The sequence below is a fragment of the Diadema antillarum genome, unplaced genomic scaffold (assembly GCF_040938485.1).
Source record: "Diadema antillarum isolate AM-2024a unplaced genomic scaffold, OU_Dant_1.0 scf00000210, whole genome shotgun sequence".
NCBI lineage: Eukaryota > Metazoa > Echinodermata > Echinoidea > Diadematoida > Diadematidae > Diadema > Diadema antillarum.
The window spans coordinates 36,979-109,067 of NW_027271099.1; the positions used below are offsets into that span (position 1 = coordinate 36,979).

The window sequence follows — 72,089 nt, forward strand, 5'->3', positions numbered from 1 at the left end:
TCAAAATGATGATGACTTTTATTATCATTATCATCACTATCATTACTGTAATTATGGTAAAAACTCCATCACAACATGACTGAACTGGTATTGGGATAATTATCGCAAAGTGCTAAATGTTGGCCATCATGATCACCTTCTAAACGCAAGATGGCGCCATACAACACAGTACCCCTGGGTACCACATGGTGCATCACATATACCTATTACTTTCATGCATCAGGTTCATTCCAGAAACCACTTTTTTGTGGTTTGGTGTTGTGTCTATTTATTATCGTATAACTATTCTTTGTTAGTAAACTGACATACACTGTAGTGCCATTCATCCCGTTGAAGTATAGGCCTTCCTATAAATGTTTATAAATCCTTTTACTGCAAGGACACCAGAAAAAGCGGACTGTTGATAGTGAAATGTAACATGACATTACTGCAAACCAGTTTTCTGATGTGTAAAACTTTAGAAATTCATTGTTTGTGTTTTAGTAGAGTAAAAAGAAAAAAAAATGTCTTTCATACAAGCCCTCTAATGCTCATGAAATATGCTGCAATTGTTTTTGTTTTTGAAAAAAAAACAAACATAAAAAGCCCCTTATTTAATTCGTTTTTGCTAAATGGATAATCTGGTTCTTAAATTGGCAACATATTTAAATGAATAAAGTTTCTGTCTCTCTATAGAATTATTGGTAATTTTCTTTCTGATTTTGGACAGATTTAATGCATTTAACCTGCTCCATCTGGCCTTTCTCCAACATAAGAATACAGTGTTGCCAATTTGATGATGAGATGATAATTTCTGCAGCTACAATGCTCCCTGGACTTGATGGGTTAACTGCACCAGCCATGAGTCATGAAGATGATAGAAGCCTGAAGATGACCCGGGATGAACAACACTTTGCATACGTGTACATAGTCACAAACAGCTCAAAAACAAACAACTCGCCAAATGTTGGAGCAGCTGCATATAAACACGCGTTAATCATGATGATGCACGTTCACGCCTGCAGGATACTCCATAGCATATACCCAACCCCTTGTACGTACAAATGTATGTACCCAACAGATGCACGGTGGTGTGATGAGCCAAGATGAGGCATTATGGCTCCATGTCTGAAAAGAGTTGTCATGGCGATATGATGATGGAGTGGCAAAGTGCTCCACATGTCGAAGGGTTGCAGTCTGCTTCAGTATACCTCTCTTTATGTCAGATAAATCCATCTTAAAATGGCATGGATCGTAAGTCTCTTCTGTATCATCCTAAAGCCTTTTGGAGCTTTGAGTGCTGGTTGGCACAGTAAACCCCACAGCATTGTACACACTGTCCAAAGTCCCTGGTACTGAAAAGGTTAAGCGCGAGCTGGCAACAGGTGCAGGAGGAAATAAGTGAAGAGTTCATCGCAAAATGATCTAAGCGCCATTTTTAAACAAATTTAAAGTAAGTCCATCATCTCATCGCATAGAGCAAAATAAAACCACTCCAATGATGCCTCACTTGTAACAGAACAAGGAATATTCTGGAAGTTATGATTGCAAATATCCCATATTTTCTAATAATTTAATTTGTTTTTTTAGCACCTTTGCTTGCAAATATCTAAATTTAACGAGAATGGAGGAAAACTGACCAGAAATTAATATAATTTATTATTGGACAATTGTGCAAAGAAAATGGGGTTCCATCGGATTCCTCTGTTTACGTTTGTGACATACTCAAAAAACTGCATGACTTCGGTGATCCCCCGCATTTATCCCCAAGTTGAATTATCCTTCGGGTTTATGTCAGGTTTAAGTAAATGTGTGTGTGTGTGTGTGTGTGTGTGTGTGTGTCACACATATAGCGCACTGCTATAGCTTTTGACCATCCAAGCATTGAGAATTTAGGGTTTCTGGGACGAACACTGACCTAAGGCTTTCTATAGCTCAGTCGGTAGAGCACCGGGCTAGCAATCCGGAGGGCTCGGGTTCGAGTCCCGATGGAATCCCATTTTCTTTGCTCAATTTTCCAATACAATATCACTCTACTTATAAAGTAATTCACGTAAATTTGAACTGTACAGTATAAAATATGATATGCAAGAGCACACAACTGCAACTTTGTGCATGAGACAGTTCAATTCCACTACATCATTATCTTGTGTGAGTACTACATGTAGAACCACAGCCATGTGCTTTTCTACAACATGATTCTACTAGATACAACTCATATCACAAAGTAAATGGATGACCAGAACTCTTGATACAATATAGAAATAGAAAATGAGTTTTAAGTTTTCAGTACTTCAAAGAAACACAGAAATACTCGACCCAATGTGAATACATGTACTGTGAAATCGGAAGGCACTAGGTAGTGACATTACATTTAGATCAAAGCTGGTTTATGAGTCAAAAAATTAGGGATAAAAATTCTCGTTTTCACGTATGTAACCAATAAAATGTACCTTTTTAGAAAACATCTCCACGTCATGTCAAGACAGAAGAGATGAAAACAAAGCTTACTGTCAAATCTTTGCGAAATACATGTTGTTTACAAGCCTTGTCACATACATACAGGTGTTTTTGGAATGTAACCTTAAACTTCAATGGAGCAAAAAGAATAGAGATACAAACAAAAATTGACAATTCAAATATTACAATAAAACTAGCAATAACAAATTCATAATACTCATCATTATGCTCAAAATCATAATAAAAAAGAACTGCAGTTTAATCTTTTTCTGTTCTCACACTTGATTCTTTATCTTTTTCAGGGATTTGAACAAAATACCCATCAGTGCCGTTTGTGTAATGAATGTCAGAAAGTCAGTCCTTTGGAAGGCACATTTTAAAGCTGTTAGTCCCTTGGTTGCTTACTGACAAGCACTCGTCGCTTTCTTAGCGGTCATATAACACTCAAACAAATCCAATTCAAATTCATTCAGAATGTTAGTCGATATCCTGAGCAATTTTGCACACACACACACACACACACACACACACACACACACACACACACACACACACACAAAAGGAAAATCAGGCGTTTGGCAATGTTGGTCTTCCGCAGCCGCCATGAATTTCACAAATCTTGATCACAATAAGTAATTCTAATCAGGCCTCTGCCTGATTTCACAAAGTCGGCATTTGACTAGAGATGAGAATGAGGTAGCTCATGGCAGTGGCGGATCCAGAGGGGGGCACACCGGGCGCACCCCCTCTCTTTATTTGTTGTTACGACAAAAGAAATAAAAAGAAAAAATGGGGCCGCATGCCTCCCCCCCCCCCCCCCCCTAATTTTGTAAAGGTGCCTCCCCTTCACAGAATTCCTGGATCCACCCCTGCTTGGCGTGATCAAAAGATGTATGGGATGAGAGCCTTTCTCTCTGGAGGATAGCTGTCAAACTTCTTCTTGTACCTGTACAATGAGAGAGAAAAACAAAATGATGGCAAAAAGAAACATGAACAAACATTGAAACATTGATGAATCATCCCTGCTTATCAAGCTTAATTTGTAAATTTTTAGCACATCTGCTGGCACACTCTCTTGGCAGATTGACATTGAGGTCCTGGTAACTACCTTAGAGTGTAAATGACAATGGTAGGAATTATGTAACACTTTTTATTGTAACTGAGTCAGACTGTAAATTTAGTTGTCTCAGACTTAAATTAAGGTCAAGCATTGGGGATTAGCCAAACACTCTTTAGTTAGTGTTATTGGTGCATGGGAATATAAAAAAGTTAATGAAAATGAGGCCAAATATGATAAACGCAGCCTAAAATCATTTATTATTCTTCATTAACCAGTTCCATACTGAATTGTGAAATGCCAATAGACTTTAATTATGCAAGCCACTAGGTTCCCATACGGAACAGGTGAATACTTTTGCTTGTATCTGCTGAATCTTTAGCATGTCGAAATACTTTACTTTAGAAGCAATAAACTAATACACACACACAAACACACATAAACATTCAAAAACAGACCCCCATAACCCATTGAGGCCGAGTCCTGAGTATACTCGGGCAAGTGTCTATGGGAAATGCGTGTTGTAGAAAAATCAAACCATCCTCAACAGGTTAATAGAAACATGCCTTTGCAAAATGAGTGTCTTTCCCATGTGTTGTATCAATTCTTTTTCAGCACTGGTACTATAAGTATGTGTAGTTCCTCTAATAATTAGCCCTGTACTCCCTGACTGAAGCAATGTAGTAGAGTCTGTGTAAGGACATTCAAAACATTCTCATAATACACACTGCATTATACAGGAGATAAAGTTGGATACCTCTATGAATTTTAGATTTCAGCTCTTTTAACCCATTGAGGATGAGCTGATTTTGTTATTACATGCATTTCCCACAGACACCTGTCCCATTATATCCAGGACTAGTCTTCAACACGTTAAAAACAAAACCACAAACAATGTAGCTCTGAAATTGTGTGTGAGTGGACAGACATTCAAACCTGGATCATCATGAATACTGTGCATCTATCTATTGGATGTAATTGTTCTGACCACACCATTAATATCCCCCACTGTTGGTGTGGTTGTGAATGACTGGTAATACTGACAATGAGCCTTACAGGTGTGAATAATTTTGTGTCAATGGCTTCCACACCTGATAAACCCTCACTATGCTTTGTGTGACCATTGGCTTAAAAGTCTGGAAATAAAGAATGCAGATTAGGTACCTAATCCCCCTAATCCCCACTAAGTCACCTTAGCCTTCCTGTTTAAAGACCTAGAATGAGGCACATTTGCTATACCTGAGCGGGCTTGCTACCTATTCAACTAGGTGAGTCTGTTGAGGATGGGCTGATTTTGCTACAACAGGCATTTCCCATACACTCTTGCCCAAGTATACTCAGGACTCATCCTCAACAGGTCAAGTTTGGAGAGATTACTGACTGCTGATGAAACAGTTCAGCAAGTTAACCTGTCCAGGACAAGTCCTGAGTATACTCAGGTAAGTGTCTATGGGAAATGCGTGTTGTAGCAAAATCAAACCATCCTCAAAAGGTTAAGCTATTAACCCGTTGAAGACGAGTCCCAAGAATACTCAGGCAGGGTGTCTATGGGAAATATGTGTTGTAGCAAAAATCAGTCCGTCCTCAATGGGTTAAGGCTAAGTGCCTGGGCATATGAATGGTTTAAACATCAAAGACAATTGAGTGGATTCATCCTATACATTTTTCACGTGACAGTGTACGGGACAGATTCAGGGCTAAATTCAAACTATGTGGCAAGGAATTGCGTGTTCGATTTTCATTTTGGTTCCTTGTCATCAGTGTTGTGACTATCATATCATACCAAAAATATACAACTAGTAATTGCTATCATATCTGGTCTGCAGAGCAATAACACTAAACTGATAGCCTCCATTGTCAGCAGACACTAAAATGAGACTATACCGAAAAATAAATAAATGATTAAATAAAGAAATGAATCGGCCATAAGACAAAATTAGGAGTAAAGAAACACTGTCAGAACTAAACTATGGGAAAGAGTACTCAAGTGGTAGTTGTCGCCATGACGATGGGAGACAAGAACTCACCATCGGTGGTTGTCCCTGGACCGTGGGATGAATGTGGAGCAGCCGAAGACCCACCACAGGAGACCAGCAGCAGACCAGGTGGCCAGGGCCCACCCCATCCACTCCAAGAGCTCACCCAGGTAGTTGGGGCACGACACCAGCTCAAAGAGACCACCGTGGGGGATGTAGTAGCCCCTGCTACCTGCAAAGAGGGGTAGAGATTACATAATCAAACCCCCTGTTACCTTTGATGTGTAATATGTCTTACAGCGTAGTTGATTCCTGTTTTCTATCAACATAAAAATACATCATCACAATTCTTCTTAAGTTACTAGGAAGCTTTAGATTTGCGACGAATGCGATGGCCATTCTGCTCTGTCCCTGCGCCATGTTGCAAAATAGCTTTCGATTACAAGAGGACACAACCTACATGTATAAAAAGCAAAATGGCACCTCTATAAATATAAATCAGTGCATCAAATAGCTCTCTACATCCTGAATTGAGCGGATGTAAAAATAGCCCAGAACGCAAAGTGAAAACTCACACAATGTCAGATATGGATGGATTGATCGTGATATAAGCGATTTCAAGCATGCGAAGAACAGTTTTGGTTTTTTTTTTTTCCTCTGAACATCCGTGTGGTGAAAACCTAAAGCTCCCTTATGACAACACAGGCTCGACCACGTGGATAGTCCTGACAAGGACTGGAGAAAGAGGAAATGAAGAAAGTGAAAAGAAAGTTGGAAAGGTAAGAGAGGGAGAGGAAAGTCTTCACATGTTTGGAATTCATAGGTATTTTCCTGTATTTGCCAATTCCAAACAAGTCTAGAACTTTGTCCCATCAAAGAGAGAGAAACAAAACAGAACACTTCATGAGGATGAGTTCACATCTTCTCTTTCATGTTCTCATATCCTCATAGATTCAGGATATTATGAGATCATATTAGATGAATCTAATGTCAGTGATATGATAAACATGTGCGCAAATTTTTGGGAGGGGACTTCCGAAAACAATCAAACTTTTTTTTTTCAGAGCATCAAACAAGGCGGCAGGTGACACTCCCCTCGCACTAATTTTGACCCAGATTTTTTAGCCTGGCAACGCATCAAAAAAATGTTGTATGGCCCTCTGTAGCTATATGCACCTGTTCATGACAAGGTGTCAATCAATGCTTCTGTCGGGAACACAGCCATCAGAGCTATGTCAAGTTTTGGCAATGAGGCTGTGTTTTTTGAAGTATTCTGGCACAAGAATCGTCAATTAAAAGCCTATCTAAGCCGCAAAAGTCAATTAAACTGTATATACATCGGAGTGGGTTGGCTTGTTCAGTGGAATGAAGTCAAGAAAAAAAAATCTGAAACAGAGACATGCACTTAAACTAATTTCACTCATCAAGGTATTGTCTTGCTACAATTTCATAACTTCATGTGTTTTTTTCTGATTAAATGTTGCTTTATCTCCTCTTTTGAATGAACAGCATAATAATCAAAGCAAATCTCTTTAACAGTTACCAAGGTTACAAAAAAAAAAAGGTTATGCAGTCATCATTGTTGCTTTACCCATAATCTGCACTCTAAAATTGGGCAGTGCTGATAATAATCCCTTCCAATAAATGAATACAGACAGCTTACACAAATTTATTACATTAAAAAGGCAAAAGCTTTTCATATTTATGTAATTGATTGCCAAATGGAATATTGATTGAGAGACAAATTGCACAAATAGATACAAAAAGTACAATGTATTGTTAACACATCCACAACTATTATCACTTTAATTTGTGATGCTTTTGGCATTCATATTCAATATGATTACACTGCTCAATTATTGGTATCAGTATCGCACACCAATAAACAAGACTGTTTCTCAAATAAAAAAAAAAGATTCAGCGTTCTGCAAAAGTATGGCCTACACAAACTGCATTCAAAGTGAACACAATGTCAATTTGCTATGCATACCAATTCAGCACTAAAATAAATGGTTCCCAAATGAGCACAAATACCAAAACAGCATTCACTGAAACGACCAAAGAGAGGAGGCTGTGGTAGAACAAGAAAATAAGAGGAAAAAACAAAAACAAAAACAACAAACCAAAACAGAGAATTAAATGATTCTAATCACTTCCCTTTAAAACTGTAATTAAGGCTCTTTCAAGCATCTACAAGTATTTTATCTCAATGAGGACAAGCTTATTTTGCTGTAATACTTATTTCCCCTATACGCCTGCGGGAGTATACTCGGGACTAGTCTTCAACGGGTTTCATGTACGTCCTCCAGATGCCGACATTCTAGCAGCATCCATTCATCAACCGTTACCCACCTGATTGAGATCTCAAATTTCGGAGTTTCCAGTCCGCCCACCTGTTGGTGATGAAGCCGACGACGTAGAGCAGCACACCGAGGATGAAACGAGGATCACTGAGCAAAGAGGACAAAGAGTGGGGAGGGATGGGTGAGAGTTATTTACTTTACAAAGGCATGGGAGTTCGTCAAGCAAATTCTATGTGTATACAAGACAACGAAAAATGTATATATAAGTAAATGAGCAATCAAAATCTGCTCTCATATTGATAAAAATATCCTTCAGTGAACAGATATATCATAATAAAACGCTCATTGTGAAAAAAGAAATATGTTACTGTAAAAGTGGTTTCTTTCGCAGTGGTCTTATTTTCACGCTTTTCGCGCTTTGAGGTTGAACCGCGAATTTAACATCACGCGAAAATGTTTTGAACTCGCCGCTTGTTACAATGCTATTGCACACATGCACCACACGAAGATTCTGCGTATTGAGTGTATTGATGGTCAACATACACACAGCGATACCGCGCAATGTAGTAAGTACAAGCATGTCATATAGGTACTCGAGAGACGGAATTTCAGATAAGCCCGCATTTAATTTTGATTTCTATTGAATAAATAAAAGAATAATTGGATTATAGTTTGGGTTTTCATGTGCACAATAAAGCAGTTTTTGCCGACTGTGAATTCACAGATTTTGCTGACCGCGAATTTAAACACACGCGAAAAAGTCGGCACCGATGGAAACCGTGAAAGCATCTGTACACGAAAGAAACCACTTTTACAGTAGGCCTATTCATGTAGTGGCAAGCCTTTTAAATAAACAAAGGAAAACTGGAATTGAGATATGGCAAAAATACTGATGCAGTTATGCATATTCATAACAATACCGAGCAAATACGCACATTGATCTGCATGTAGAGATCTCACTACTACTGTCAAAAAGCCTACATTATATATTCGCTGCATTTCTAGACAGCAGAACCTATTACCAAGATATCTCATCTGCTAAATTGTCTCACTCAAACTGGCGATCTCTCCTTTTAGTGCTGCTATCCAATCCTCTGCTTTCTCGTACATATTCATAAGCAACATAATGAGGAGAGAAACATTGTAACAGAATAGGTAGCCACTGCAAATGCTTATTTACTGCAAAAATTGACATCAACCCTTTAACCCATTGAGGACGAGCTGATTTTGCTACAACATGCATTTTCCATAGACACTTTCCCGAGTATACTTGGGACTCGTCCTCAGCGGGTTAAAGGTATCTGCCTGTAACCATACTATCATGACTGAAATTGAACTTTGGTGAAAAAAAAAAAAGTTACTCTCAACTTTAATATGATAATCAGATTTTAGCAAATAGCGTTTCATATATATTGTCTCTCATGGTTCCAAAGGACCGAGCACTAGAAAAAGTAAGCCCAAAATAAAACAGACAACTACGGATGACAGTTTACTTACTAGTAATAATTTGAACTGTACTTTGCAGAACCAACCCAGTCAGCGTTGACAAAGCTGAAGATGAGATTTGGGAACAGACCTCCAAGAGTAATCCTACGCAGTGAGCAAAGCAGGAATGAAAACAAAGAATTGTTCACACACTGAGCTCCTGAATCCAATATGGTCACTACACTTATCACAGAATCTTAAATAACACTGCTACAATATCAGCATCAAGCCATCAGTGTCTACAAACATTTATGACATAGGATGATAACAAAAAAAAAAAAACATCATCATTAATGATGCGCTGAATTCCACAACTCCAACAAATAATTTTCAAACATTCCACTAAATTTGGTTGGGGTGTGCCAGCATACAGTTCCCGATGATGATGACTTTTGGGGGGAGGTGTCTTTGTTTCTGTGATACAGTGCATGGGTAGTTGCTTTTCTACTGATGTATGTATATCAGAAACAGGACTAAGCTTTATCTGGGGAATTAATAGGACTGGGGTTAGGGCTACCAGTTAGAAAAAGCCTCTAAATCATTCCACTGACATCTTCACTAAGTTTATCAAGTGCAGTTGCAGTACTTCAGTACTATTTTGCACTACCATGGGGAATGCTCATAACTTTGTAAATATTGAGAGAGGGGAATATTACCAGGGCTTAACAATTCAAGACATTACAAGGTGGTGAGCTCAAGAAAAGAAAAGAAAAGAATCCTGGTCAGTTTCTAAAGGTAGACTTCATTATCCAGGGGGACTGTTTTGGCTAAAATCCTAACCAAACATCTCACCACAAAGGCACTTTGGCCTTGCTGTATTTCATTATCCAGGGATGGATCAGGCCTCGGTGGATGTAGTGTGCCATGAACAGAGAAAGGAAGACCAGGTTGACCGCATTAGTGACGTTGCCATAGAGAAAGAAGACCTTCAGTGGGATGAGAGAGATCGGAATATACTGAACAGTCATTGTCACTTTGTGAGGAAATGCAAAGGTGGACTGGCAGACGTTTTCATAAAACGTCCCTGCAGAAATAACAATGTTGAATAAGTTAACACATTGTTTGTAATGTAAGCAGTTCTAATGCTCCTATTTACGTTTATTTGCACGGGAAGTACAAACTTTTCTACAGGTATGTTATACCAAAGTATTTAGCCTAACCGAACAGTATGAAAGACCTCTAGACTCTGTTGGTGCTTTGATCAACCTTAGTAAGCATTGACACATTATGATGGCAGCTCCCTCATTCTAATTTGTTCATTTTCTTGCACTCTACCCACATACTTTGTATGTTCTCTATTAATCAATCATGTTACCCATCGAATGCATCGGTACAGGCATTTCATTGATCATAATTAGCAGGAATAGTTACACTTACAGTATATTGCTGCACTAACATTACACCGCTCCTGCAACATGTCTTCTTTTTTCACATTATGACTCTACAAAATCAATTTAGCGTGTTTTGAATCGACGCAACTCAGTCAATACTTGACAACATTATGTCCTCTTGCTGAGCTGGGCCAGGTAAGATTTCAAGACCCCTAAATGCAGGGGTGGCATTCTGAGACCGTTTTATCTCTGTTGTAACTACGTTTTATCTCACGCTCTCTTTGCCTGCCAATGCCATTGTCCTATTTGTGCGCACATCACAGGATGAGCACTTGTTAAAATGTGCATAGAGTTAACCCTAAAAAGACTGGGCTATTTTGATAGCTCGAAAGACTGGGGGGGGGGGGGGGGGGCCTAAAGGGCCCCCCCTTAAGATCTCGGCCGTGGATCGCGCGATCGCCGCGGAAATTTGCACAGTCGTAGTGTGCGATGTAATCTACAAGATCGTATATTTAAATTTTACATAATAGTCTTCTTTTATTTTATTTTGATTAATTATGCTAATTTATGCAAGAAATCAGACTCTTTGATCTAAATCAGTAAATGAAGGTCCAAAAGTGCTCATTTTTGGTCTAATTTTTCTTTGTGGCATTCTTAGCAAATGTACTTGAAAAAAAATTCGGTATCAAAATTAATTTCTTATTTATTTTATTGTTTTATGAATTTCTTATGTATTTCTTTGTTTTTTCGACCTTTTGTTTTTGTTAATTTTTTAAACAAAATTTGTGGCAGACACTTTTTGAAGCATAATACTCCTAAAACAAATTAATTTTAGCCATTGAGAGTAAAAATAAGCATATTTATATGAACCATGTGAAAAAACTCAATTTGCATTGACTTTGTACACAAAATCACATTTTTGAGCCATTTTCGGCCTCACGTGCATGTACCAAAAGTTATGTAACTTCAGAACCGTACCCCCGGGCGTCACAAATTTGGTGTCAAAATGTGCGGGAAACTCGAAAGAAAAAAGTCATAGAACATCGCGGTGAGAGCATTGCGTGTTGCAGAGTAATCGCGCGAAATGTCGAGGGGGGGGCCTTTTAGGCCCCCCCCCCCCAGTCTTTTTAGGGTTAAGCAAGGCGCATTTTGCCAAAGGAATAAATCTTAATTGGTTTTTAAATATCTCAGATGCTACTTCTGACAATATTTCTATCGGATATGATTATTACAGCGGGCATGGTTTTAATGACTTGCAACACCGTTAAAACACTTCTCAGAATACCAATTTACAACTGTTTTAGCTGTGTTGTAACTCACGGACTTACCACAGAAGTTACAACAGAAGTTACAACAGCAGCTACAACAGAGTTACAACGGTGTTCAGAATATCAGCCCAAGTGTCCTGACACTTGAAAAATTACTGATAGCTACTATCTCACCAGTGGGAATAATATGCACCCAGGAGGGCCATCGGAGAGAAAATGTCCAAATCTCTGATGAATGAACAGTCCTTTTGGCTCCGCTTTTGTCTTGGTCTAGGGGATTAAGAGACAAAACTATTGGTAAAATGAAGATCAATTTCTACAAGAAATGCAGTGAAAAACCCTGGTATGATTGAGATATCAATTGTCAATGTCTTAAATGTTTGACACAAAGTATCAACAGTTGGTGATCTATTTAATGTAGGTATGGGTTTACTGTCAGTAAAACTGAACATTCATCAAGATGAGAAATGGTCACATCACTACAAGCAAATCAATAATAGAAGTGCATGACATGAAAGATGGTATGTTTGAAGAGTCCTTTTACAATACAAATACTACTACATCAGGCCCATTGTACTGAGTAGTAGTAGTAATAATAATCAAAGTGGCTACTTGTATAGCGCACAGGATGTCTACCTTTCAGTGCTCATGGCACTTTAAACAAGAGACCCGCGGGTCACGCGCTCACCTGAGTATCGCAATTTCACCTTCCATGCATTCTTGCACACTCTTACCTGAGAACACTGGAAACTTAGGTCTGCATATGGATCCCCCCCCCCCCCCTCAACTCCAGGGTGGGGGGGGGGGGGGGGGGGGGGCAAGCAGCCCTGGATCTGCAAAGAACAAACTTGGAACTACACGTAAAGTCATCAATGTACAAACTCATGGTATTAACTATGATTTATCATTTCTGGTTCTAGAGTAGAAGATTTTAAATATTCCTTAACGTGGGAGGGGGGAGGGGGTGGGAGGTGGGCCCCATAGGGGCCCCCAAGAGGGACATGGTGCCCATTTGAAGGAATTGAGATTCTATCCCCCGAGGGATGCTACCTGCTAAGTTTGGTCAAAATTCATCATGAGGTTTTTAAGAAGAAGATGAACGTGTACAATTCAGGCCCCATTACAACTGTAGTGTAGGACTTCTCTCCATCCCCTCTCCTGGGTCCCAAGGGAGGGGGGGGGGGGGGGGTACCCCTGATTCCGCCAATCCCATGAACAAACTTGAAACTACAGTCATCAATGTACTAACTCATAGTGTTATCTAAGCCCTATCACTTCTGGTTCTAGAAGATTTTTAAAGATTCCTTAATTTTAGGGGGTTTGGGCCCCCCTGGGGGCCCTCCAGGTGGGACATGGTGCCCATTCGAACAAATTGAGATCCTATCCCCCTAGGGATGCTACCTACCAAGTTTGGTGGAAATCAGACATGGGGATATCAAAGTGAATATGAAAATGTACGATTTAGGCCCCATTAGGACCCCTCCCCATCCCCCTCCCCTGGGTCCCAAGGGGGGCACCCCTGATTCCCCCATGAACAAACTTGAAACTACAGTCATCAATGTACTAACTCATAGTATTAACTAAGCTCTATCACTTCTGGTTCTAGAGAAGAAGATTTTTAAAGATTCCTTAATTTTAGGGTGTTTGGGCCCCCCTGGGGCCCCCCAGGTGGGCCATGGTGCCCATTTGAACAAATTGAGATCCTATCCCCCTAGGGATGCTACCTGCCAAGTTTGGTGAAAATCGGTCATGGGGTTCTCAAGAAGAAGATGAAAATGTAAAAAGTTTACGCACGACGGACGCCGGACGACGCACGACGGACGACGCACGACGGACGACGCACGACGGACGCCGGACGAAGAGCGATCGCAATAGCTCACTTGAGCCTTCGGCTCAGGTGAGCTAAAAAGAAAGATAGATATAAACATGTATACTTGACAGCTCAAACATGACAACAGAGAAGAAAATGGCAAACAACAAACAAACAAACACATACCAGATAAAGAATACAACTGTATTCACTGTATCCCACTTTACACTCCAAAACCTTTCACTGAACATACACACTGTGAGTGCAATTTGTGTTACATGCATGGCAACACTTGAGCCTGCAAATATCAACCAAGATTGAAACCAAATAATAGGCAGGGGAAGTCTATCTCACTGCTGGCTGAGAACTTCTGAAATGGCCCCTAATGTGTTTGCCACTTGTGAAAGTTCCCAAATTTTCAGAGCAGCCTACATACTAGGCTGGTCTCATGATCCATTCACACTGGGATTTGCAGCACTCTAGAGCTTGTACATGTATATCTGTGATGCTCTTCTAGCTAGTGTGAACTGGGTCTAAGATCTAAGGGGCGAAAATATCTTTCATCACCTGTCTGGTTTTGATGCCATCGCCGTCCCCCTCAGAGTCATCGCTCTCCTTCAACTGCACACACGGCGTCTTGTCGCCCCCGGTTACCGTGGCCTGTTGCTGAAATTTGGTCGGGTTGTCCTCGTGCTTGCCGTAGGTGGCAGGCTCCCGAAACTGGACCAGAAAAGAGATGAGCGCAAAGACACCACCGAATATGACAAAGCCATAGTGGACCCAGAAGTGTGTTCTGTCGACATCAAATGTCCAAGGAATGGGCTGCGAAAGAAAAGGAAAATCTGATTAAGTAAAAAGGCAAGTATAACTTTCTATAAAGTAAACTGCAAAATTATCAGAACAGCTTCATTTTGATTTAAATACTGCAAATGTCAAGCAATGGACATTCTAGTTTTCCTCCTAACTTTCTGTTGTTGATGACAATTCAGTTTGCATAAAACAATGGGCCTACTTATTTGACATACAAGCTTGTATTGAGCTTGCCCTAATGTGACATTATACTACAAGTTTGGAAGGAACCATGTGTGTATAGCCAGTTTTCATACAGTGTATGTTGTACATGGAGGTGATAAGTTGGACACGCTTGCCATGTGTGTAACTAAATCCATCCTTGACCTTAATAATTAGAACTCCCCTCTTCCATGACAAAAATGAAATGTAGCTCCAACATTTCCCCAAAGGGTGACAAAGATAGAGTGGAGAACTACAGACTCTGAGTCATATCCCAACATCTATTGTCAGTAAGGTCGCAGAGCATATCATACACAGTTGGATCATGCATCACCTGGACACACAGTCTGTACACAGACTGTCGATTTGGGTTCAGAAGAAAACGGTCTTGTTAGTTTTGTAGATAACTCCTTGTAACCATAATTATGACCTTGCATAGGACTCTGAGATAAACAATAGATTGACACCATTCTCCGAGATTGTTAAAAGGCTTTCAAACGAGTACCCCACAAGTTGAAACATGAAGTCAGCGATCACCTAATTTTTTTAATCTGGAACTTCCTCAAAGGGCAAACCCAACAAATCTTTCTTGAGAGAAAGAAAAGCAACATCACCATCACATAATGACAATGTCGCATCGGGTGTGCCATATCTAGGGCATCATCTTAGGCCCGCTCCTGTTTTTGGTCTACATCAATGACCTCCCAGATGGCGCTTCCTCATCCATTTGACTATACTGTATGCAGCCAGTACCCTCACTATACAGAAGAAATTGCCTAAGAATGACATTGAGTCCCAATCACAGATAGAGACTATCCCACAAAACCATGTCCAGGAATGGAAAAGGAAATAAGTCATGTCCTTCAATGTGGATAAATGTGAGGAGCTGAGGTTTTCAAACAGGAGAAAACTTATCACTGGAGCTTCCCATTATTTCATCCACAAGATGGCCCTCCGCACTCTTGACAAAGTAAAGTAATCTACCTTGGAGTTATCCCGACTTCAGCAAAACATCAAACTGGAAACCCAATGTTCACTCCATCTGTAATAAGGCCAGGAAGGGTAACGTACAGCACAAATTATGGCTTCCTTAATGCAATATGAGGAAATGCCCTCCCAGCACAGCGTAAGCTAGACAGAAAGATCCGTCTGTCCGGAGGACTCTTTTTATATTTTGCCATTAACGCTGTCCTCAGTAGGAGGGAGGGGATCCGTGAAGCCAGACGCAGTCTCCGCGGAACATTCCCCGACGGACAGATACAGACCAATCTTTCGGTCAAAGCGTAAGCAAGCTTACGTCTGCCAAATTCTTGAGCACTCCTCGTCATTTTATGAGGCCCTTACACCAAAGAGCTCACCTCTGACGATAACTGGTTAGGATCGAACTGGTCCACCGCCGGTGCGCTGCCAGATTTTTGTGCAGGCTGACTCAATCCACAAACTTCCAACAAGTACGTACAATGACTTCAATGTACATTGATTTAATTTACATCACTCTTGTAGTCTTGAGTTGAGGTTCCTAGAAGTCAGAACGAGACTTTAATTTTAAACTAAAGACATAATTACAACCACAAGTGGCACAAGACATTGACAGAATAAACCAAACAAAACAAAGATCTGTTACCTCAAATAACGTGGAGTTGCCTGACCCCATTATTAATTGTCACAGAAAACACCGTCGATTTCTCGTAGTCGTAGTATACTCAGGCCCCTACAGTACTCGTAGAATTATTATTATGGTCTACCGTCGCGATCCCGTCGATCACTACCAACGAAGCTTGCACTGCACTGCACTGCACTCACTCACTGCACTGTTTGCTTGCTGCTGTCGACGCAGTAAAAAATGTCATCCGGTTATTAAAAACGTTGTTTTGGGTGGGTGTTACAATTGAGTTAGAAATTATTATTTCTTTGGCCTTTGGCTGTATGTTGCGGGCAGTGAACGCAGGATCCGATCCCGAGGGGTGGAAATGATTGTTAGTTTTCTACGCACCGAGTTTACAAACCTGGCGTTATGCAATATGCGTAGACGTAAACAGTTAGGCCCTACTACTCTTTTCTTCTCAAAATACTACATTTCATATCGCAAATTCACATAAATGACTGACAGATTTTCATCAATATTTTTTAGTATGTAGTTTTTGCAAGCTTTATGAATATATCTAAATTTTAGAACAAAAAATAAATAAAATTTACAATAAAATTAAAACTAAAAATATGAACTTACAACTACGAAGTAAACGAAATGGGGGAAACGCGGGAGCGTAAGTACAGTGTTTATAAATATTCATGTATTGACTAAACATGCATTATTCATTACGGCGAACTTCAACTCACGCTTCTGGCGTTCATTCTTTATGCGGTGACCGCCCAGTTCAAAACCAACAAAAAAATCACAGATTCGGACTCAGGACCAATATATGTAATTTTTAAAGCTTATCTTACCCAAGACAGTATTCTTTTCTCGACCTTCTGTCAAAATTTGGCTGGTTAACCAAATCTGAAATCGCACTTTTAGAAGTTTTACTGGACCATAATTATTTTTAGGGACAGGCGCTGCTTTCACTGGGGAAAAGAAAACATTTTAGTGGATATTTAATATGTAAAGCACGCCTGGTCAGGAGTGACCCTATACTCTTTAAATCTACTCGATTGATTGATTGATTGATTGATTGATTGATTGATTGATTGATTGATTGATTGATTGATTGATTGATTGGTGGATTGAAAAGGTATCATTTTTATCAAAAATCATCCATGGCAGCCCTCAAGCTGCATTGCGCACATTTTTCCCATAGAACCATTTTGAATGTTAGATTGAAGTTTTTAAAATACTATAAAAGCTAGATAGAATAAAAAGAATACCAAAAAATATCCATCTTGAATATTGTGCAATAAAATTGGATTATTACTACAAAACAAAACAAAAAAAACAGATACTGAGGATAGGATCTCTATGTATTTTAATATAATCAATAAACGAAACAAAAATATTATTGTCACCAAAATATTTGTGTTATAATTCAAACTAATCAGTTAAAAAACACAAAGATACGCTTACGTTACCACAATCATATCCAATTATAACGTCATGCACTGTTGAGTCTCATTACTTTTATATATACAATCCAGTAATGCTCATTTAACATTCAAATGGGATAATCATTCCAATTCTTCGAACTTCGAAAGAGCAATGAAAAAAATAGGAAGTGTTGTGCGGAATAAATGAAGAGTTTGTTCGCAAAAACCGATAAGTCCATATTTGCCATTTGGAGATATTTGCGACTAAAGGTCAAGAAAAATAAAGATAATAATAGGAAAATGTTTGCTTCTTTTTGACCATAACTTCAAAAATGTACCTTTATGTGTAGTGACCAATATATCATTGAAAAGGTATTATTTTGTACTTTATGACAGAGAACGTACTTCAAAATCTTCAAAAATGGACTTATCGGTTTTTGCGAACAAACTCTTCTAATCGAGCCTCATACTTGGAGCTTCTTGATGTTATGTCATGTCAGGAATATTGTAAGGGGGATTGTATCTAGATCGGTCGTTCCACGGTAAAAGGGTCTATCTTGAGAAATGTTACTTCGGAGAAAAACGGGTTTAAAGTTTGGTGTATTTGTATGTCTGCCTTTTGTGTTTGTAAAGAGAATGGCTTGTGAGTGTTATTTATTTGAAAATATAAAAAACGAATTATGAAAAATACACCAAACTTTAAACCCGTTTTTCTCCGAAGTAACATTTCTCAAGATAGACCCTTTTACCATGGAACGGCCGAGATACAGCTGCTGACGGGACTAGTGGATTATGGGCACATGACGCAATATGCATTTAACCAGATTGTTGCATTTGTGCGAAATTGGATCTGTTCTAATCAAAATGCTTTGTATAAACATGTTTTAGTACTTTACGAATATTCAATTCAATTCAATTCAATTCAATCAAATCAATTTTCATTTCCATTAGATAAACAGGGAAAATTGTGCAATGCATTAACAGAACATATGAAGAGTTTGTTTGCAAAAACCGATAAGTCCATATTTGCGATTAAAGGTCAAGAAAAATAAAGAGAATAATAAGAAAATTTTTGCTTCTTTTGACCATAACTTGAAAAGTATACCTTTATATGTAGTGACCAATATATCATTTAAAAGGCATTATTTTGTACTTTTATGAAAGAGATGGTAGTTCAAAATCTTCGAAAATGGACTTATCGGTTTTTGCAAACAAACCCTTCATATTTTGTAATAATTTCAAAAACGTAAATTAACAAAATACATGTGATCATGAGTAACAACAGAAAGGTATATATAGCCTACATATGCATAGTACAAGGATAGGAATGGAAATGGAGGGTCCAACTAAAAAGCAAAGTTTGTACGATATGGGACCCTCATGACATAGATCTGTCTTTTTCATGCACTTTGGGAGTCCATGGTATTTCCTACGAGATTTTATTCATAGCAACTCTTTACATGCTAGAATAACAACTTTTCTTAGTAGTAGCCAATCAGGAAGTATAGAAAATTTTTGTCATTAACATGGCACTTGGCAATGCTGCAAGAGTTGCTACATCATTACAACTTATAGAGAAAAGGAATCGAGACCTTTCTGTGTATGCCTGCAGCCTGGGAGAAATGCTGCTGCTGACCAAATGACTCACCATGACTGATCTTTACCCTGAGTCTAGAACGGGGTTGAGATAACAAAACTCTATGTGTGACCGTGCATCACAAAACGAACAAAAAAGTCGCACACACTGATTTGAGTGAGGACTGAAAAAAAGTGAAATGGGTCAACCTAGCCAATCTTGACTTTTTCATATTTTCTGAAAGAGCAAGTCTTCTTCTACATTATGCTTAAATTTGGGATCATAAAACGGGTGGGAAGGTGTCTTTTTTAACAGTTTATCTCGAACATTTTTGGTAGAATAAATAGTGTGATTAGGCGTGTCTTTAGAGTCCCTTTGTCATTTCTGAAAAAATCCTTGTACACACTCTTCACTTTCAACTCTAATAACTTTTGAAAGAATAATGCTACTGCTTTGAAAGTTGGCATTAATTATGGACAGAATGTGTTAATGAGGCATGCCTAATTTCAGATTAATTTGATAATCTCTTCATTGTTGTTACTCTGGTGGTTTACTTCCTGTTTTTTGTCCCATTCATCGCACAGCCAGCACGGTTTGGTAAAGATTAAGCGCTTGAATAGACACTGTACTTCAGAGCCTCTTTTCTCAGTTCGCACTTTTCCTGAGTTTGTGCTTTCTTTCCAATATTTCGATAGCTTAGGGGAGTCCATTTGATTTGAGTTAGACATCATTTTAAAGTTTAAAGTCTGCTCTTTCAGAATAAAAATTCATGCCTAGCGACTTTTTGTTTGTTTTGTGGTGCAGGGTCACATACCGTTGAGGGTGGAGTTGACGCGAAGAAAACGCAGAGGGAGCCATGCACATGCTGCAAATGTACTGAATATGCATTAGCCCTTCTTACGCTTGGTACCCTATTCGCGCTCCACTACAATCCATCTTCAACGACATGGCGGCCGCTGAAGTGTGTTTCGATTTTTCCAAGTCAAGAGAAAAGTACCTGGTAAGACGTCGTAATGTACAATTGATTTCTAGGTTCGATTAAATTATTTAACCACAGATTAATTTTGAGCCTTTCAACGTATGTAATAAAGATATAAAGGCTAAAACAGGTAGATTTCGTCCTGTTGATGTTATTGATAGTGGGATGCGTCCTTTCTAACGTTACAGTCCCATTCTTTGAAAAGCGCGTTACGTTCTGGGGCAATGCACTGCTGGTTGTGCACTGTGTGTGGAGTGCATTGGCATTGCCAGTGCAGTGGTAGGCAGGCAAGGAAAGGGGAATCGTATTCGTACTGCACTGTCGCAGCTATAGCATGCATTAGAACTGTGTGCATGCTATAGTGTAGATTCTGCACATATTACAGGCCTCGAATTAACCGACGGCCACCGACGGCCATGGCCGTCGGTGCCCCTCTCGTTGGCCGCAATGCCTTTTGCCCTTTTGTTTTTTGATCAAAGTTACGGCCAAAAAAAAATGTGCCCTTTTTCTTGGGGCCGTGGTGCCCTTTTAGAATGAAAGTTATTATTTATGACGTATGATATGCCCTTTCTCAAAGTCTCTTTAATAAGCTTGAACAACTTTCCTGATCTCAAATATCGTACCTTCAGTTCACTCGCGTCCCGATATATCTGATTCAAACTCAAAGTATCTTTCCGAAGTACGAGACGGCGACGTGTACGTACATGTACGCCCGACCGGCTTTTACCGTCCCGACTGCCTCCGCCCGTAGCGCAGCGGCCGCGAGTATGTACTAGCTAGGCAGCGCATATTCAGATAGAGTAGTAAAGAATGAACACCAAGTTCACCAAGAAAAAAGAAAAATCCCACGATGCCAAGGTGTGCCAGACTGGGGAATGGGGAGGGGTGGAGAGAGAGACCAATCAACAGAAGAAACCGCGCGTACTGGCGCATTCTTGGAGGTCATGAACTGTCTAATCATGGCAATCTACACGCGCACGCAAATTCCTTTGCCTTGTGGTTTTGCCAGCGAGCTGTCGCAGAGACTCCAACCCCAAGCACCTTCTGATCTGGAGATTCTCCCGCCCGAAACCCCTAGCAAACGGGAGACTCCAAGTTGATGTGTGCGAAGCGCGAAGTTCCTAGGATTCTAGATGTTCTCTGGTGCTATCTAAGGCTTATTTTTTCAATATACGATAGAAATAAGTAAGAAATCCTTTCCACCGGGAGACACAGAGCCAGGGCGGGAGAAATCAAATCTCAAACGGGAGAACGGGAGATTGTGCAAAAATGGGCTTTCGGCGGGAGATCTCCCGTCGAAAACGGGAGAGTTGGAGTCTCTGGCTGTCGGAATGTGCTTTGAAGTTTCATGGCAGCCTGGCCTGGCTGGCCTGAAAGGGTGTCGAGTTTCAATCAATACCTACTGTTGTTTTATTCCTGTTTTAAAAAATTTCGTTTCACCTGATAGAAACGCGGAGATCGGGAGTGTGTTACAGCTGTAGGAAAGAGGTTTTTGTTGTGTGTTGCACTTTGTGTGTGTGTGTGTGTGTGTGTGTGTGTTTGTTTGTTTTTCTCGGTTTGTTTTTCTTCTTTCTTTTTTCATAAACACCAAACATGCCCTTTCCAATGTGGCCTTGGTGCCCCTCTGACTGACTTAAGTGCCCTGGCCTCTTGGAAAAAGTGCCCTTTTCTAAATGGCCTTGCCCCTCCAAAATCCTATTTCGAGGCCTGATATTAGCCTGCAGACAAACTCCTACGAGTATGGAAGTAGTTAGATCTGCTGGCAGTAATGTCCAACACGCATCAACACTCTGTAACAACTGTTAGACTTTAACTGCGACCAGCCCCAACACGCAGTGTTGGGGCTGCGCATTGTAGCAGACATGATCATGACAGACGAAGTGTAGCGCCTAAAAATCAATATGAAATCGCAAAAATTCTGTAATATGAAGACTTACAGGTAAAGTTGTAATGTTGAAGACTGACTGCGTTCAACTTTTGGTTCTGCCAATAGTCCCTTTCTGCTCGAATTGATGAGTTAAATGCGACTCGGTCGAGAGGAACTTGGGAGAACGACATCTTATACAGTCAATGGATTTGAAATTTGTGCGCATGCGCTGGCCGTCAATTCGGTAGCTTTATGGCAAGGCCTTATCATACTGCTGGCAAACCCTCTCGCTGTATATTGCGTTGCTTTCTGGGTGGGTGCGCGCGCGCAGGCCTTGTCAGAAGGCTAAAAGCATTGCGACTCTGCCAGCACATGAATATTTACGTGCGCAGTGTACTGCATACTGACTTCGAAAATGGTGAATGGGATGGGGAGCTAAGAGATGGACCTGTAAAAAAAAACGTTTTTTCAAGATCATTGGACCAGTGTGAACAAGAACAAGGTGAACGAATGGTAGGAATTAGATAATAATCTTATGTATACTATAAAAGTAAGTTTTTTTCTAGTGATATTCGAAACTTACGGAGGCGCCAAAATCTGTGACAAACTGTGTACGTTTTTCAAGCTTACCGATATAGCACTCTATTGACTCAGGACGCTCCCACAGTATAACTGTGTACACGGAGCGTCCCGGGGTTACTGTAGACTCTACATTAACTCTAACATTTTAACAGATTAACGTCAGTTCGGGCAACCTCAGAATTCGGATTCATATCGGAAGTTTTCCGAAATCGGAAGTTAAACTTCCGAATTCGGAAGTTTTCATAGATTTTCAGTTTTCGGCACGCATTGGCTAACAACGGTGTCAACGGCATGCTTCTTCTTAACTTGCTATATGTAGCTAACCACTCTCACCCATAATCACAATTCTAAACTGCTTTCAAAGGAACTCGCCCTACATGTTTGACAGATATCCCACAATCCACACATCAAGGTATGTAAAATTCGAAAAAAACATTGATTTTGATATGAATTTCTGAGATTTTTCCTTGCTCTGCGCCGTCAGTCTCCCTGCCTCGCACGAGTGCTGTGTGTAGCAATATGAAAGCTTGCATGCAGCTGCATTGCCGACAGCCGCTACGGCATCGGACACTTCCAAATTCGGAAGTACTGAGCGCGCTCTACTGCAGGCTTTCGCCAGGACTGCCGATATTGGAAAACTTCCGAATTCTGAAGTTGCCCGAACTGACGTTGAATTGTTGAAACCGACACCCTGCCCCTCTACCCTATTTTATACTATTGTGTGTCAAGAAAGAACTGTAAGTGTAAGGCATCAGACGATGCGCAGTGGTTTTGCATTCTTCAGTTGACTTCACTGGGGATTTGAAGATGTCAAAATATTACTGAAAAAAAAGATAATAAACAAGATTAACAGCAAAACAATGGTACCGTAGATTATAAATGCACATTGGAAAACCATTAATTACGTGCATTTCACACGTATTGTCAATAGAGGGTAGGGGTGTTGGTTTCAAAATACGGCGCAACTGAATGCATCAAAACAACCCATGCGTTTGAAGCAGTTATCTTAGATCGTAAATAGCAAATCGCATTTTCAATGTGCGCATGTGAATTCAGAGTATTTTCTGTACATGTGAGTAAAATTTCAGGCAAATTGTGAGATATTTTAAGTACCATATCTATTGATAGAAAAATGTTAGGGTGTCTATGTGTTGGACATCCAACTACAGTATACATGGTATTGACTCCAGACAATGATCAGTGATGAGTACAGAGTAGACCATTGGCCTTTAACGGTTTTAATGCCATAATAGCTAGTGACATTGACATCTTTGTTCTCATGGTTGTATGTAGAGTTCTATAAGCAATTCATCTACTTCCACTGCACTTTGTTTTACCAACAGGAACATTTGGAGTTGTCTCACAGGGAAAAATCTGCCAGCAGTCTTCAGAGATGTTCAGAGAGTCTTGATGGCAGGTTTGTGGCAAACTGGCAACATGTGATCCTTTAGCTCCCTAAATTGGCATCACCTTCACTTCATTAGAGTTTTATACGTGTAGTTGTTTAAGTATTATTCACATGTGATGTTAGTTCCCTAAATTGGCAACTCCTCCACTTCTTTAGAGTTTAAAATTATTTTTTTTTTGGTCAGTTATGATGATGTGATTTTGCTTGTAACAAAAGATCTACGGTTCAAAGTGAACTGTAAGCGAGGTCACAGTTTTACACGGCGGGAAATCTTTTATCAGATAATGTTGTTTTGATTTGTTTTTTTATATGGTTTTTATGCTTTGTTAGTAAAATCATTGTGCTTGATAATTTTTTGTTCTCCAGACATCTGACTGTAGAAAGCTAGTTACTGCTTTTAATGATGCTGCTGCATTACCGTAGCTTAATTGTTGGTAACAACTCTAACCCTGCACTATTGTAGAAATATTTATGAAAAGCATTTGCTCTCATTTGGAGTTCTAATGAAAAGTGTGTTAGTCTGTGTTGGGATAATAATTCTGACTCGAGGTGTCGTTGTCTCTCACTGATGAAGGACCGAGAACGTTATCATGATGAATGAAGTACAGTCAAACCTGTCTATAGCGGCCACCCAAGGGAAATGGATAAAGTGACCGTTATAGACAGGTGGCCGCTATAGACAGGTAATCCAACTTTATGTGTATTGCCTATACATGTACATGTATCATCGTTGGATACATCGATAAGTATTTTATGTACATGTACATGCGTACGTATGATGCACACAATGTGTTTCATGCATTGAACAATGCCGGTGTTTATGAAATTGTTGCACAGTAGCATGTGTACAGTCGTGAAGAAAGCTTAACACTAGTGCATTACTATGACTGAATAAGACAGTGATGAATGCAGCGGTGGCGATCACTGAATGTCATAATTGCCTATGAATGTCTGGCACGACCACAAATAAGAAAAACACGCTGAATTACCGGCCCTGTGGCCGCTATAGACAGGTCAAAATCTACCGCGGGAAACAAAATCTGTTGCCGCTGGCCGCGTTAGACAGGTGGCCGCTATACACAGGGTCTTTAACAGGGCTTTTCTCTCGGGGGATTTTTCAGTGGCCGCTATAGACAGGTGGCCGCTATAGACAGGTGGCCGCTATTAAAGGCAGGTTTGACTGTATGTAATATATTTATTAGAATTAAGGATTGCTGAAAATTAAATGTTGATTTTTTTTTTGGCAAATTATTTTATTGTGGCAGTGATTCAGAGAAGAAGACAGCATTAGACCAAGCTTTCCGGGACTATGTCAAGAAACTAGTGGTGAGTAGTGAATACATTGCAGTGTACAGCCTATCCTTTGCTTTTCTTTTCTATGCATAAATAAAAGTCATCTACATGTATTCAGTCAGTCCAAAGTTGGGTCCTCATGCATGCACATTAAATTTTCTGTGATGTAAGGTACATGGAGATTGCTATAATATTGACATTTTTCATGTAGTGCTATTTCAAATTCAGGACACACACATTAGCATTATAGATATCCTGCCCAATGATTTTTGTTATGCTTTGATCTTGAAGAAGCATATCTGCAAGTAACACATCTCCCACCAATGTTGAAATAAGGTACTCACATGAAGACTGAGTTCTCATTCACTTAGAATGTTCATATGAATAGTGTTGGTCTGTCATTCAAAGAAGTGCACTGCAAAGTGATCCTGTACAGTATTCATCGCATAATCGGGCATCTGATAATCGGGAACCTTGCTTAAATGACATATGCTTCCCAGAAACATTTCCAATGCATGTTATTTTCACTGGATAATGGGGCGGGGACCTCTGATAAACGGGACAATTTTTCTTCAAGCGATCTTTGATTTTGTTGATATTTTACACAAAAAATCTACCAAAATACCACAACAATATTTCAAAGATTCCCTATTAGTTGTCGTTTACATCGAACTTACAAAGCAAGCTTCAGACTGGTGTGTTTTGACCTCCGCCCATCCAGTACAGGTACATGCATAGCCACGAAAACGCCGTGTATAAGTATCCATGCCATTGCGAAACACATGCTTTCGCGAACATTCTTCTCCCCTACATAAGCAAAGCTATGTGCTCGCTTGCAATTCCTACTCACATCCAATAAAAAACATGCCTCGCTCACACAGCTCAGGCTGTGTACGTTGTTTAATCTCAGTCATACACTTTGAGGGCAAAGTCCAAATTCCTCGTCTCTGAGTGTTTCAACTTTCAATACACTGTGATCTGTGTGTACGTCACAATCTTCCTCAGTTGTGAATGAGCTAGAGGGTCACGCAGAGGGGTAGCATGGTTGTGTATTCATGTACATGTACAGTACGTCAGTATCAAAGAGATTTTTCTCCTCCCCACCACAGTCACTGGGGAAAATCTCTTTGGTCGGTATGCATGTGTGTGTGTGTGTGTGTGTGCACTACATGTACATGTCATATGCCGTTAGTGTATGGTGAGTGCTCATCGCGAAATCGGGCACCCCGCTTAAAGGGACCGTGTTTGCTACTCCCAGCCTGTCCCGATTATGCGATGAATACTGTATTATAAAAATGACAGGACATAATGCACAGTACTGAACATATGAATGTATACATACAAATAGAAAAATGATGGTGAATTTACCTTGTTAAATTCACCATCTTGGTTGAACTTGTCATCAAAATGCCTAAAGCATGTCAGCTAAGAGGATATGATTTTTTTTTTTTTTAAATGTAACAGTTACTTTGCCACCTAGATAGCATGAAATTATCAGCACTTGCTTTGGTCACTCCAACATGCTATTAGGTTTCAAATGCCAGCTGTGATGAGTACACATCACTGGTCAGTCTTTCGACGGAGGCCGTGGAGGCGGGAATTTGCTCCGCTGCCACGCCTTTCCTTCTCCTGACGGATATCTTTGACTCGGTCACCATCAGCGTGTGCGCTGATGTCTTCAAGTTTGTGGAGGAGAATGTCGCTACCTGGAAACGGGTAAATGATGCTGATGATGATGATGATGATGGTGATGATGATGATGATTATGAAAGCGATATTGATAGTGATGAAGATGATGATTTTGATGATGATGATGATGATGATGATGATGATGACAATGTGATGATGGTTATGATGTTGGTGATGGTGATGTTGATAGTGATGCTGAAGGTGAAAAGAAGGAGATGGCGATGATGGTGATGATGATTGTGATGTTGATGATGATTATGATAGGTGGTGGTGATGATGATGATGTTGAGATGTAGATTAATGTATCACTTGAAATTTGAGAAAGTTCGTGTTTGATTTTGAAATTATTTTACTTTTGCTTTGTTCTGTAGGGGTATTACACTAGGAATATAAAGTGTATTTGTCTAAGACATGGACTTTAGGAATATAAAGGTTTCAGTTAACTGGATAAGAAAATTGATGTATTCTCTGTTCTTCTAATTTGAAGTTACCTTAAGACATGAGTATCAATATATTTTGATGAAATTTGGTAAGCTTCAGTTCCATTCATATCATGAAATCATTTCTGTTTTGTTTTTTAGACTGAATTCTACTCCTCTGGGAAAAACTACATCTTACGAATGTGTAACGGTGAGTACAGTAAAGTCATTAGGACCAGATGCTTCCATTTTAGCATGCACTTCATCTAATGTTTTCATTACTTTATAAATATCATGCATGTGTTGGATGTCCCGCAATTAAGATACACCTATATACCTTGTTTCCATGAAATCACACATTTTGCTCCATGTGATTTTCAGTAGTTGTATTATTGATTAATGCTTGCTATGTTTCTGCTCAAAGAATATACAGTTAGCAGCACCAATATAACTATATTACCTCATCCTGTCTTTATTTGTTCCTTCTCTGATGAGAAGATGCCTCCATGTCCGCTTATCTGTTTGAATGTCGCTCTCTCGCAGACTTGTTGCGCAGACTGTCGAAGTCCCAAAACATGGTGTTCTGCGGCAGGATCCAGCTTTTTCTGGCAAGATTCTTCCCTCTTGATGAGAGGTCAGGTAAGGCAGAATCATATCTGCTATTTTTGTGCCCCTGCCCTGCAGGTTGTCGGATGCATTATTCTGCCTTGGTAATCAACTGGTTTAGTGTCACACACTTTCCATCTCCAAGATATTTGTGTGTGTTTATAGTGGACCTAGTTTCCTAAGAGAAACATAATTAAAGAAGAAGGAAAATAGAAATATAATGTGGTGTGATATTCAGACAGCATAATCAGTGCCAATTACATGCTTTTTGTCAGTCAAGAATTTTGATGCCATATAAGTTTATAATCTTATTTCCTAGACTGTAATACATGTGTCTTGTCACGTGATACATGTTGACATTTGAAGAAAAGTGCATTTTTTATTCCTTTATAACAAAAATGTATATATTGGTCTCATGTTGTTACTGTGTTAGGGATTGATTCATTTGTTTGCTTGTCCTTTTTTTCATGAAGTATTTCAACAGCTTACAGTACCTATTACAATCTTTGGCTATATTCCCTTGAAATATATAAAAGTGTCTTTAAATGTAGCATTTAATGCATTGGAAAAACTTTCACTGTTGAATCAAAAGCAGTAGATACAGAGTACCGAGTGTTAGGACACATTTCATGAGTTGTTGTTTTTACTATTAATGTTGTTGTTGTTGTTGTTGTTGTTGTTGTTGGTGGTGGTGGTGGTGTTGTTATGACTACTACTACTACTACTATGATTGTTGCTCTTTTTGTGTGTGTTCTTGGTATCATTACTGTGTGTTGTTCTTGTGTTTTGACAGGTCTTAACCTGATGAGCAACTTCCACGTGGACAATGTGACGATTTACAACAAGACAAAGTTGGAGGGTCCCCTCAGAGCCAGGCTTCTGCAGGTAGCTCGTCAAACTGGCAATCAACAGAGATGGCTATCATTGGTTTAAAGGCTCCTTTTGAAAAGTCTGAGCTGTATGGTCCTATGTATTTGATAGAGTTTGTGATATTTACCTCCGCCAAGGGAGGAGGTTATGTTTTCGTTACTGTTGGTTTGTGTGTTCGTGTGTTAGTTTGTCCGTGTGCAAAATAACTCAAAAAGGAGTTAACAGATTGGGATGAAATTTGCAGGAATGGTTGAGAATGACACAAGTAACAAACGATTAACTTTTGGTAGTGATCCAAGAATTTATGGGGAATTTGTGAAGGATTTTTGATATTTTGGCAGGTAGGGTCAATGAACTTGGGAGTTCAGGCTGCGCGTATTTGAGGTTTGCATGCGCGCACTAAAGTGCGTGCTCTAGTTTCTGCTAGGGCGAGGCGAGCCGTGCAGCTGAGGGTTTATGACGTAACAAAGGCTTCTATATTGGGAAATCAGGCGACTTTCAGCACACAATGCTATAAGTACGTATGGGTAGAAATCACTGATATCTCTATGGAAGAACAAGATCAGTGGTGGAAATGAGCTGCATGCCTGGCGGAGGTTTGCGCTCTCAGAGTGCTTTCTCTAGTTTATAAATGTATAGCTTTGAAAATATAGGGGAAAAAGCATCTATATAGATGCATTTTGTAATTCATTTGCCTCAAGGAAGGCATATTGCCTGAATGAAGACAATTTGTTTTTGTACAATACCAGTAAGTGGTTATAGATGTTCCTCCTGCTGTTGCTTTCTGTTTGGTAAGGTTGATTGCTCCATCTATGTATTATCGCAAACACCAAGTGGTAAAGAAGAAACAAGCCTTGGATTTGGAGGACAAAATAAACAACTCGTCTTCATCCATGCGAGTTTGTTGTGCTCCTTTAGCCTCAGATGGAGCGTTACTTTCAGAGGAGCATGTGTTTGCTTGTGTTTCATGTATTCCTAATCATGTTGTTACCATAGTGATGGTGTATACTCTCCCTTGCTAGGGAATCGACAAGCAGGACTCCATGGACTTTGAGGAGGGTGAGATGGGGGACACGCCCTCCTTCACCCCAGTGGACTACCAGCTCTACCGGAGGTTCTGGTCGCTGCAGGATTTCTTCCGCTACCCACAGCAGTGCTACACCGCGGATAAGTGGAAGGAATTTGCAAATGTAAGTTCTGGACATCACATCGATCATTTATATTCAACACCTTCAATGGGGCTCACATTAATTTGAGGTCTGTAGCATAATCTCTTACTGCATCATGCCTGTAATCATGCATATGACACGAAGAGATTGTGGAAATTGGCACAGAATTATGGCTCATGCAACTTTGGATGGAGATGATGTAACAGTACCTGCACCTGAGACCTTAATCTGGAAAGGATTTCTCAAATGAAGTAAAACAAAAGACAAAAACAATGAAAAATATGAGAAATTTTGGGAAAATGAAACCACTGAACTGAATTTCTACATATTGATCCTTACAGTTGTATGCAAAAATACTTCAGAAACGGATATTATTATGAAGGTCCCCATAAGGTCTTCATACCTACTGTACCAGACAAGAATAATTTCGAAGGATTTAAATCAGCTACTGTAAACGTGGAACTTTTCGCGGTACATTAATTTTCGCGGATTTCGCGCTACGTTCGGCTAGCGTGAACTAAAAAACGCGCCAATATATCTTCGCAATTTTCTATGCACATTTTGAACGGGCTGAATTGTGTGCGCTTCGTCGCTGATACTGCTACGTAGTACAGACATGTGTGCGCATATAGCAGTATCATCGCACGCACCGCACGCACCGCATGCACCGAGCCCACGGCCGATTGGTGTGCTACATCCCTGCGACTACAGAACTAGTACTTGATTGTACCGTTCGTAGAGGACACTAGCAAAAGTAGTATGCCAACGCTTTTTTTTTTTCCATATATGTGTAAAGCCTGTTTGAGTCTATCTAAATTTTTTGTTTCACCTGTCAGAATTTTTTAGTCTTAAACAGACTTTCTGATTTCATTTTGATCGCCACGTCACGTTCCTCTGTTCGGTGTCATGTGAAATATGAAATTTTGTATTTTGAATAATCTTTTTGATATGAATTTAGTGTTTTGTATAATAGTAGTATACTTTTTGATGAATGTAAAGTCTGAGTTTTTGATTGAGGTTTTGTAATAGATAGTAAGGGAATACAAAGAGGTTGAAGAAGGGAAAGTGAAGAAGAGGATGGTAAAGTTTATAAGGCGGGGGGAAAGAGAAGAAGAAAATGAGTAGATGAAAAAAAAAAGTTGTGGTTAGTCAGGTCATTTGTATGAACAATAGAGATTATTTATGAAAATGAGATAACAACTGATTTTATTTTCATATGTGTAAGATCTGAAAGTTTTTTAAGTGTTTTAATATGAATATGATTATATATATATATATATATATATATATATATATATATATATATATATATGTATATATCTTTTTGACAGAGAAGAATATAATCAATGTTTTACTGAAAGTTATATCGCCCATGCACTCTGTGTTTTTGTTATTCAAGTTCAGCCTTTTGCAGGCACGCCGAAACTTTCTCTTTTTGACATAACACTCAACTTTGTTACAAATCGCATGTGGATTCATTATTGTTAAGGTTGTTTTTTTTTTTTCTCTCTTTGTAATGATGTGTTTGATTATGGACCCTCCATTCATTCATTTATTTCTGATTTCATCTCAATTTTTTTTTCATTTGCCAGAATTTTTTAGTCTTAAGCAGATTTTTTAGATCAGTTTAATTGCCATATGATGTTCCTCTGTCCTGTGTTATGTGAAATAAGAAATTTTTTATAGTTTGAATATTTTTACTGATATGAAACCAGTGTTTTATGTAATACATTGCAATAGTATATTTTTGATGAATGTATATTGATTTTATTTTTTTTTTTTTGATAGAGACTAAAGGGTATTTTGTTTTTTAATGATGAAAAATAATAATGTGTGATTATGATAAGGATGATTTCAGGGAATAAGAAGAGGTTGAAGGAGTGAAAGTGAAGATGAGGATGGTAAAGTTTATAAGGAGGGGTAAAAGAGAAGATGGAGGAAAAGAAGATGAGTAGATGAAAAGAAAGCTGTTTTTTTAGTAAGGTTATTTATCAAACAAAAGAGATTATTTATGCAAATAAGAACAGAGATGTGAATAATTGTATTTTTTGTTTGTTGATGGTAAAGGTCAATTTTATTGTGCAATAGTTAATATTTCTAATGTATGTTTGTATATTTGAATGTATTCATGATGATCTTCGTAAAATGTCCACAATTCAGCCTCCTGGCTGCAAGAGATGTTATTTAATAAATACCTTTCAATAAATAAATAAATAAATAAATAAACTAGTACTACAGTACATGTATCGAGTAAAATACATGTACTACGTAGTTGAGCGCTTGTACTCGCACTCGCGCCGCTCGCTACGTCGCTTATCGTACGCTGGCATAGCAAGCTATAGTAGCAGAGGCCGCTCTGGATGAAAACAGCGAATGTGTATTAACCTGCTGCGGAGCGCGAATTTAAAGGACAAGTTCACCTTCATAAACATAAGGATTGAGAGAATGTAGCAATATTAGTAGAGCACGTCAGTGAAAGTTTGAGGAAAATCAGACAATCCGTTCAAAAGTTATGAATTTTTGAAGTTTTTGTGCAGTAACCGCTGGATGAGAAGACTACTGCAGTGTATGTATAACTTAGATGTCACATGCGTACAACAATATAAGGAAAATATAAAGAGAATTTCACAAAATTCTATCTTTTGAAAAAAGTACACATTCCCCTGACTCGTTACCGACAAATGTTATGGGTAGTATTATTCCCCCCACCTTTACAAAGAGGCAAGTCAAGTGCTCTCTTATTGTGCGAAAAAAGTGAAAATGTGTCGAATTTTCTTTTACATTTTCTTTATACTGTTGTACGCATATGACTCACAAGCTGTAGTAGTCTCCTCATCCAGCGGTTCCAACACAAAAATTTTAAAAATTCATAACTTTTGCATCGATTGTCCAATTTTCCTCAAACTTTCACTGATGTGTTCTACTATTATTGTTGCATTCTCTCAATCCTTATGTTTGTGAAGGTGAACTTGTCCTTTAAGAACCCGCGAATATGTTTTCGAGCCGCTCAGCGCGAAAAATTAATCGCGCGAAAATATTGACGTTTACAGTAGTTGAAAATGTCCATGTTTCATTCGTTCATCCTTTCCCTCTTTCATTCTATCTCTTTCTCTTATTCTATATATCTACTTACTCATCTCTCCCTATTCTCCATGTTCTATCTGTCTGTCCTTCTGCCTCTCCTTTCTTTCTATCTGTGAACATTTCTCTGTTCTCCCTTCTATCATTCTCTCTGTCTCTCTATCTGTCTATCCCATTTATTCATCTGTGTATCACCTGTCTATATATCCATCTATCAATCTATCTGTCTATCCATCTATCTTTCTATTTATCTATTCATCTATGTACATATCTATCTATCCATATATCTATCTGTCCATCTATCTATCTATCTGTCTAACTATCCATCTATTCACTTGTCCATTTATCTATAATTTATCTATCGATCCATCTATTTATCCATCTATCTTCTACTTGCCCTTCTATCTATCCATCAATCTATCTATCTATCTATCTATCTATCTGACTATCTGTCCATTTTTCTATCTTTCTGTCTGACTGTCACATCTCTCTCCCTCTTTCCTTATCTGTCCTTCTGTCTTTCTTTCCTCCAGAATACCACGGCCGTTCTGGACGCCTTCCAGAGCATGAAGCTGGACGACGTGGTGGCCAGCAAGAAGAAGAAGCGCCACCACCACCACCACCGTTCCTCGGCGGAGCAGCAGAGGCAGGAGAAGCAGGCCAGGAGGCTGTTACAGCAGCAACAGATGGACACTACCAATTCTGACCAGCAGGTGGTCTTTGCCAAGTATCTCACCAGCGAGAAGGTAGGTTTGGGCACGACTCCCTGCTTACTATTTGTAGAACGGCTCTCAAGCCCTTCTCGCAGTAGTTTCATTTTCTGTACCTTTCCTGTTTTATAATGGGCCTTAGGATGTTGTTTTAATGGAAAAGTGATTAAGCCCACGCCATTCTATGGCACCCAACACCCCCCCCCCCCCCCACACACACACACACACACACACACACACACACACATGCTACCACCCACTCCACCAAGAAGAATGTGGGGAGAGGGGAGAACAGCCCTAATGATGTTTAAAAGATGGTAAACATTTTAAACATTTGTATTTGCTGGTAACTGAGATGCTGAGGAATGCAGGGGACGTTGATCGGTTTAATACACAGGAGAAAAAAAATTCGTAACTTGAATCATCATTGTAATGGTGATTGCAATTCGTTTTTAGAATTATCGGACCTTACACACGCTCGCTTGAAAACTGTGATTAGAATTCGAATTCTCGAGCGAAGGCGTTACGTAATCCATGGTGGCTTGTCAATCAAGAAACGTACAATCGAGTGCATGCATGCGGCACGCGTATTATCTACGGAAGTGCTTGAAAGGTCACGTAAGCTCCCCCCCTCAAAAGATGTTTTGGAGGTCAAGCATAACACGTGCAAATTTCGCACCGTAATTTGAGTGAACTTCGCTGGAATTCACCTCCGGACTAGAATTTGAATTCGTGATTGTGATTAGCATTCGTGATTCTAATTTGCTTCCACATGTGCTAAAAATTCGTCATTAGAATTATTTTTCACTGGAATCATCATTCAAATGACGAATTTTTGACCGTGTGTAACCGCTCTTAGTTGCTCAGCTGCATCCTGTAGGGCAACAGATAGGGAAGATTGGCATGAGCACATCCATGTCACAGTGGTGTATATTTGTGCTAGCTGAAGTGATGATGGTGATGAAGACAAGCCTATGAAGGAGTGTATCTTTTGGATTCTTTTTCATTTGGAAATGAATATGCTTTTCAGGTATAGGCAAGACTCGTCTAAAAGTATATTTTGAAAAATGCTTTGCACAGCCTCACATGCGTTCTAATTTCCTGTGTAAATCATTAATCAGCGTAGATTCCCAAATGTACCCATATACAATGTAATACCGAAATATGATATGCTGATGGGGATTGGATAAGAGACTACCCAGGTATCCAGTAATGCTAAGATTTTTTTTTTCCCTACAGCTCTTTGATCTGCAGCTGAGTGACTCCATGTTCCGTCGCTATGTCTACGTCCAGTTCCTGATCCTATTCCAGTACTTGAACCAGCAAGTCAAGTTCAAACAGTGAGTGAGGAGTGAGGGAAGGGTGTAGGGCGAGGGCATGACCAATGAAAAGTTACGCCTTTCATTTCTCAACACTGAATGAAATCTGGGCATTGATCTACAACATGCAGTATCTCCCCTGATGAGAGGCTGTAGAGACAGCCATGACTAATCCATCACAATGCTCTTTCTTCTTCTCTTTCTTCTTCTCCTACGTCATCATTTTGTTTCTTTGTTTTTTCCTCTTTACATATGTGTTTCTATCCTTTTCATTTTGTTCTTGCTCTTCTTTTCTTTTTTATGTTTTATTTTCTTTTTATCCTTTTTTCTATACTATATTCTCTTTTTTTCTTATGTCTCTTTCTTTTTTAATTTTTCTTCTTTGCTTATGTCATTGTTTTGCTTCTTTTTCTTCTTGTTTTCATTTTGTATCTTTTTTTCCTCCATCTTCTTCTTCTTCTTTCTCCAGAGCCCACCATACCTTGACAGATGAGATGACCCAGTTCATCAAGGACACCAGAGAGAAGGTTTACACCCTGCTAAAAGAGACTCCGCCCTACGGTCAGAAGTTTGCGGAAGGGATAGACGTAAGAATAACCCTCCTTATTTTCACCGGTCAGTCATAAATTCAACCCTTCCCAAAATGTATTGTCATTGGTATCGAACGAGGTCCAGCAAATTAAAACATGATTGGAGCACAGGGGTTTGTTTACGTGGGTAGCAAACAAAGTATACACCAGGTACCTGTTAGCTGTCATACTAGGCAGGGGATTTAATTCAAAAGCCAAAAAAAAAATAATCATAGTACAGTATTCATCGCATAATCGGGACAGGTTGGGAGTAGCAACTACGGCCCCTTTAAGCGAGGTGCCCGATTTCACGATGAGTACTCACCATACACTAACGGCATACGACATGTACATGTAGTGCACACACACACACACACACACACACACACACACACACACATGCATACTGACGTACTGTACATGTACATGAATACACAACCACGCTACCCCTCGGCGCGACCCTCTAGCTCATTCACAACTGAGGAAGATTGTGACGTAGGCACAGATCACAGTGTATTGAAAGTTGAAACACTCAGAGACAAGGAATTTGGACTTTGCCCTCAAAGTGTATGACTGAGATTAAACAACGTACACAGCCTGAGTTGTGTGAGCGAGGCATGTTTTTTAAACACATGTATCAACAAAATCAAAGATTGCTTGAAGAAAAATTGTCCCGTTTATCAGAGGTCCCCGCCCGATTATCCAGTGAAAATAACGTGCATTGGAAATGTTTCTGGGAAGCATATGTCATTTAAGCGAGGTTCCCGATTATCAGATGCCCGATTATGCGATGAATACTGTATTGTGGCTAAGTGGACACATGAACATGCTTTTCTACTACTATCACTATGCCTTTTCACTCATAGTGGATAATTGAAAACATGATTATGTGTAACCACAGCTCTACAACAAACCAACAGACACTGATTAAACCATTGTTACTATCATTCTTCTTCTCTTTCTTCTTCATCTTCTTCCACTTCTTCTTAATGACATCACTGTTGTTATTATTGGTAGTAGATGCAGTAGTACACTATAGTAGTGGTACTAAGAATTGTAGCATCATCATAAATTGCCACCAATTATCTTGTCTAATGCAGCACATACTGAGCCGAGAGGAACACTGGAATGCCTGGAAGAATGAAGGCTGCCCCAGCTATGTCAAGGAGAAGTGAGTTTTAATTACAAAGTAGTTTGGGTGAAGGAGTCTTTTTTATTTGAGAGTTATGATGAGAAGACAAATTGAGGGATTTCAGCATTTTATTTCAGTGTAGCAGCTGTCTCTTGTATATGGATGGGACTGCAAAGATAGACATACAAGCAAACAGATTGATGATAAATGAATAGATAGAGGGATGGATAGTGTCACGTGGGTTTACTCAAATAAGGATAACTTCACACATGCCATGTACAGTTACCTCTCAAGGTTTATTTCCAATAAAATTCAATTCACATACAAAAGATTATTTGGCCAGTCAATCCATTTCTATAGCACTCTCGTCCATTCAAATCTCTAATTTCCAAAAATTGAACCAATGTAAAAGTCAATATCAAAATCTCACTTTTACTGTTTAAAAGTGCATCACCCTCTTAGAAAATAAACACATCAGTTGACACTGTCTTGACCTCAAACCATTCCACTCAAAGGTCACTGACCTAACCTCAATTATTCTCACTTAGAGAAATTCAAGCTTAATTCACAAATTGACTTCCCTTTGCTTGAATTCCGTCTCATGTATGCAGGTCATATGAGATGCTGTTAGTTTGGCTTTAACTCTGGTCCACAGCAAGTCCTGAGCTGACTTGACTCTGTGCGACCTCTCTGATTCTGAGTCAATCCAAATTTACCAAAATGTCCAGGTCCTAATCTCACCTGACATCTAAAACTCTATCTCTTCACGTCCACTATCTACATCGTGCCCACCCAACAGGACCACCACAACTCAATTGACAGTCCTGAATTGACTTGTCCTGAAAATTTGCTAATTCTGGCTCAAAATCACTGCCACATCTTACTTCATAATCTCATTTAAGTCTTAAACCCAGTCATCACACTTTAAAGCCACATTCTCCATTGATTTACCTGAAACAGACTTGACCTGAATACATTATGCATATTATGATTCAACTCAATAATGACCAATGTTACATCTGGGAATTTTGGTATTTCATACTTATAAACCACCTGAAAATTTCACAACAACCTGGGTCTCAATAGGTACAAATCAAATATATCTCGGTGTATTTGAGTGTATCTCATCTCACTACTAGTCTTTGAAAGTTTGTCAGACTTTTGCAAATACTTCTGCTCTCAAATGCGAATGTGTATCGAATGTATACATCACCATGATCTGGCCTCTGTAAGTCTATGGACGTGTCCACTGGTCTCGCTAACTAACGATGTAACCACGCGACTCTCACTACCAACGCGAGATAGCTATCGCGATAACTCGTCTGACCTCACATGCACGTTGTCTCAGCAACATGGAGACTCAAGGCCATGCAATCCCAGCTTAAGTGCATCACCCAAACTCCAGTCCAGTCGGTAGTGCGACACGGAAACTTCTGTTCCGTCCTTAGTGCCATCTATAGTAATGATAGTCATAATTCCAACCACATTTCCTACCAAAATGTCTTATGGTTTTATCATTCCGAATGAGATACACTTATGTAAACATAAGCATTGCACTAATGGGTGTTTTAGGTCCCCAAGCAATGACATTCAATTTATAATACATCAAAATTTAATGACCAACCAATAAAATTATTCCTACCTCACATTTTCACATTTAAATCTGACATACAAAAGTGCACAGCAAAATTACACTTATTCATAAGTTCTACGAGCATAAGGTTTGTCCACAAATATCAAATACTTCATCTGACCTTGTCAATGTAATATAAATAACTGTAATTACTGAAAAGCTGAACTCCAGTTTTCTCAATTTACTTTATGATTACATAAGTGCACTTCACAACAGTCTTCACCTTTCATATAAGACCTTTAATATTTGTCACTTGTAAATTCGCTTATAATTTCATTGTTTTTCACCTTAAACTCCATTGTTTCTAGTGAAGAACAAAGTCAAGATAAAACTCACCGATGGTGACCAAAAATTGCTCAAATACAGCTTACAAACTGCAAAACCAGCTCCAACTCTGCTGGCAGGTTAGCAGCCTTCCTCAACCCAGTGCAGTAGTTTACAGCTGCTTAAATTGAACTCTCAGACAAATTACTGCATGTTGCAAAGTAGACTGTACGGTGTGACAGCGCTGGAGAACTCTGTCCACTCAACATGGCAGCTAGGGTGTGTCTGACTGCTTCTAATACACCCCTCTACCAAGGTACAACCAAATGGCCAACTTCAAACCAGCCAAAACCAGTTCTCAATACACCTACATTACCAAGTCTCTATACTGTGTAGTGTGTACTTCACTACACTGACATACAGGTTTCAATCATTATCATGTTAATTAGTTTCACCATCAATGGCACTTGAGCATGTTCACCATCAATGGCACTACTCATACACAATACAAGTGTTTACTCATAGTTGCAATCCAATAAACATGTGTTTGACATACTAATCTTATTAATTTGTTAAAAATAGACAAAACAGAGCAGTGTGAATTTCAAAATTGTCACTTTCATTGTGACAGATAGATTAAAGATAGATAGATGGAAGATGAATAGATAGATTGATTGATAGACCAGTAGATAGATACATGTAGATAGGTAGATGGAAGATGAATAGATAGATTGATTGATAGATAGATAGATAGATAGATAGATAGATAGATAGATAGATAGAGATAGATAGATAGGATGGATTGACTAATGGATGGATAGATAGATTGATACAGGCATAGACATAAAGATAGGTAGGCAGGTAGGTCGTGGATGGAAAGAGAGAAATTTGAGAAACTAAACAATTTACACCCAGTTATTGAAGTTGGCAGCATTGTCAGTAATGTTAGTACCATTCAATCCAGGAGATTACAGCTGTTCCTATCATGGCATACCTTGGATGCGCTGCAAATGATCATAATTTAGTAAATCAGACGGGAAGGTGAGTGGTACATTAATGTTTTGAGTTGACAAGAATACTGGCAAGATTTGTTTTACTCAATTTCCTTTATTACCCCCCAGCAAAACTTCAAAGTGTATATGATATGAAAACTTGGCAAAGAATAATGTTGGTGTCAGTTACCTGGCCTGAGTTACCCCATACTTATGACTATTGATAAACTTATGAGGTTTTGCTTGAAGTCCTTGCAATGACATTAATCTCTACAGCTGTCAAATACAAGTACACTGTACATGTACGTAAGTTTCTGTCTCCCTATATTGCTTTGGATGACATTAAGAGCAATCTTTAGTTGAGTGTAAGCCCATTTTGTCTAAACTTTTCTATTCATTTTTGTTGCTATCGCTGTTTTTTGCAGAGGTAAAGCTGAGCAGACTCGTCCCAGACCAAGGTAATGAAATCAGTTTCATCACTATTGCCAATTGAAAGAGAGAGAGAGAGGAAAAAAATTTGAACCAGTACAGAACTCGATAAAATAAAATTGTAAGAATAGAAAAGAGAGTTTCGCATATCTTTGTACCTGACTCGTGATTTTTGACAACTTGCTACCAGATCATGCAAACTCGCCACCATTGCATAGCATTTGCTGATTTTGAACATGAAAAATTACATCAAGTGGTGATTCTGACCATTTCAACGAGGCGAAAGAGAAGTTCGAGCAGGCCAGTGGGCAGGAGATTTGATAGAATTTAATGATAATGAGAGAAAGTTTAGCATTTGAAGCTTTTGGATAATCTGTGGGTGCGTCATCAGTCTCTTTAGCACTTCATTTTTAGGTGGCAAATGTTTGTGAAAACTCACATGTACAGCCTTTGCTTAGCAGGAAAATTATTAGATTAATAAACAAAATTATGTAGAACATTGTTTTGAGGGAAAAGTATGTTCAATACTTCTTTGATTTGTGAGTTCGTCTCTCCTTGTATTTGATGCCAGTGTAAGATAGTATGTTGGGGTCAGGTTATTGCATACACTTTTCTGGGCATTTCATCACGCTGCCCTCGTTGACTGTAACATACACACTGTTCTTTTCTGCCTGTAGAGGGCGCAAGAGGACGCTGGGAGAGGAGTTGAGCATGACCGGTGCGGACAAGAAGGTCGACATGGGGAGCCCCGAACTGACCAAGCTGTGGAACGTGTATCCTAGCAACCTGGAGGCGTGTGCGTCAGATGATAGGTGCGCTGAAATGACATGAAGATATGATAAAACCAAAGTCTGTTGAGTGTTTGCATTTCAGAGAAAGCTAGATACCATAGTTTTGAATGCTGTACGTCCATTGCTTGGCAAACCTAATGTATGTGTGTGGTCACTAGCATTAGAAAATGAAGAGATTTACACTTTCATGTGTGTGTGCGTGTACACTGTAGCTATAATTTGTGTAGGAGCCGTTCCATGCATTTGTTTCATTTGCGCCATCTAGTGTTGAACATAGGAAAAGTCACATGTATGTTGGTTGTTAGGGAGAGAGGAGAGGTGAGGCGCCAGGGTAAGAAAAGAGCTTCAGAGGTGAAGTGAAGACTGCTGTTAGAGATAGGCAGGAAAAGGGTCATGAAGAGCAGAAGGTAGAGAACCAGAGGTAGGGGTGGAAACCTACAAGTTTCCTTTAACCTCTCATTGCTTACGTTGTTTTCTTTGCTCATATTGTGTGATATTTGCCACTTGGTTTGGATCAAAATAAAAGGAAGGGAATTGTTCATTTGACCGCCAGATGAGATCCAAATCTGTGATTACTATCACTGCGTGTGTCGCATGTGAGTACGACAATCAACGGTGTGGTGCACGATGAACAGTGTGTTGGTGCGCAGTACAGCTATTAGGAGGTTTAGGATGCTGTTACATAGCACGGAAGAAACATCGATGTCAGTATATGGGAGCGTGTAAGGTGCCTGTAGGCGTGTGGCTGTTTAGTACGGCGAATACCCCCCTACCGTCTGTGACTGTGTGTACGTGAAACGTCGAGAGTGAAAGGAACAGCTGAAAGGAAGGATGAACATGTGTATTTAATGGTGGACAACATACACAAAGTCACAAGATCACACATAGGACCTCGGCGCGTACATTCTTAGTTAAAGGAAACTTTGGTTAGCTGTTCAGCTGCACAGTTCATGACTCGATGAGTTAAAGGGACAGGTCTAGCAGTAGCAGTTATTACGATTTTGAGTTGGATATTGAGGATCAGAACTGCTAGAAATCTACATTTCAACTCTCAACGAGTCAAGGCATTTATGATGACAGCATAACGTTGGTCACTACCCACCCTCGACGGTCTAACAGAGTAACGTTACATTGAGGCGAGTTCAACTGGAGCCAACACAGAGTCAGATGCAACAAATGGAATGACAATGGCAATGGTTTCAGTGTTTGGATTTGCTAGGTGAACTGCGAGTGTGACTGTGAGTACTTGTACAGGCACTAACAACGTTAGAATACAGTGCAGTGTACATTTTGCCCTGCTGGATAAAGGCAGGCATACGTCTTGTGAAATATTATCGTACTCTATAGAATTAGGTACAGGTACAGCCCTACATACACATGGTAGAACCTACCTAATAAGATGAGTTCATAAAAGATGAAATAAGCAGTAGAAAACATATTGAGTGAACAAAGCATTCTGTCCAGAGACTGAAATGTGGGACCAAGTCTATGACTCTAAAAGTCTAATGTCAATGATACCAAGGAGAAGGATATGAGACAGGACTTATGTCTGGATATGGTATTTTGGATCTACTATCTGGTATTTGACTACAAGACCCAAGAACTGTACACTCTAGTCAGATGTAGACCTACAGCATATTGTGGAATGGATTGCACATCAACAACAATAGAACCTAAATGAACAAATGAGAAAGATGATTAGAGAAATGCAAACCAAGGCACATAAATATGGAACAGAATTAGCCTTGAAAGAGGATCGTAGTCATAGAGGCAAGGCTGCGCAATGAGGAACAGCTACTGGGTTGCACAGGAAGTAGGTAGAAGACAGGATCAGACTTCAAACAAATAGGAAGGAGGAGGACCATCTATGATATAAGGCAAGATCAGAAGAAGGTTCTACCAGTAGTTGTGAAAGTAAATTGAGAACTTTGCAATACAGATGGGAGAGGTAGCAGATGAAGGATAAGCATCTCGCACATCAGGTCCACATTCAGAGGCAGGATCACTAGTAAATAGTAGGAAGGACGTGAGAGGCGCTCTCGTCTAGAACCTATTTGATCTTCACACACTGGTAAGCTTTGTTGGAGATACACAAATGGAGGAACCAATTCCAAGTTCGAAGTTATTAGATGGTTCACTGCAACCAAGTGTTGTTCTGCAGAGCATGGATCCATGGATGCCAGTAGATTCAGATTTCCCTGGGACAAATTTAGAGACTGAGGAGTCACACGGAGCAATGCCGCCCCCAACGAAGTGTGATGAGGTACATGCTATGGATAGTGTGTCACAAGCATCAGGTAATTCAAAGACCAGCGTGACCAGTGTGCTCATGGAGGCTGCTGGGAGGAAGGCAGAACTGATGGTGAAGTTGGAAGGATTGAAGAGGAGACAGGCCCTCGAAAGGGAGGAACAAGAACTGCTAAGGAGAAAGGAACAAATGGAAGTTGAAATAGAACTTGCTGCAGCTACTGCAAAGGCAGACGCCATGAAGCAGTTTGAAGGACCATTCCCTCGAGCCTTTAATCCCATTCCAGCAACACCAGTGCAAGTTCATAGCCAGACACCAAACCCAATCACAGGCAGTCCTGCAGAAGGAGATTCAAGAGCAGATGTAAATGCGGCCAGTCACTTGACAGAGGTACTGATGCAGCAAAATCAATTCACACAGCTTCTGTTGGAGTGTCATATGAAGTCATCGTTACCACAGAGGAATGTGCAACCCTTTGATGGAAATCCCATGTATTTCCACAGTTTCATGAGGGCATTTGAACATGTGATTGAATCCAAGACTACCGATAACTCAGACGGGCTGTACTTCTTGGAACAGTACACAAGAGGTGAGGCTAATGAAGTTGTGAGGAGCTGTATGTATGGTGACAACCATCAGCAGGCTTTCATCAAGGCAAAGGCATTGTTGGGGAAGAAGTTTGGTAATAAGCATCAGGTCCTCGACAGAATGATGAAGAAAGCTGAAGCTTGGCCAAACGTGAAGAATGAGGATGCTGAAGGATTACAGAGCTACACACTATTTGTGACCGAGCTGAGCAATTTGGCCAAGGACTTGCAGCTTGAACAAGAAATCAATCACACACAGCACATTAAGATGGTGATATCTAAGCTGCCATTCAAGCTTCGAGACAAATGGAGGTACACTGTCGACACCATACAGGAAGTACATGAAGAACCCCTGACATTTGCTGATGTGGTGCGTTTCGTGAGTAGGCAATCACGAATTGTAAACAACCCATTGTATGGTGATATAACAGGAACACCAAAGTCAGGCGAGGGACGTGCTAACCCATCCAAGGCTACTCCTTCAAAACCAAGGCAGAGTTTCAGCACTGTTCTAAAGAATGATGAAAGGAAGAAGTGCTTGTATTGTAACAAGGACAATCATCACCTGACAGACTGCCGAATTTTCACCAAGAAGCCCCATGATCAGAAGGTGCAATTTTGTCGCATGAAGGGTTTATGCTTTGCTTGTCTCCGAGGATCTCATTTCTCCAAGGACTGTAAAGAAAGGTTGAAATGTGAGCTGTGTCAGAATAATCACCCTACAGTGCTACATAGGAATCCTGCACACTCAGATGAGAGGAAGTCTGAAGCTCAGAGCCAGGTAGAGAATGCTGAATCTGAAACAACTCAAAGGAAAGAAAGGGAATCTGACACTGGAGTGCAGTCAACAAGGAATGGAGAAGGAACACGAGTTGTGGAGAACCATACTTGCTCGATGACGAATCGTGGAGTAACAATGGATGCACAGCCAGCCATTATTCCTGTGGTGGTGCGATCAAGGGCAACTGGCAGAGAAGTAAACACATATGCCTTCATTGACAGTGGCAGCAATGGGACATTCTGCACTGAAGCACTGAAGGAAAGGTTGCAGGTTAAAGGAAAGTCAAGGATGATACATCTGCAAACCATGACTGATGAGAAGGTGGTACGAACACACGTATTACATGATCTGGAAATATGCAACATCAACGGGAAAGATGACTTTTCCCTTCCTGAGGTCTATACTAGGGCATCTATACCCGTATCCAAGGACGATATCCCGAGAAAGGTCGATTTGGAGAAGTGGTCGTATCTACAGGAAGTAGAAATGCCAGAGATAGACGCTGAAGTGGACATATTGATAGGAAACAATGTGCCAAAGGCATTTGAGCCCTTGCGAGTCATCAGCAGCCAAGATGGTGGGCCATTCGCGTGTCAATCAAGATTAGGATGGATGGTGTATGGATGTCAGAGGCATGACAATAGGAAGCGACAGTGGATCACCTCGCATAGAGCTCAGGTTAAAGGCTTGGATGACATTCAAGAGAAGTTGAGCAGTCTATACAACACAGATTTTACAGAGCTGCTGTCGAATGACAAGGAGGAGATTTCCGTAGAGGACGAGAAATTTCTGAGAGATGTAGGAAAGACGATCAGGCTTCGTGATCAGCACTATGAGATAGGACTCCCATTCAGAAGGGAGATAGACTTGCCAAATAACAGGCCTCTCGCCGAACAGAGACTTGAACATCTGAAAAGGAAGTTCCAAAGACAGCCTGATTTCCATCAGAAATACAAGGAGTGCATGGAGACAACAATTCAGAGCAGATACGCTGAAAAGATAGGAGAGCAGGAGTTGACAGGGACAAAGGGAAAAGTCTGGTACCTGCCACATCACGGAGTCCTGCACCCACAGAAAGGCAAACTGAGGGTAGTGTACGACTGCTCAGCGCAATATCATGGAGCGTCCCTAAACCACGAACTCCTAAAGGGGCCGGATTTGACCAACAGTCTATTCGGAGTGCTGACAAGATTCAGACTGGGAGAGGTAGCCATCATGGCTGACATAGAGGCAATGTTTTCTCAGGTCCTAGTGCCCAGGGTAGATAGAGATTTCCTGAGATTTTTGTGGTGGAAGGATGGGGACTTTCAACAGCCGCTGATCGAGTATCGTATGTGCGTACATGTGTTTGGCGCTATTTCTTCTCCATCATGCGCAAACTACGCATTGCAGAGAACGGCGGATGAGCATGTGAAGTCATCATTTAGGGATGTAGTAGAAATCATTCACCGTAATTTCTACGTCGATGATTGCTTGTATTCTACCGATTCAGTGGAAAAGGCAATTGAGACGACAGAAGAGCTGACAAAGACGTGTCAAAAGGGGGGATTTCACTTAACAAAGTGGAACAGCAACAAGAGAGAAGTCCTGGAGCAGATCCCAGCTGAGGAGAGAGCGAAGGTTGTCAAGGATTTCAATTTTGAGGAAGGAGGAATGCCAACCGAGAGAGCACTTGGCATGTTATGGCACACAGAAGATGATGCTTTTGGATTCAAAATCCAGATGAAAGAACGACCACCTACTAGAAGAGGAATTCTCTCCACAGTTTGTGCTCTGTTTGACCCCATTGGATGTGTGTCTCCAGTCACATTGCAAGCAAAGCAGCTTCTACAGACATTGTGTCGGCTGGGACTAGGGTGGGATGAACCTATCCCATCAGAGTTGCTGAGGAAATGGCAAACATGGCAACGGGAACTCCCACATCTGTCAGAATTCAAGATGCCTAGATGTCTAATGCCGGGGCCTTTCAGGGCAGCGAAGTCAATCACCCTCCACCACTTTGCCGACGCCAGCGAGAAAGGTTATGGCACTGTATCATACATCAGGACAGTAAACGACCAGGACGAAGTGAAATGCAGCTTCCTGATGAGCAAGGCAAGAGTAGCCCCTTTGAAGCAGATTTCCATCCCTCGAATGGAGCTAACAGCTGCGACAGTAGCAGTGCGAATCAATCGGCTGGTAAAGGAGGAGCTTGGTGTACATGTACCTGTGGATGACACATATTTTTGGACTGATAGCATGACAGTGCTCAGGTACATCAGAAGTGAGACAGCACGGTTCAAAACCTTTGTGGCAAACAGGATCGCCGTAATTAAAGATGGATCGCGAGTGAACCAATGGCGACATGTCGAATTTGCACTCAATCCAGCTGATCTGTGCTCTAGAGGATGCAGAGTTGCACCATTCCTCAACATGAAACTGTGGAAGGAAGGTCCAGACTTTCTTCATGCAGATGAAAGCATGTGGCCAGCGCAACCAGAGAACTTGGTCATGGCAAGTACAGACGACCCAGAGCTGAAAAGGAAGATTTTGGCTTGTGATGTTGAATGTGACGAGCCATGCCTGAGGGAGACAAAGAGTACCTTTGTGACAAATGCAAAGGAACGTGATGAAACACTTGACCCTGTTGGAAGGCTGTTGTCTCACTACTCAGACTGGACGAGTATGAGGAAGGCAGTGGCATGGATGCTGAAATTGAAAGAAATGCTGAAAATGAAAAAGAGGGGTCAGAGGGATGACACGGGTGAAGCTACAAAGCTGACTACGAAGGATATGGAAAATGCTGAGGAGGCTATTTTCCGCTACGTCCAAGGGCAAGCATTTGCTCCAGAAATTGCAACACTGAGAGGAGAAGAGTCAAAGGTCAATGGGAAAAGAAATGGAGTAAAGAAGTCAAGCTCCATTTACAAGCTTGATCCTACACTTGACAATGGCCTGCTCAGAGTCGGAGGAAGATTGAGTAAGGCAGCCTTGCCTATGGAGGCAAAACACCCATTGATTCTGCCAAAGGGTCACCATGTGTCGGAACTCATCCTGAGAAACATTCATGTGAACTCTGGACATTGTGGGAGGAATTACATTCTCTCCAATTTGCAGCAGAGGTACTACATGCCTGGTGCCAATTCAGCTGTGAGGAAAATGTTGCGAAGATGTGTCATGTGCAGACGACGCAGAGGGCAGCTGATGCAGCAAAAAATGGCAGATCTTCCAAAAGACAGAGTGATGCCAGACAAACCACCGTTTACACATGTTGGTGTGGACTATTTCGGACCAGTGGAGGTGAAGAGGGGACGCAGTATGGTAAAGAGATATGGAGTGATGTTTACTTGCCTTACCATACGTGCTGTACACATTGAAAAGGCAGACTCGTTAGACACAGACTCATGTATTGCTGCCATAAGACGTTTCCAGGCACGCAGAGGAGCGATCAAGGAGATGAGATCTGACAATGGGACCAATTTTGTCGGCGCTGAGAGAGAACTCAGGCAGGCAATCGAGAGCTGGAACTTGGACCAGCTTAATAATGCGCTGTTACAGAGAAACATCCAATGGACCTTCAATCCACCTGGTGGATCTCATCATGGGGGAGTCTGGGAGAGACAGATTAGGACGGTTAGGCAGCTTCTTTTCTCCCTGACGAAGCAGCAAGTCATGAGTGACGAGAGCTTGCAGACGCTATTCTGTGAAGTGGAGAGTATCATCAATAGTCGACCCATCACTAGAGTTTCTGACGACCCAAACGATCTGGAAGCTCTAACACCGAATCATCTGTTGCAGTTGAAGTCTACCCCCCTGCTGCCCCCATCGGTCACTAGGCAGACCGATATCTATGCGAGACGTCGATGGCGACAGGTACAATATATGGCGGACATCTTTTGGAGGAGATGGCTGAAGGAGTACCTGCCGCAACTGCAGGAGAGGCAAAGATGGGTGTGCCGCAACAGAAACATTCAGGTCGGAGATGTTGTGCTCGTCGTCGATGACACGCTACCACGAAACGTTTGGCCGATGGGACGAATTCAGCGAACCATACCTGACAGAGAAGGCCTTGTCCGTCGCGTTGAGGTGAAGACCAAGACTGGTGTTTATCTGCGACCAATCAGCAAGCTGTGTCTCCTTTTAGAGGGAGATTCATGACTGTTTTTGCAGATCTACACATTCGATCGCGATGGAACATTTTGCTGGAATTTCGCGATACTTTCAGTGATCATATGGGTGTAAAAATTGGAGATCCGGATACATATACGCAAGTAAAGGTGATCAGATATTGTGATAATAAATTCTGGTTTAATAGTATAGAGTGTGTTTTGACAATGAGTAATTCCTTTTTTGTATTTTTTACATGGAACAAAATTTGTGTCGCGAACCGACAGGAATTCACATTGCGTTTCGTCACAAATCAAGTCAACCAGCTGAAGGGGAACTGATCGTAAAGCTTGGTTTGTGATTGGACCGTGAACAATTTTGTGTCAAGCCTGGACGGACTGTGCGAACAGATATTATGATGTGACTTGGACTCCATGGGATTTGATAGAACAAATGAGGAGCCAATTAGTCACATGAACAATTCGTCAGATGCAAGAGTTGAATTTTGTATGCAAGTACAGTTTCGTTACCTGGTATACATCATTATGTGTTTTGATAAAGCATTGATGTGATTTGTATGCGGTAGTTTTTATAATTGTATGATTATGCACAGATGGTATTGTGTAGTCATATATAGTGCATTTTGCCATGTGATATGTGATGGATACAGACAAATGCTTAGCAGAATTTGCTTATTTGTTTGGTTGTATTCTCCTTTAACCAGTAATGTAATGAGTAGTATATTGTGTATTCAGCCTATTTTAGAACATTACAAATTCCAAACATGCCAAAAGGGAGACATTCTAAATTTAGGCTTGTTGTTCAAGTGGAAATATTGTCAAATTCAAGATAAGTTATAAGCAAGGGAAGAGATTTTGATTTTTGGCAAAGCATATATAAAGAAAGATGGTATTGATTTTAGTACAGCTGTATACACAAATAGTGTGTTAAAGGTCAGTACATAGTATGATGTTATATACCCGCATAGGTATACATATGTATGCATTTGAGTTATAAGAAGACATGAGAAACGCATATACATGAAAATGTATCTTATGTGTGTCATGGTGACATATGTCATTTTTATTCAGTGGCAAGCAAATTTTCTTACCACAAGTGCCATATTGTAAAGTAAGTAGCATGAGTTTGCTCTCATTATGTTGTTTCGTTATGTTGTATTTGTATTGGCAATCAGTGGAAAGGTGATACAGGTTTTTTAATGCTGTTTTGTATGTACAATTGTATACCGGTATTCAGGTATACTGCAGTGCAAAGCAACTTCACTCTCTAGGCCAAGAGACCATCCAGAGTGAGTCAGTGAATTAAGATGGCTGTGGCATTCACAAGGCTGTAGATAAAGTAGATTATGTTTGTTAGATCTCAAGAGATTCAATAATTTTGTGCAGAAATGACAGAGAAGGTCAGTGCACTTCTACCACAGTGTTTGGTTACTTACACAGTACACTGATGTTGTTCGGGTTGGGTTATGTTGATACATGGTTTGATGGACAATAGTCATTGAAACACGTTTTATTGTTCATGTTTAACCCACTTTAATTACGTTTTGTTTTGTTGTTCCTTTTTTGTGCAAAAAAATTTGGTGATATACAGTATTGCTCAAAACAGTATTGTTTAGAAATGCAACACTGGAAGGATGCATATTTTTTTTTTTGAAAGAAATAGGGGTATCTGTAATAAGCATATCAACAGAGTTCATGAGAAATGTATGAATAAGATTTTATATTTTATGTTGATACTTGATATGCATTGGTGCACAGGTATGCAGTATCATCCAGAAGTGGTACAAAACTGTATGTGTGTATGGTTGAATTCCATGCTGTAAATACATTTATGTTTGGATTACATTGTAGATTAAGGGTACAGTGTAGGTCAAATTCAAGCTAATAGATTTGGTAGGTTTAGTTGGTCATTGTACATTTGAAGATGTTATATGTTTCGTTCTGTTTGCTATGCCGGGATGCATACATATTTGACACATTTATGCAAGCTGGGTATAGTATCGAGTGTACAATATGTTTTGTAAACAGCTGGCTTTGGATTTGGCTAAATCTTGAAGTGGTCAACAGTTGTGTTGCAGAAGTATGGGAATACATTTGATGTAGTTTGTTTATGTACATGTTAAAGGTATAAGTGGACTGCAGGTATGATGTATATTTGTTGTATCATGGGTTACAATTAGCAAACTCATGGTTGCAAATAAGGAAGGAACAGAAGAGGCGTGGCAGTTAACGTTTTAGTGTTTATTACAGAACTGTCTGTCTCCAGACATGCACTCATAGATATATAAGAACAGTTTCAACAAGTGGATTGTTGGAATGCATGCTGACACTTGAGGCACATGCATACATTAGGCTACACAGAGGTTACATAATGAATGTCAGGGTGTTTAGACACTTTATGAATATGTGATGTTCTTCTGTAAACATAACAATATTCAATTTTGTCCTTGCCATTGTTGCCAGTGAAAGGTGACTATTTCTGCATCAAAGACATGTTTTATAGGCTTACATGTGTAGCACAAGGTTGTATGTGTAAGGGGTTGTTGTAGTTTGATAGTATGTAGCATATTTTCGAGTTAGCGTTGTTTATTGTGGTCAATAGATTGTTGGGTGGCAAGAAGGAACATTAATGTGATTAATGATGGTGGTAGGTTTTGGTAATTTTAAAAGGGGTTACCCTCTTTTGAAAATTAAGGGGCCGGTATGTAGGAGCCGTTCCATGCATTTGTTTCATTTGCGCCATCTAGTGTTGAACATAGGAAAAGTCACATGTATGTTGGTTGTTAGGGAGAGAGGAGAGGTGAGGCGCCAGGGTAAGAAAAGAGCTTCAGAGGTGAAGTGAAGACTGCTGTTAGAGATAGGCAGGAAAAGGGTCATGAAGAGCAGAAGGTAGAGAACCAGAGGTAGGGGTGGAAACCTACAAGTTTCCTTTAACCTCTCATTGCTTACGTTGTTTTCTTTGCTCATATTGTGTGATATTTGCCACTTGGTTTGGATCAAAATAAAAGGAAGGGAATTGTTCATTTGACCGCCAGATGAGATCCAAATCTGTGATTACTATCACTGCGTGTGTCGCATGTGAGTACGACAATCAACGGTGTGGTGCACGATGAACAGTGTGTTGGTGCGCAGTACAGCTATTAGGAGGTTTAGGATGCTGTTACATAGCACGGAAGAAACATCGATGTCAGTATATGGGAGCGTGTAAGGTGCCTGTAGGCGTGTGGCTGTTTAGTACGGCGAATACCCCCCTACCGTCTGTGACTGTGTGTACGTGAAACGTCGAGAGTGAAAGGAACAGCTGAAAGGAAGGATGAACATGTGTATTTAATGGTGGACAACATACACAAAGTCACAAGATCACACATAGGACCTCGGCGCGTACAATTTGTAAAGCTCTTTCATATGTACTTACTGAAACTCCAAAATCCAAACAGCAGGAACAAAAAAATAAACCAAAGCAGAAATGCCTGTATTAGTTTAACAAAGCTCACACTCTTGTCAAAGTGTGAATGACATTCTCTTTTAGTGAGACAATCTATACTAATAGGATTGTGTGATCCATATTGTGAATGCTACTTTCTGGATATCTGTACATGTTCAACCTCCAACCCCACTTTTTTTTTTCATTGAAAAGATATTGTTTGAAAATAATTCAGTCATTCTATGTTACATTTTTTTTTTCGTGTACAAGACAATTCCAATCACCCATTTGCGCATGGCGTCTTTTTCTTCCACAGAACATCATATCTTGAATACGAATGAAGCTAAACTTGTCTTTTTCCCTTTGTCTTTGTCATTTCAAGGATTTTCATCCCCCAAGTCGAAGAGTTTTTCCAGGAGGCCATCGACCAAGCTGACCCAGAAGCGATGATCGAAGCTGAGTATAAGTAAGTTTCCATGGTAGCATTCTTTATGTGCCAGCATACATTGCTCATATTCCTTATTTCCACAGCAACTTTCCAAGAGCTCTAGCTTTCCATGAAAGGATAATTGTTCACATTCTGTCACTCATGATTGATTTGTTTGGTCACCTTATTGCCATGAGGAGAGATGTCTGTGCAAAGCCTGTCGCGGACAACAGAAATTTTACTGTCAGTCTCGACTGCCGAAAGCCGGTGCGGAGTTTGCTCAGTTGCATCCCAAGCATTGAATGTACATCTCGATAGTGTGTAATTGTGCGTGGCTTGTAATCTCTGTAATGCAGCACGTACGCAGCTGCAGAATCACCCGCAACTGGAGTTGACCATAACTCGTGAGTGTACGCTTCGATATACACATTCACTGACGAGCAGTGCTACTCCAGCAGGTCTGCGCAAGTGATGGTTTTCAAATATTCTGTGGACGGTAGGGAATGAAGACTAATTCAAGTGAAGAACACAATATCAGATGAGAGACTCCCTTTAACTATATAATACAATGTCAAGACATGACGAGATGTGCTGGGATGTAAAATGAACTCAGTTTTCACAGGATGGATATTAGTGTTACAATGAAGATTTATGTCAACAGCAAAATCTAATCCAACAAATGGATTATGGATGAGCAGTAGTAACTTTTCAAGGCATATTAAAGTTGTGAATCAGTTTGAATGGCTATTCCATTTATTTTCTTGACCAGCCCTCTTTGTTCCACTTGTGGATGCTCTGTTTTCGATGGACTTGTGCGCAGTCAATGCATAGTGACAGTGATGTTGGCAATATATGGATCATGATAATTATGTAGACAATACGTTGCAGTGAACGGTAGGTGTGTCGCATATAAATCTCCACATAGGGCCTTTAATGTGTACAGCAATTGTGTGTGGGTAGGATATTTTGAGAAATCTTATGCCAATTGTGGTTTATCCGCTTGCATTTAGTTTTTTGCCATCAGATATTGTACACTTTTTGTTTGGCTCTCTTCTTGTTCTGTCTTATTGCATTCTTTTGTGTGTTTCATCCCGTTTTGCCCCATGCAGAGTGGTGAACAACAGCAACTATGCCTGGCAAGCCATCCGGCTGCTGGCCAAGCGCAGTCCCCACTTCTTCCAGACGGTGGCCGTGACGAATCCTCCGCTGAAGACCATCCCGGCATACCTGGAGTACATGGTCACCAAGATTGCCAAGGAGATGCCCGTAAGCCCTGACTTCATCATCATTGTTTATTTGCTGGTTGTGTTGATGACATTGGTAGTATTGTTGCTGATGTTTGTGCTTCTCGTGTGCATTGTAAACGGTGTACGTCTGTCACTCATTTTGAAGCTAGTTTGTGAGAGAGGAAAATATATTGTCACTAACTGTGATTCTTAACCTTTATCAGTTATGTCATAATGACACCTCTCAAGAATAGACGAACCAAGTTATTGTCAGTTTATAACTTCCATTTTGCAACAGTGCATTTTGCTCACCTATATTTGACCCCTAGTATACTTCGAGATGATGATCTAGAATCCTACAAATAAAAGTTAGATTTTGGGAAATCTTGCGCCAATTGGGGTTTTCCAATCACATAAGTGAAATCTTCTGCCGTCAAATATCATACACTTTTTTCCACAAGTCGTGGATCTCTTCAAGATGGTTCCTTCAAGGAAATGAGCTTAGAATAGCATATGGTCATATAAAGAGATAACAACAACTGGTTTTCTCTTTTGCTCCACAAAGTTGAATGCAAAGAAGGTAAGCTGAAGTTAAGACTTACACAAATACACATAGAGACATGAAAATTGTACAACTTATGACATGTATGCCTCAGTTTGTTTGTTTGTTTGTGTGTTTATCAGAGCTGAGCTGTCAGCAAGAACTCTGATTTGATCTGGAATATCAATCCAAGAATAAGGTGTGCATAGTGCTAGATGTGGGATTATTGTGTAAGTTGCCTATACTGTAAAAGTGGAAATTTTCGCGGTGTTGATATGTTCTAGTAGCTGATGTCTTGATTCCGCGGAATTAAAAACACGCGAAACTCTTCTTACCTGGCCAAGCGCAAAAAATTAGTCGCGCGAAAATATCCACTTTTACAGTATTTGAATCTCTCACACTGTTGTTCCTTGTGTCTGTCCCCAGCAAACGGAAGAGAACAAGGCGGAGGAGTTGAAGACGGAAGAGAACGAGGGAGAAAACGATGAGCTCCTCAAGGCTGGGACTGACGGTAAGTTTGTCCCTGTCCATCAGATATGTTTGTTTACCAAGTTAACTTGACAAATTTCTCTCTCTGCTGTGCGTGTAGGTACAGACCACAAGGCAGTTATCTTCCACAACAGATGCAAAACAATCACCTATCTTTCCTCATAACTGAACCGTGATGCATACAACAGAGAAATAACAGGACCTTTGCTGAAATTCTTAACCCCCTCGCCCCCACCCCACCCCGGCTAGTTTAACCCTTACTGTGCTTTGTTTGCCGATTGGCACACATGTTGAAGTGCTTTCTTTGCCAACTAGCCTGGATGTCTGGAAGCAATTTGTCCATGAATGGAGATTGCCTAATCCCTTAATCCCTATTGTGTCACTATGGCCTTCATGTTGGACTGAGACACATTGCTACACCTGAGTGGGCTTGCTACACACTTGTAACTCTACGACTACGTGTAGGTCAAGTTATGATGAATATCTGAATGCTGATGAAAACATTTTGCAAGTTTAGCTAATTGTTGGGGCACATAAAGAGTTAATGAAAAAAGTACTTCTTTGATGGTAAAGTCCAGTGGCCCAAGATAGAGGATGAGGGGCTATACTGCACCCAGCATCCATACACAGATGGAATAATGCTCATTTGGTTGACTTTGTAAAAGGTATGCATGTGCTCCAGTGATGGAAAGCAAAATTGCTGTGTCATTATGTGTATGTTTCCATCATGTGCATCTGACTGTTCCGAGATGCGACATGACAGTGATTCACAGACAGTATTACGGGCAACTCCTGTTTTTACGAAGTCCTGAGGACTGGCTGTTTTCTTTCATTATAAATCTTATCATAAACGAAAAGAATTTTGAATCATTGACGTTAGGGATGATAGTTTTGTGACCAGAATGTTACTCTGTCGTGGAATTTTGTTTAAAATGTGTTAATTGTTACTGGAGTGCTTTGTACTGTGCTTGAAGCATGATAATGTTGAACTGCATGTTACGTGTCATTTCAAATTGTTAGTGGGTTCACTTTTAGATGGAAAAAAAAAATGATAATGATTTTGTAATATTCATCACAACTGTTTGAATGCTTACTGATATTCGTGATAATGTGAGATTATCCATTTGAATCTGAAAATTCTGGCATAGTTATGAGTTTTACTTTGTGACCAACTGTAAATGAGCAACCAGCAAATTCAAAAAGCTGCTATAGCATCAACCAATGTGCCATAAATTGATCTTTGAAGGGGGTTCTTTTGTTAATCAAATGTTCTGTAAATGTACAATACAGAAACCTTCATTCGTATAAAATAACATGAGTGTGTAATTTTCTGCAAAATTATTATCAGGGTTAGACAAGACGATGTCTGCCGAGGTGACCCCTGAACAGCTCTCCTTGGTGGCAGCCAAGATCGGCGACAGCTGGCAGACGCTGGCCTCCGAGCTTGGCTTGAGTGACGACGACGTGACGGCCATCTTGTCAGAGACCTCGGACCAGAAGGAGCAATCGCGGCTGATGCTGCAGCGCTGGAAGGAGGCGCAGGGCGAGGCTGCGTCCCGCGACGCGCTCGTCGCCGGGCTGATGGAGAGCGGGCTCGACGACATCGTGGAGTCTGTCTTCAGCGAGGACAAGGCGAAGAAGAAGAGGAAGACCAGTAGCAGTGAGGGCGTGGTGGATGGAGAAGAGGAGGCTGCCATGGAAACGGACTCATGAGTCTCTCAGCTCATCATCCCTTGTTTTACTCATCCGAACTTCAAGGATGTTTAGCCTTTAAAGCTCAAATAATGTTTTCCCCCTTTTAATCGCTTATGCCATAATGCAGTCCACATTCCACAAGTGAGTGTCTATATTGGGCTGAGAATTGCTACCTGGAAGAGGTAAACAAATCATACTGTGGACCAAGTGGAAACATGCAGCTATCAAAGTAGCATCTGTCAACCCCTCCTTCAGATCTTGAGATGCTGTCGTGGATTTTCCACCACTGGGTCAGAAATTAGAAGCTTTGGGCATCGTTTCAAGCACGGTAAAAGGATGAAAATGAGCAGGAGGTATAAGTGAATCGTGGGAATCGGCACCTTTGATGGTTGACTGTTTGGATGCCAACCAGGTTATAATGCATGTGGCTTGCAAATGCGACTACATGAAGGATAAAGGGCGCGGTTACCAACGATGATGGAAATGTCACCAGTGTCAAAGCTTCGCCTCTTGTGCCAAAAACATGTACGACCAGATTTTGTTGGTGACACATGATCAATCCGCGAGACAGCTGTGTGCTGTTTGCATAACAGATGTCCCTACATCATTGTTGTATGACCATAGTTGTACTTTCTGTGGAGCATCCAGTCAAAGACGAGTCAGACAATGTGTTGAAGGGGGGGGGGGGATGGGGATGGGACTGGGTTGGGCTCAAAGAGAGTATTGTACATAGCAAGTTATAATTGAAATACAGCAGACTCTTGATATACTAAAACCTCTTGGGGCCAGTGAAATCGCTTTTTTATTTCAGGGTTTAAAAAGAACAGAAGAATTCAGAGAAACTCTAAACCACATGGCTAGAAAATCATTTTGTTGTAATGAGAATTTCTTATGCTAATATTCTTTATAATGAGAGTCCATTGACAACATTTGCAAATAGCATAACTGGGCATCAAATTTTATGACCTATTACTGAAATCCCTCAGTTGTAGCAGGTTTCAGCCCCCCCCCCCCCCCCCCCCCATCAAAAACAGAAGTAAGAAAACCCTGAAAACTCTTTTCTTATATCGTGTTCTGCCATCCTGCTAAAAAGGCGGGGAAAATAATCCCAAGAAAATACATTGTACATGCAAACCATATCCGTGTTTGATTAGAAGCAATGTGACCAGTTCGTATTAAAGAATGTGGTGGGTGGGGGATGTATTTCTTATATCAGGTCTTCAGAGAAACAAACAAACAAACAAAATTGTAATTAAGATGTGGTAAAATACAAATACTAAATAAACAAATTTTGTCAAACAAAATTCATCTGGTGTCAGTGTCATTTTCTTGCGATTTTCTTGCCTAAATCGATGACATTGTGTTTCTAGTAGTTACAGTCTACCTTGCCCAAATGGACATCGCACAAGTTGAAGATAGACAGGCTTAATCACAGAAAAATCCTACTGCGTTGAATATATAAACATACTTTTCTTCTATTGTGTAACTAAAAATTTACAAAAGTCAAGGAATTTTCTTCAGTCCCAATGGATTCACCTTAGGTGAGGCTGACTGTATGTCCACATACTGTAAAACACAATATTTTCACGAATTCGAGCCAACTACCCATTTTTCGGCATGAAATTTTCGCGAGTTGCCTCTAATATTCAATGCATATAGTGGAGACAAGAACTTTTGCATGCATTTTAATTTCGCGAATCTTGGCTCGCGTGAAATTAAAATGCATGCGAACATTCCTCATTTTACAGCAAATTTTTCAGTTCAGTTCAGTTCGATTTTACTTCTGCATTTTTTTCAAGGAAATCATATAATGAAAAATGACAACATGTGTATCTGACTACAGAATGTGCCCATATCTAATAACTTGTATGTGTCATAATGTGGATATGGGCAGGTGCATAGGTACACTCTCACCTTTGAATTTACCCATTGCGTCTGGTCACGTGTAACTGCATGAACAAAGCCTGTGAGCATATGAGGGAGTGGTTGAAAGTGGGAACTAATTGCATAAGGTGATGCATACACCTATGTATTTCTCTTCACATTTGAGTCCCTTCATTCAATAGTTTCCCTTCATTCAATGGAGATTCAATGATATGTCTTACTGTGGCAGTCATGCCTCACAGGTTAAGCCACCAGAGGGCTTTTTGTGTGATCGTGTTTCAAATTGTGGAGAAAATAGAATCAAATATTATTTATTCATAATTTTATTACTTTTTACATTAGGCACAGTGGAAGATGCTGCTAGAATTTTGTACATTATATTAGGTAATGTTTCATAGAAGTGGTCATTAAAGGACAAGTTCACCTTCATAAACATAAGGATTGAGAGAATGTAGCAATGTTGGTAGAACACACCATTGAAAGTTTGAGGAAAATCAGACAATCCGTTCAAATGTTATGAATTTTTAAAGTTTTTTTGCAGTACCCGCTGGATGAGAAGACTACTGCAGTGTATGAATAACTTAGATGTCACATGCGTACAACAATATAAGGAAAATATAAAGAGAATTTCACAAAATTCCATCTTTTGAAAAAACTACACGTTCCCCTGACTCGTTACCGACAAATGTTATGGGTAATATTATTCCCCCTGCCTTTAGAAAGAGGCAAGTCAATTGCTCTTTTATTATGCGAAAAAAGTGAAAATATGTTGAATTTTCTTTTACATTTTCTTTATACTGTTGTACGCATATGACTCACAAGCTGTAGTAGTCTCCTCATCCAGCGGTTCCAACACAAAAATTTAAAAAATTCATAACTTTTGCATCGATTGTCCAATTTTCCTCAAACTTTCACTGATGTGTTCTACTAATATTGTTGCATTTTCTCAATCCTTATGTTTATGAAGGTGAACTTGTCCTTTAACAATTTGAAATAGAGAGGGAGAAGGGGGGAAAAATAACATTCAGTGATGAAATATGTTGTGTTCACTGTGTTGCATGTGAACCAGTTTACCTTCAAATTGAACGTAGATGGAATTGAAATAACTGATGTAGGCTTATTTAAACCATCAAGAGAAAGTGAAATGGTTTTTCATGAACCCTTTCTGTGCCAGGGACTTTGGACAGTGTCTGCAGTGCTTTGGGGTTTTCTGCCATACCAATGGGTAATCAAAACACACAAAGGGTTTAATAGTATCCTTCCATGCTGAACTGCATAGACCTGTTCAAGTTGTGATACATATGACAGGGCTCGACACTAACGGTGGCCCGGTGGCCCGGGGCCATCAAAAATGAAAGTCGGGCCACCAAATTTCAAAAAAGGGCAAATTTGGTGGCCCGCCTCGGGCCACGCCTCAGGCCACCAAAATTTTTTGAAAAGTATGTCAATAAATTCGTAACTTTTTTCGCCGGAAATTGGCAGTTAAATTTGTTCAAAGGATGGATGAAAAGGACTGAATGAATGCCTGAGAGTGAGTGTTGCAAGTTTGTTGAAGTTTATTTATGAGTAGATATGTCCAACTTCTAATTCTTACTATCATAAATCTTAAATATTTGACTCATTTAAAAAAAAAGGACTTTTAATGTTTTTCATTGTTTTTTTTTTCGGGACACCACATTTTTCTCTCGGGCCACCAAAATTTTGAAATTTAGGATTTTGGTGGCCCCATCGGGCCACCAAACAAAAAAGTTAGTGTCGAGCCATGCATATGAGATGTACACTGTAGGTGTATCTTGTAACTAGAGCTTCGAGCCCTTTAATGTTTGGTTTCACATCATTGAGTGTTGCTATAGCAACACATTTTCTTGGCTTTTAGGTCAATCAATGTCAAAACGTGATACAAAACCCTTTACAGCTGTATATCAATTTTCTTATTTAGTCTTTAAAATAGTTATCAAAATTACTCCAGGATGAAAGGAAATGATTTGTAAATAGGACACATTTTTGTCTCAGAAATGTGTTTGTTTATCTCAGAAATGTGTTTGTAATTAACTACAGTATATAACACACTACCTTCTGTGGGTCTTTATGGTACAAGATTTATAGTTGTTTTGTATTCTGTGCCTATTTGAGATTGATGAAACAAACTACACAGTATAATGAGCAAAATTTCCTAGTCACAAGGACCTCTGTGTCTGTATAAGTATCTTTCACTGTACCCAAGCACAGATCGTTTTAGAGCCGTCAGCGGAAAAGGTCCTGCCCCTAGGACATGCCACATTCATTTCATGGATTATCTTTGGGAGGAATGTTAATGGTGATGATAACCAGCCATCTCCTCGTCCCTCTGCTGCAAAAATAAACCTTGCAAACCGGAGGATAAACATCTTGTCACCATGGCCAGCCCCTTGCCGGCTCCATGGACACATCAGTGATAGGATAGGGGCGAAGGTTTGGCGTTTTGGTAGCAATAATGATGCTGGTACAACCATAGATGGTTATCATGCAAAGGAGAATGAAGTCGAGTCGGTTGAGACGGTTGTCTCGATTTTGGAACTGTATCGAATTGTGACGTCCATTCCTTGGACCACTGGACACATAACAGGCATCAGTTACTGAAAGTAAAAGCAACAATGAAACAAACAGACAAAAACTTTGACTAGATTTGTTTCTGAAGTATGTCCAAAGATAGTAGGGAGGGTTTGGCATTATGGTAGCAATAACAATGCTGGTACAACCATAGATGGTTGTCATGCAAAGGAGAATAAAGTCGAGTCTCCTAAAGATGGTTGTCTTGACTTTTGAACTGTATCGAACTGTGACGTCCATCTGCAGATCAGTGGAAACATAACGGGTATTACAAATCAGCTACTGAAAGTATAATCAACAACAAAACAAGCGAACTGACAAAAAACTGCGCTAGGCCTGTCTTTGAGGTGTAGCTCGATTCATGCCCTGCTCGGCATATTTTATGTGCCTTTCTACTTGACCTCGCGTCGGGGCCTAGCCTTTAAAAAAAAAAAAAAAATGTCTGGCCGAAAAAGAAAGTTGCTGACAATTAGCTCCTTGGGCACCACGATATTCTGAGAATGTACGGCGCGTGATGGACTCTCCTGATTTTTTTTTTTTTTTTTTCAGAACATTTTGAGTGTGGACCACGTAAATTTTAGCTCTTCTTCACTATCTCAAATGACAGAGACAGGAATGATACCACGGAAGGTGGAACATTGGCGCGTTTGTATATTTTCTTTATACACTGTATATTGGTATATTTTTCTTTGTAGCGGATTCTCGTCAAGACAAGACGGGGCTGTCTGAACAGAGCTAACCGGGACATATATCATATTGCTTACGACGGTAGGACCACATACCACACGCTCTGAAAATAAACGACTCGACAATGACGCGAGAAAGAGAAGAATGTCTGGGTGTGTGTAGTCCGATACGTTGAGATCTGTGTCGTTTTTGTGTGACCTCGCGGGGTAATGACCACCCCACGGCGAAATTGGCGTGTCTTTTTATGTTCCTCTTCCCTCCATTCCTCCTCTTGTCTCTAACTGTTAACACAAACACATCAATCACTGGAATGACCTTTTCCGTTCATGATTTCGTCGTATACTGACGGGGTTCGTTGCTACCGATTGTTCAGCAACCCGGGTGTGTTTAAAGAGAAACACGACTACGACTTCATGTTCACACAGAGTGTACACTGTACTAAGTTAGACATTTACCCGTCAAATCCAGCAAAATTTCGCTTCAGAAATCTTGTCATTTTGTCCCTAAACTGACAACTCATAATTTCACTGCACATTTTACATCCTAGAAAGGTAGATCAAGCGCTATTCTAATGTCTAAGTAAATAGGTCTTGCGGCAATCTCATCATATTTTCTTAACGTCGTTCTGTTATCCTCTGATATCTTGAATTGTTGCAGAATTCTCTTCGAGACCAAAGTGAAAGGCTGCTTGGAATTAACTAAAATTTTAAAGATGATAACTTTTCAACGGACCTCCCGATATTCCTCACGCTTTCACTTGCTCTGTTTCACTTAAATACAAGTGTATCTGCATTTGTCGAGTCAACATGAATATGTTTGGAAAATTTCCCTTTTCATGGGAATTTATCCCAAACGTTGTGTGAATAGAGTGAATGCAGAAGAAACTTGAACCAAAAATTAGTGACATTTCAGGAAAATCGGCTATCCATTCTGAAGATCAAACTTTTTCGAAGTTTGGGTTGAATCCGTGAGCCATCATGACATCAATGGTAAAGGTTACACTTCGGTGTTCCGAAGGTTCGTTAATACGAAACACGCCAATCCCGTATACCTAGAGGTCCGTTAATCCGAGAAAAAAAGATTCGTTAATCCGAATATTTGGGACGTTATTCCGAGGTTCGTAAATCCGAAAATGAAATAAGGTTCGTTATTCCGAAGGTTTTTTAATCCGAGAATACAATAATTTCGTTATTCCGAAGGTTCGTTGATCCCAAAATAATAATAGAAAAGGTGTGTAATTCCGAAAGTTCGTTAATCCGAAAATGAAATATATTCGTTAAGGGTCGTTAAGTACGTACGGTCTTTACATTTTCGGATTAACGAATCTTCGGAATAAAAAAACCTTATTTCATTTCCGGACTTACACGAACCTTTGGAATATCGTCCCAAATATTCGGATTAATGAACCCCTTTTTGATTTTCGGATAAACGAACCTTCGGAACAACGAACATCACCCATGGATAAGAAGGCAAAAACCATTCGTGTTGTCACGGTTCGTAGTGGAACTACACTGCATGATGGAAATTTGAATTAGTCGACGATTTTACAGTCGTGTATGATAAAGTTTTTTTTTTTTTTTAAGTCTTTTTTTTTCGCAGACACGAGGCACTTTAAAAATTCACCCGATGACAGGAGGGGTTCATGTGGTCATTCCATATAAGAAGGCCCCGAACAATGATTGGGGGGGGGGGGGGGGGGGGGTGGAGGATAAAGGATGGCCAGAATGCGAGAATTTCACATCGTCTAAAAGGGGTCAATGGAACTTTGAATATTTAACACGGGAACTACTTGTACTTGTATATTCTCAGACTGTCAAACGTTCTCCACCTATTGTATTCCCTTTAATATGGGCTTTGAAGAGTTCATCACTTTTGGGTCGGGGCAGAATACTGATTAACAAAGGACAAGCCAGTGAAATGAAATCATGACATTGCCTACGGTTTTTATTTCTATGACCCAAAGTATTTTTTGTTTTTTAGCTTCATTAGAAATTAGATCCGTCTTATTCGTTCCCTGACCTTCACCTGCGTGACACACTTTTCACCTTTGTGTTGTCCCCAGAGGCGAGCCACTTGTCTCTCTCTCTCTCTCTCTCTCTCTCTCTCTCTCTCTCTCTCTCACACACCTATAGAAGTGCTTGTATTGTCACATTCCGAGCGCTCTGTCGATTTCTCCTCTTACACCGGCTTCGAGCCGCGTTAAATTTCCTTCAGCCAAGGGTTCATGCGCGTTCCAACATTGAGACTTCACCTACCATCCGCGAATGTACCTCCGTCTATATAGTCCATTTTGTTTTCACGCGCATGCGTAAAGCAGATTTAATGGAAATTCGACGGTGGAAGGCGAAACTATCTCACTTTTGTCAAATTAGCAACATGTTTGTTTCGAGGTTGCTTACATTTTTCACTATCGTAATTATACAAAAGATTTTTTTTCTTTCGAAAGTAATCATAGAATATGAGAATATGTAGGTGCCTATAAGAATGCGTGCATATATTTTGATTCATTAGGTTGATTGTTTCATTTTTTATCTTTGGAGGACTATATAAATGGCGTTAAAATCGGGAAGCATTATTTATTGAACATTCACCTTCGCCGTTGAACCGAGAGATCACTTCTGAAAAGAAAAACCAACAAAGAGATTGTATATAGTATGGCCGCTGTAACAAGCTAGCCCCCCCCCCCCCCCCCCCCCACACACACACACACACACTCCTGACACCGCGAGTTGCATTTGGTTTTCAATTCTCTCAGTATTGAATCTCGACACTCAATCTTGCCTGGGAGTCATTTTTCGGATCTCTTGCAGTCATTATGTCGGACTCAGTTGTAATTCACATCACACGTAAAAGACCGTTTTAAATAGTGAGGGCTAGGTTGATGCACTTCACATTAACGGTAGGCCCTATGCATTAAGGATTCGATCTTGAATTAAATTGAGAAGCGCTGTTTTCAAAATGTAAGCTTGTCTTATAGGTGTACAGTGGAATATAAAGAGATTTGATATAACAAAATACGTAATGTAACATACTAATTCTACCAGTCCCAGTGAATTCTTTTCCTTTGTATTTGTATTGTTTATTGACTATTATGAACAACTTTTCTTTGTCCCAAGGATCTCGTTATACCGAGTTTCTACTGTATTACGTGAGTTAAGTTTGGTTCGTATGGGTCTTGTAAATAATAAATAATAACTGTAGGTGATTTGTGCCTTTCTAATTCGTTTCCTGCGCTGCCGAAATCCCTGTGTAGCTCAACGTATCACGAGGCAGGCTCAAATAGTACTGCAAACGAAATTCCTGATTGAAAAGGCCGTTTCCATCAGTTCGATGATGTTAGCTTTCGAAGCTGTTATGTAATGTCAAACAATGTCGTAGTGAATCTTATAAAAGAACGTCTAAGAGAGCGTATTTGACTTCTCGTCGATTCTGCAAGCCCACGAGCTACGGGTCCCCCAACTTTTCGAATCCCCATGACCCTGCTGAAACACTTTCCATCCAAGTAGTTTGCTGTTTTCTTTTCACTATTCAGTTAGCGTTCATTTATTGTGGCCCCTTCACTCTTGTTCTACAAAAACCTTCAGGGCGTATCACACAGAGGAAAACTATAAAGCAGCAAAGGTACTTTACAGACACCCATGGTGTAGTCATAAACGCCCGTTTATAGCTTAATCAGTTAATGCACTTGAACCTGGGAGAGTTTTGTTTTTCTCAACTTTCTCTTTTCTCGCTTGCTTGCAGAGAGGGGCACGGGGTTCGCTTTTGGATAATCGTAATATCTAAAAACATTTTGCTTCGGCACAATGTAACACATTTCGGATTACAGCACTCATTGCAGAGATCGCGATACTGTTACACTCCCCAAAACCTTGAAATAACACAGACCTGGGGGTATCCCGTCAAAAATCTCTTCTCTATAATAACATGAGCGAAAAAAAGAAGAAAATCCCACGAAACAGCCACAATTTTCTGAACTTTTCTAAACTTTGTATTTGACAAAACATGATGGTCGCAGAATACGCAGGTTCGTCCAGTGGTTCACCGGGGGAAGATAAACATGGCACGAAGATTGAGTTTCAGTAACTTTCTAAGTATCTCATATTAGGTACTTTTTTGTTCAAGTCGTTTTGGTAGGACAGACTCTCACGTTGCGCAAAGGATAAACAAATGTGGAAATAGCGCATTGTTTCCAAGCGAACAAAATAACGCAACTTTCTGTACTGGTCAATGCGCGTTGTCTCGGGTTGCGACTAGTCGCTATTCACTGGCACGAAATGGAAGCTGTCGCTGTTTTTTGCTCTGCGCGATGCGATGTAGCCCCATCTCGCTTGATATATGCGCTTTGTGACGGTTTTTCTGTTTAATATCATTGTCCTCTCTTTCATCCAGCCTTCGAGACACATGTGCCCTTATAACAGAGGTGAACTTTCGACCTTTTTAAGAGCATTCAAGTACGCGACGTATGAGGGGCAAAAACAGTATGGTAAACGCAGTAAAAACAAAGATAAATCATCTACATAATTGCCAGATGTTGCTCCGCTGTGCTTGTTCGTCATTTATCCTTTGACAATTCTTCAATACCCCCTGAAAGTCTTCGACATCCCTGTTTGATTTTCATGATCAGCTTCATTCCCATCATGCGGTAGATCTTACTAAAGTGCCACCGAAAAGACGAGATGATTTCGTGCTTTCTCCACCTTTTCGGGTCCGAGAAGACGAAAAGACGAGATAATTATAGAGATCTCGTTCTTTCGACCTCAGTTCCTTTTGGTTCGAGGAGGCGAGAAGGCAGGTATAAGATCGTCTTTTCTGACGACTTCTCGAAACGGTCCGAAAAGACTCGAGGGCGAGATGTCAGGTATAAGATCTCGTCTTTTCTGACGACTTCTCGAAACGGTCCGAAAAGACTCGAGGGCGAGAAATCAGGTATAAGATCTCGTCTTTTCTGACGACTTCTCGAAACGGTCCGAAAAGACGGGAGGGCGATATGTCAGGTATAAAATCTTGTCTTTTCTGACTACTTCTCGAAATGGTCCGAAAAGACGCGAGAGCGAGAAATCAGGTATAAGATCTCGTCTTCTCTGACGACTTCTCGGAAAGGTCCGAAAAGACGCGAGGGCGAGATGTCAGACTCTCGACTTCTTGCGACCGAAAAGGCGAGAAGAAGAGTTGTGAGATCTAGTCTTCTAGACTTCTCGGGTCCAAGAGGGCAAGATCAAGATGGCAGCAGCAGAAATTCATCCTTTTTTTCGGACCCAAAAAGGTCGAGATGGCGAGGAATTATCTCGTCTCCTCCTTGGCACTTATAAGCTTCCGTATACTATCTTCCTCATTTTTGTTTCCAATTTTCTTTTCACTCTTTAAGTTTCAATGCTTTATTTCCTCTATTTGTCATCCCCCTTCTCTCTCTCTCTCTCTCTCTCTCTCTCTTTCTTCTTTTCACTTGTCATTCACAGCCTTGGGTTTCTTCTGTAATTCATCTTCTCCTCATCCCAAATTCTCCTTCTGCGTCCTCTCCTTCTTCTGCGGCTACTCTTTTCTTTGTTTTTCTGCGGCTACTCTTTTCTTTGTTGTTTGTTCTACATTCAATTTCACTGTTATCCAATTTCTTCTTGACGTGTTCTTGAGCTTATTACTCTTCTTCTCTATTACATCATTTTTCTGCCCTCTTTTTTCCCTTCTCTTTTCTTCATCCCCAAAAATCAATAGTGTCACATCTCGTAAACTACACGCGCGCGCACACACACACAAACACACACACACACACACACGCACGTATGCGCATATACATACATATACAGACGTATGCCCTTGTGTGTACAGTATGTCTGCTTCAGAAACGGATTTTAATCTAACATCACATTGAATCCTTGTCGCTGATGAAGAATGCGATGACTAACCTGTTTTGTGTCTTGTTTCTAAAACATGCGCTTTCCTCGCCAGGATAAAGCGCTTTAATGCCATTTTAGATTTTTATCACACATATACATATATATATATATATATGTATATATATATATATATATATATATATATATATATATATATATTGTTTGATTGACAACGATAAAGCATCACGATTTGCCAATTACACGCCCAAGTTGTTACCCGGCTCCGCTAGGGGTCAATGGCGCTGGGAAATCTCTCCCACGTGTGCTCGGCGAGTGAGATGTGTCTGGACTCCTTGCCCGTGAGCGCGGGAAATACTTAGTTGCCACATCGTCACGGAAATATCTGCGAAATTGGTGGAAATCGTGGGGCGTGCGTAGACACTCCTACGTAGGCCTACGTGTCGTATAAAAGATCAAACATAACTTATTGAAGTATGGTCAACCAAATAAATATGTCGATAGCAAAGTTAGTAAAAAAAAAATGCGAGGTGAAATAACATCTCTGTTAGATATATAAATATAGTGCTTTCAAACAATTTAAGATGCTTGACTGTGTGTCTGTTTGTTGATTTGTCAAGTGATATGATTTGATATGGTTCAGAGAGCAAGGGAATGAATTTGAAGTTACCATGTGGACTGTATCACACAGCACCCCCCACCGCACCCCCCCCCCCACCCCCATAAAGAGTGCATCTCTGTAAATTGACATTGGATTCATACGTAGAGGCGTTTCTGTGTGTGCATACCCAAACATGCTGGTTTACAGGTTGGCTCAGGGAGGTTTAATCTTCTTGGATGGTTCAAGTACAATAATCGTTCCGTTTAACCAAAGTCCTTGATTTAGCTGTGTCACCCGAACTTTATGAACTTTATGATCCGACTAAAATTCAGTAATCGGTCACTTTAGTTTATTGTTATATTAAAAAGTCATAGTGATCTCAAAACCAGAAACTGCGAAGATTAGGTATCGTATAGGTAGCTGGATATTACATCAAACATGCAAATATAATTATTACAAACAGTGAAAACTAAACAGATGAGATGTTTTGTGACTTGCGGGTAAAGAACATACAGGATGTACAATTCGTTCATCGCGAAAGGTTTGAAATGCTAATTAACGAGTCTATAATATACGCTCAGAAACGAAGTCAAAATAGTATTCCAAACCCTAATGCTAGAATGTACTGTACGTATATAGGAACATATCCCTACACTGGAAAGAACACAGTTTCCCACAGTGTGTTCACAGTGTGTTCACATTGTCGACTATTAATATGTGAAAATTCCCGAATTTAACAGTGTGAAGATGATTTCACACAGAGTGTCCACATAGTAATGATTTGTTTCACACTGTGAATTGATGACTCACATTGTGTTCACACTGTTAATTTCACACTGTGTTCACATTGTGGTTTCTCACACTGTGGGACACTCTTCTTTTCAGCAGAGATAGGCCTAGATATATTCCCGAAAACATAAGCCATCATGATTACGTGATATTATCATGGATAGTCAGAAGTACTCCAATAGCACATAAAACTTGTCAAACAAATTCATCTGGTGAATCCGTATACGTCAAGTTATCGGTCGTTTGGTTCTTAGCTTTATTATAGAATACGAACATTCATCGATTGTGCTGAATACGAACATTCATCGATTGCGCTTAAATATATTACAGCTCTGATTTTGTCACTTTGCTTTCCAATTTGATTTCTTTGCATTTTCTCCTCATATGGACAGACCGTAACAAACTGTTCTGCCCAAGTGAGCACTTTAACAGATTGGCGCTTTAACAAATTACACTACCCAGTGTACATCCACTCGTGACCCATATAACATAACCAGTTGTGACATCAAACGTTGCTTAGTTACGATGTACTTTCTTCTTCTTCTTTTTTTATTTTCTTTTCCTAGTCAGTGTTCCGCAGAATCAATCATGAAAACTTACAACATTATATTTCCCAATTTGATTAATGTCAGATCTGGGTGAGTTTTTTCCCCCTGTTCTATTATAGTACAGACATGACGTTCCTCAACTTTACCAGCCGTTTGGTGACACTTTGGAAGAAATAGAGAAAGAATTTTCATTTCGGCGCGGAAATCGGCATTTGTGGTTTTTGCACTTTTCCCCGTCGCATAGTTTGACAGAGGGTGAGGAAACATTACACCTGCAACATAAATAGAATTGTAATGGAGTTGTTGATCTATATGTAGGGCATAGGTCAAGTCTAGTTCAAAAACCTTCTGGCACATGAAAAAATAATGGCTTGCGCAAAGTTATTACAAGGAAAGTGTTAGTAGGGGGAAAATAAACACATTCCACAAACAGTGTAATGAACTATTGCCTATTTTTTCACATTCTTGTTTGTTTTTTGCTTAGTTGACATATCCCGCGAGAAATGTGAATGAACTTTCTCCTCAGATGTTACTGCACTAACAATGTTTATTCGCGTAATTATTTCTTTTGACAGATTTCTCCGGTGGCTTGCAGCGAGAATTCACGTAATCCCATGGTCCACTCGGCGGAGGGAAAAATATGCCATGCTGCACGTAGTCCCGTCTGCATCCGAATCGCGTTGGGTTTAGGGGTCAAATTCCCCGAAGGGTTTCGGTGGGACCCATGCGAAGCATCTGTTTACCACATAATTGTGCGACCATCTAAAACAATCCCGCGAAATTGTTCAATTTTGGTTAATAGCTTGGGACAATGTTGACTCTCACCATCACCGCTCAGTCTGTCAGAAATATGTAGTCCTGCGGATGGAGTCTTTCTTCTTCATCCTTTCCTTCTGATTGTGTTCTTGCCAAAAGAGAAAAATTCCTCTTTTCTACTTTCTGCTCTGTCGTGGGAGCCATTCCTCCCGAGATGACGAAGATTGGCAGTGATAGAATCTCTGAAAGTAGGCAAAACTTAATCCGTTATTTGCATTCCAGAAATATTTGCATAATCTCTAGTTGCCCGGAAAACACGCACTCCTCCTGAAGAGCTAAAACTCTGGTGACATTTGCAGAGTTTGCGTGCTTTAAGAAAAAGATGAGGTGGGCTACTGCTGAATGTTGTCAGTTGGGTGATCCGACCTTAGGAATGATCACCACGTGGGCGGAAAAGAAGACAAACAGGTAATTAAGTAGACACAAGTCTAGAAGTCTTCACGGAGCCATAATTCATTTGACTAATATCATTCTTAAGAACCAAACACATGACTGCTCTCAAGACGAAATCTCCCAAAGGTGAGATTGGGAGCGAGTCGTGCGTGATGTCGCTGCTAGAACAGTCTGCCTGAGACTATAGAGCACACGCGCTCGTACACCTGGCGTAGAAAGTACGTGCAGGGGCACGAAAGAGCGTAGATTACGCATGAGAGAAACAAAATATGATATTCAAATCATCATCTTTGTAGGGGAAAATGCAGAAGGACAAACAACCTTTTCCGCTAAACTGTTTCTGTTGAAAATGTTGCGATTGTAATTGATGATAGTGCTGATGATAATGGTGATTATAATGGTGATAATAGTAAAGACATGATTATATTAATGATGTTAAAAGAATAATACCTGCGATGATTTTGGTTTGTTTTCATTTTCAATTTCAATCTCAATTTATTTTCATACCTCTCAAGAAAATAACACACAACAGAAAAATACAATTTTACAAGTACAAAAGTCAACAAAATAAATTCAAGGTGAAACAATTAATCGCTAATTGTACAAAACTATCCCGATGTGAAAATAAATTCAGACCAAATAGTCAACTTACAGCAGTATCGGCGAAATATTATTGTTTTCATAATGACGATTGTTGAGCGCATTGACATAGCTAAGTTTTAATCATAACAGTTATTGACTTGTCGTTTATCCCTCTCCCAATCCCTCTGCCTGTCTGTGAATAGTTTATTTTCATCTTTTCATCCATTCTCCATTAATACTTTTCGTGACTTATCTTCTCTTCTTTGTTCTTCTACTTTCTTTCCTTCTCGTCACTGCTGTTATTTCTTCTTCTCTTTTAATGTTTATATTCATCTCTTTTCCTCTTTAGTGATCTCTCTCCCCCTTAAACTCACTCCGTACCGGTGCCTATTTCATCATCGTTCTTTCGGGTGCTGTTCGTTATTCCGAAGGTTCGCTGTTCCGAAGGTTCGTTATTCCGAAGGGTCGTTAATCCGAAACACGCAAATTCCCTATACCTAGAGGTTCGTTAATCCGAAAATGAAAAAGGGTTCGTTAATCCGAAAATGTGTGACGTTATTCCGAAGGTTCGTTATTCCGAAGATTGGTTAATGACGACAACGATGAGGCTGATGTTGATGATGCTAATGACAAGAACAACAAACAACTATGATAATAATAATGATTATACTAATAATGATGATGATGATGATAACTGTAATGATAAACTAATAATGATGAAATGCTGTAACAATCAAAATCTGTCAAA

The 72,089-nt window shown here is 40.1% G+C and overlaps 2 protein-coding genes across 2 annotated transcripts; one reads left to right on the forward strand and one right to left on the reverse strand.

Moving 5' to 3' along the window:
* Window positions 1–3,321: 3,321 nt before the first annotated feature.
* Window positions 3,322–16,334, reverse strand: LOC139724256 (uncharacterized). Its single transcript, XM_071635397.1, has 8 exons — window positions 16,305–16,334; window positions 14,237–14,491; window positions 12,034–12,129; window positions 10,053–10,186; window positions 9,273–9,365; window positions 7,821–7,922; window positions 5,524–5,697; window positions 3,322–3,385 (listed from the first exon to the last, which is right to left on the reverse strand). The coding sequence occupies exons 1-8, from the start codon at window positions 16,332–16,334 to the stop codon at window positions 3,322–3,324; spliced, it is 948 nt and encodes a 315-aa protein (XP_071491498.1).
* A 3,889-nt stretch (window positions 16,335–20,223) lies between these two features.
* LOC139724257 (THO complex subunit 1-like) lies at window positions 20,224–57,291 on the forward strand. The gene is made up of 18 exons (XM_071635398.1): window positions 20,224–20,277; window positions 24,049–24,122; window positions 25,379–25,439; window positions 26,937–27,122; window positions 27,677–27,725; window positions 28,058–28,153; window positions 28,914–29,005; window positions 30,013–30,180; window positions 33,774–33,986; window positions 35,190–35,290; window positions 35,739–35,856; window positions 36,939–37,009; window positions 40,285–40,317; window positions 40,966–41,100; window positions 52,608–52,691; window positions 53,762–53,918; window positions 54,846–54,930; window positions 56,257–57,291. The coding sequence occupies exons 1-18, from the start codon at window positions 20,224–20,226 to the stop codon at window positions 56,619–56,621; spliced, it is 2,142 nt and encodes a 713-aa protein (XP_071491499.1). The 3' UTR covers window positions 56,622–57,291.
* Window positions 57,292–72,089: the final 14,798 nt, after the last annotated feature.

What these genes read in the sequence shown, in the direction of transcription:
- LOC139724256 (XM_071635397.1), bottom strand. Translation starts at nt 16,334, where the DNA reads ATGGGGTCAGGCAACTCCACGTTATTTGAG. An exon ending in ATGGCATCAAAACCAGACAG is followed by an intron (nt 12,130 to 14,236) that starts GTGATGAAAGAT and finishes TTAATCCCCTAG; the next exon opens with ACCAAGACAAAAGCGGAGCC. An exon ending in TTGAGATCTCAATCAGGTGG is followed by an intron (nt 5,698 to 7,820) that starts GTAACGGTTGAT and finishes TGCAGGTAGCAG; the next exon opens with GGGCTACTACATCCCCCACG.
- LOC139724257 (XM_071635398.1), top strand. Translation starts at nt 20,224, where the DNA reads ATGGCGGCCGCTGAAGTGTGTTTCGATTTTTCCAAGTCAAGAGAAAAG. An exon ending in ATGTCGCTACCTGGAAACGG is followed by an intron (nt 27,123 to 27,676) that starts GTAAATGATGCT and finishes TTTGTTTTTTAG; the next exon opens with ACTGAATTCTACTCCTCTGG. An exon ending in CAGCAAGTCAAGTTCAAACA is followed by an intron (nt 35,291 to 35,738) that starts GTGAGTGAGGAG and finishes TTCTTTCTCCAG; the next exon opens with AGCCCACCATACCTTGACAG.